General features: G+C 37.2%; 4 protein-coding genes and 1 non-coding gene across 5 annotated transcripts; 4 read left to right on the forward strand and 1 right to left on the reverse strand.

Annotated features, from left to right (window-relative positions):
• Positions 1-22703: 22703 nt before the first annotated feature.
• On the forward strand, positions 22704-23285 carry LOC147531717 (uncharacterized). The gene is made up of 2 exons (XM_086650451.1): positions 22704-22921; positions 23002-23285. Exons 1-2 carry the CDS (start codon positions 22794-22796, stop codon positions 23213-23215), a joined length of 342 nt encoding a protein of 113 aa, XP_086506577.1. The 5' UTR covers positions 22704-22793; the 3' UTR covers positions 23216-23285.
• Positions 23286-24351: 1066 nt separating this feature from the next.
• On the forward strand, positions 24352-25284 carry LOC147531718 (uncharacterized). The gene is made up of 4 exons (XM_086649808.1): positions 24352-24531; positions 24696-24902; positions 24987-25076; positions 25168-25284. The coding sequence occupies exons 1-4, from the start codon at positions 24352-24354 to the stop codon at positions 25282-25284; spliced, it is 594 nt and encodes a 197-aa protein (XP_086505934.1).
• A 13421-nt stretch (positions 25285-38705) lies between these two features.
• LOC147531719 (uncharacterized) lies at positions 38706-40532 on the forward strand. The gene is made up of 3 exons (XM_086649809.1): positions 38706-39228; positions 39445-39538; positions 39716-40532. Exons 1-3 carry the CDS (start codon positions 38706-38708, stop codon positions 40530-40532), a joined length of 1434 nt encoding a protein of 477 aa, XP_086505935.1.
• Positions 40533-52911: 12379 nt separating this feature from the next.
• LOC147531720 (uncharacterized) lies at positions 52912-57702 on the reverse strand. The gene is made up of 3 exons (XM_086649810.1): positions 56382-57702; positions 54009-54170; positions 52912-53894 (listed from the first exon to the last, which is right to left on the reverse strand). Exons 1-3 carry the CDS (start codon positions 57700-57702, stop codon positions 52912-52914), a joined length of 2466 nt encoding a protein of 821 aa, XP_086505936.1.
• A 58-nt stretch (positions 57703-57760) lies between these two features.
• LOC147531721 (small nucleolar RNA R71) lies at positions 57761-57867 on the forward strand. Its single transcript, XR_015228480.1, has one exon. It is a non-coding gene; the product is annotated as a small nucleolar RNA R71 (small nucleolar RNA).
• Positions 57868-72089: the final 14222 nt, after the last annotated feature.

Below are 72089 nucleotides of genomic sequence, written 5' to 3' on the forward strand. Positions count from 1 at the left end.
TCAAGTTCAAGCAGTGGAAGACCTTGATCGAGAAGTAGACTGGAAAATCGATCAAACGCTTGAGGACCGACAATGGAATGGAATTTTGTAGAAACGAGTTTAATAGGTTCTGTTTGGACCAATGGATTGTGAGACACCATACGGTCAGAAAGACACCACATGAGAATGGTGTGGCAGAGTGTATGAAGAGATCTCTATGGAACGAGCTCGTTGTATGCTATCAAATGCAGGGCTGCCGGAGGTGTTCTAGGTTGAAGCAGTGAACACGGTAGCATATCTGGTAAATGTTACACCATGTACATCTATTGAGTATAAAACTCCTAATGAGGTGTGGTCTGGTTATCCTGCGAAGTATGAAAACTTCAGGATTTTCGGTTGCCCGGCTTATGCACATGTTAAGGAAGGTACACTTGATCCAAGGGCTAAGAAATGTGTATTTCTTGATTATGAGCCCGGGGTAAAAGGTTATCGGTTATGGAATCTGGATGGAAAATCAAAGAAGTTTCTTATCAGTAGAGATGTTACTTTTGATGAGTTAACCATGGTAATTCAGAAGGTAACGCCTGTAGATGCTCAGGAGGGTGTTGGTAAACAGGTGGAACAGGAAGATCACGAAGAACAGGTGGAGTTAGAGATAGACACTCCGGAAGATGTTCGACCTCAGGTAGATGAGCAAGATGAGGAAGATGAACCAGAGCTGGTTCATTACAGTGTTGCGAGGAATAGGGGAAGGAGAGACATTCGGGCACCGGAAAGGTATGGAATGGAAGATATGGTTGCATTTGCACTTAGTGTGGGAGAAAACATTGATGGAGGAGAGTCATGCACCTATGAAGATGCTATGAGGAGTGATGAATCAAGGCAATGGCCGTTTGCCACGAATGAAGAGATCGAGTCTCTTCGGTAACTGGGCCTTGGAATTAGCCTAGCAACCTTAGGGTCAGAAGATTGTTGGTAGCAAATGAGTTTTCAAGAAGAAGGAAGGAATCCTATGGGTGGAAGATGCACGTTACAAATCACGGTAAATAGCTAATGAGTTTACACAACGAGAAGTGATAGACTTCAATGAGGTATTTTCTCCTGTTGTTAAATGTAGCTCTATTAGAGTATTACTTGCTATGGTTTCTTTGTATGATATGAAATTGGAGCAGCTTGATGCTAAGACAATGTTCTTACACGGAGAGCTGGAGGAACAAATCTATATGCGTCAACCAGAGGGGTTCGAGATTCTCGGGAATGAAGACCAGGTCTGTTTGCTGAAGAAGTCTTTGTATGGACTGAAACAGTCTCCTAGGCAGTGGTATAAGCGTTTTGATACGTTTATAGTTAAAAACGGCTATGACAGAAGCAGGTATGATAGTTGTGTGTACCACGGAAACTATCAGATGGTTCTTATGTGTATCTACTCCTATAAGTATGGATGACATGCTGATAGCTTGCAAGGATATGTCGGAAATCCACATGTTAAAGGATCATTTAACGGGCGAGTTTGAGATGAAAGACTTGGGTGCCTCAAGGAAGATATTGGGTATGGAGATACGGAGAGACATATCTGCTGGGAAATTTTTCTTGTCTCAGAAAACGTACATCGAGAAGGCGTTAGAACGTTTTGTATGTCGAGGCAAAACCTGTCGGTACTCTATTGGCAGCACACTTCAAGCTTTCAGGTGAACTGTCACCGACAACTGATGACGAGACGGAGTACATGTCTCGGTTGCCTTATGCAAATGCAGGAGGTAGCATTATGTATGCTATGGTGTGCACAAGGCCTGATATTTGACATGTTGTTAGTGTAGTAAGAAGATACATGGGCAGACCTGGAGATTAATCTCGGTTATTGCACCCCATGAAGGATGTCGGGTCTGTGGGGAAAGGAAGATTTTTGTCGCCTGGTATCCTACATAGCAGTGAAGATGAAATGGAAGATGGAGAGGCAAGGGGTCAGTCGGTTCTAGAAGCAGTCCATTTGAATGGTGATAACCCTACCATGAAAACAGTAGGTATCATCTTCAAAGCAACAGCAAAGGAGCTAACGATTGTCTCTAGTTCGGATCTTGAAGGAAACCAGGTTGGTTCTAACGATCACACAAAGAAAACTACAGCAAAAAGTCGTGCTGCCGCATTAAGTCCGCTAAAGGTAATTTCAATCTAGCTGAAGACATAAGAAACCATTTTTTTTCAAGTTCTTTTCGAAACCCTACACATAGTGATGAGCAACAACAGTCCACGCCGGATCAACAGCAAATTCCGGCTGAACAGAGAAGACGTGAGGAAGAATTTAGTTTTGCGGCAACTCAGAGATTAAACCCTAATGGGCCAGTGGGCCTGGGCGCTAAAGAACAACACGTTGGAGGTGCTTAAAAGGCTTTAACTGGTCTGATCTGTTCGGCCCACAGAAGTCTACCACACGGTCTGAATTAAAGTACTTCACCCCTATTGAGTGGAAAGGCAACTTAGTTGCTGATCTAGATGTATCCAACTTTACTTCAGATATAAAATCGTTCGATAATATCCTTTTTGGTAGCTTTATTTGTGAACGACTATGGTTTGGTTAAAAGTATTCTCATAAAGAAATGGAGCCCGAAAGGAGAGATGACTTTGACGGTTCATGGCCAATCAGCATATGTGATAACCTTTGCATCTAAGGAACACGGAAGGAGGGCGTTGGAGTATGAGCCTATTTTCATGGTAGGAAGATTGTTTATAGTCAGACCTTGGCGTCTTCATGTAGAACGGGATTACAAGAGCTGAAAACAATTCTGATCTGGGTTAACTTAAGGAACGTACCACTTATTTTCTTGAATCCAATCGGGATATTTGATGTGACACGAAGATGTCACATTTGGAGAGCCTAACTTAGACTAATTAGTCCTTTTTTAGTGTTATCAATAATATTTTATGTGTTTTTCATGTTAGGTACCTATTTTGGAGTTAAACATGTAATTTGGAATAAAGAGAGCGAATTATCACTATCATTTCATGTGCTGAAAACGAGAGAAAAAGACTTCAACAAATCAAATGACAAGTATAGTCAATGACGAGTCCGACGATGAAAACGGTATTCAATTCGGAGTTCGGACGGGGAAGATATGAAAGAAAGAAGCCAAGGTCTTTATTTGAAGGCACTCTCCTTTGTTTCTAATTTGAAATCAAAGTCAAGTCAAATGACATGCCAAAAGCCCACAAAGAAAAAGAAGAAGAAAGAAAGGAGTAGAGATTTTATGGGCACCCTTTCTTTATGGATCCAAGTCAAGTTCGAGTCAAAGTCAAAGTCAAAGTCTTGACCTAGGATTTTAGTAGTAAAGGGTTACTATTCATCATCTTCTTCATTCATCAACCAAGCAAAGAGTTAGAGAGAGAAAATGAGGCTACAACTTAGGGTTTTTGGTGTTCTTGAGTTAGAGTTTGAAGGTTTAAGAGCTTGAGAGAGAGAAAAAAAATAGGAAGGAGAAGAAGGTGCCAGCCAAGCAAGGTCGGCCAAAGCTTGGCCGGCTCGGGTTGGAGCTTCAGCACGGCAAGAACACGAGCAAGCCGGCACGGGAAGCTTCCACGGAACCGGCTGGAATAGCAAAAGCACGGGCAGCTGGAAGCTTTCACGGGCGCAACAACAGCATCTTCTGGGACTCAGGGACAGCAGCTTCGACCGGATCGCCGGGAAGCTTGCTCAACTGCTCGGATGTGCACGGTTGCAGCTCGGGACGTGTACAGGAGTGCAAGGGACGACCGCGACTTGCTCGGATCTGGGCGGACTTTCTTGGACAGCCACTTCCTTCAACTTGGCCGAATTTTCCTAGGTTTTCCGGCCACTTTCTTGGCCGGAAACCTTAGGGCTTTCACTCCCCATGTCCTTGGCTAACTTCCCATGTGATTTGATTTGGTTTTGAGCTACAATTTCTAGAGAGAGAAAGCTAGGGTTTAGCTTTAATAAAGGTTGTGTTCAAAATGGAGAAGATGATAATGGTCGCTATGAGAAACCAGAAATTTGCTAAAGGGAGATCTGCTGCACCTTAAAGACTCATATTTTCCGACGATCTTAGCCTCGAACTACATCGAAAAAGGGGGATTCTCTTATCATTTTCTTTCCATTTCTTATTCAACCACCATGTTTAGCTAACTTTAGTGTGTTGATTATATGAGATGAAATGTGATGAATTCGTGATTATGTTTAATGTGATTTGATGTTTTGATTATAAATTGATGTTCATTTATTTCGATTATCGTTTTGATCATATTTTCATGTGTCTTGTCAAGCACTTCGCATAGTTAATAGACGAAATGAAGTATTCGATATCGATCGTAGTCTAAGTCATAATTTCATGTGTCTTGTCATGCACTTCACATAGTTAGGCGACTAGACAACACTTTCGTTGACTCGGGATAAACCGATTTAGACGTTTGTTTGACTAAGTATGATCTCCGGATATACGTAGTGAAGGATATATTCCCTCGGTCCGAAGGAATGGTATCCTTTTAAGGGAATGTCCTTTGACCAAGATGGCAATGCGTACGATTTGGCGAATAGGATCATAATGACCTTATACGGAAGATCATTAGTCCGATCGAATTAGAGGTCGTAATGCTTAGCTAGAAGTCAACTACGATCGACGGATGACTTCGGTAATCCGCCGCTAACATAAACCGAATCCTACAAGGGTTACACATAAGAGTGATGGTTTGAACGGAGAGAGATTGACTAGATATAAAGTGGCAAATAAGTGGATTGGATCCATTATTTAATGTGCGGAAGAGTCCGGACAAGTATACATAAACCCGGGCTAAAAGGGAGGCCCGGGAGTGCCCATAAAGGGGCCGGCCAACACATGACCGGCTAGACCCTTAAGTGGGCCGGCCACAAAGTCCATAATGGGCTATAGTGGTCCGCCACACCATAAGCCCTAATTTGGTTTTGTGTGGGACTTCTAAGGATATGTCTTAAGTTAAATATTTTAGGAATCCTAGTTTGGGACAAACTCCTACACTATGTTCCTTATAAGTAGACCTCATTAGACATAATTATGTATGCAATCAAGAGCAAAGTTAAGAGAGCTTTTCAAAGGAGAAAAGCAAGAAAGGGAAAAAGGAGTTTTCTCGATTATCTAGTCAAGAAAAAAGTGTTCTTCATCTCAACCTTCAAGAAGGTCCTAGCTGACTCGAAGGAGGGAGTTCAAGTCATACACTCGGTGTCTCAAGTAGAGGAACTACAGTTGGAGTTTTTTATCTTCCGAATCTAGTCAGAATTTTGTTTGTGGGAAAGCGATTAAGGTAATCTTCTTTCCATTCTAGTTCATTGATTAGTCATGTAAATATCGATCCTGGATGTCTAGTGTTAACATATAGATGTTTGAGATTCCGCAATAAACATTAGATAGTGTATCACATACGTAACCCTACAGTGGCATCTCGAGCCAATTACATTTACTATCTTTGACTAGATGAACTAGGTTCGAACTTGATAGATTAGATAACAAAGTGTTTTAATGGAGATTTAAACACAAACTTGATTAGATCAAATAGGGTTTTGAAGTAGATTCAATAGCCTAAAACACCAAAACTTTAGATTTTTGAAAAAGGTTTTCGAAAACTAGTTTTAGGGTTTTGAAATTTATCCAAAAAGGGTCAAAACCCACTGTTTTGATGATGAAAATCATCAAAAACAGTGAGTTACAACAGCTGGACAGGAAATCCAGTGAAGAAGATGAGTTTGGACCGAGAGATTTCCTAGAAAATCTAGGAAATCTCCTGACCGGACCGGCCAAGACGCGTCCTGAACGCATCCTGGTCGTCCAGAGATGTGAGACGAAAATGTCACATTTGGAGAGCCTAACTAAGACTAATTAGTCCTTTTCGAGTGTTATCAATAATATTTTATGTGTTTTTCATGTTGGGTACTTATTTTGGAGTTAAGCGAGTGATTCGGAATAAAAGGAGCGAATTATCACTATCATTTCATGTTCCCAAAACGAGAGAAAATGACTACAACCAAATCAAATTGCAAGTGGAGGCAATGACGAGTGCAACGGTGAAAACGAAAGTCAATTCCGAGTTCGGACGGAGAAGTTATGAAAAAAAGAAGTCCGAGGGTATTTTAGTCTTTTGTGACAATTTGAAGATGTAGAGACAAGGATGGAGGCACCTCTTTGTTTCTAAACCAAGCCCAAAGCCCACACAAGCCCAAAGAAGAATGACAAGGAAGAATTATATAAGCACCCTCTCTTTATGGATTAGAGTCAACAAAGTCTAAATGAATTGACTAAGTCAAGGGACTCTAGGGTTTTAGTAGTTTAGGCTACTATTCATCATCTTCATCATTCATGAACCAAACACCAAGTAAGAAGAAACAAAGGTAGGAGAGAGAAGGGGCTAGGGTTTCAAGGTTTCTCTAAGGTTCTTCATCACCAAAGGAGAACCTTGAGTGAAAGAGAGGGAAATAGAGAGGAGGAGTCGGCCAAGCTTGGCCGGCCATCTCTAAGGCCGGCCATAGCTTGGCCGGCACGGGCTGGAACAGCAAGGGAAATGCGGGGCAACAGCTTCACCAAAGACATGGGATGCACCAGCAGCAGCACGGGAAGCTATAGAACGACCGGAACAGCAGCTGTCTAGTTCGATTTGAAGGACCTGCTCGGGTATAGCTCGATGCAGCTGCTGCAACTCGGGATGAGCTGCTGTGCACAGGAAGCTTCTCTCTAGCTCGGGAACGTACGGCTGTAGCTCGAACTATTCACGGGACTCGACCAAGGGATGCAACCGGCTTGGGCAGTGGCTATTTTGGTCGGATCTTGTCTTGGCCGGATTTTCACCTTCTTTGGCCGGAGTTTTCCAAGGTTTCCGACCACTTTCTTGGCCTGAAACTTTAGGCCTTTTACTCCCCATCATCTTGGCTAGCTACCCATGTGGTTTGATTTGGTTTTGGACTAGAAATTGCTAGAGAGAGAAAGCTAGGGTTTAGCTTTAATGGAGATTGAGTTCTAAATGGAGAAGATGATGATGGTCGCTATGGGGAACCCAGAATTTTGCTAAGGGGAAATCGGTTGCACTTTAAAGGCTCATATTTTCCGACGATCTTAGCCTCGAACCACAACGAAAAAGGGGGATTCTCTCATCATTTTCTTTCCATTTCTTATTCAATCACCATGTTTAGCTAACTTTAGTGTGTCGATTATATGAGATGAAATGTGATGAATTTGTGATTATGTTTAATATGATTTGATGTTTTGATTATAAATTATGTTTAATATGATTTGATGTTTTTGATTATCGTTTTGATCGTATTTTCATGTGTCTTGTCAAGCACTTCGCATAGTTAATTGACGAAACGAAGTATTCGATATCGATCGTAGTCTAAGTCATAATTTCATGTGTCTTGTCATGCACTTCACATAGTTAGGCGATTAGACAACACCCTCGATGACTCGGGTTTAACCGATTTAGGTGTTTGTTTGACTAAGTATGATCTCCGGATATACGTAGTACTTAGAGACATATACTTTAGGAGTCGAACTTCGATTATACTTCGAAACATTAGATCGGACTACATATAGTCGTAGGTTTATCATTTTGGATTCCCGGACTTCGACACCTCTCTCACCTATTTATTGCTTCCCGACTCTTGGTCCTCCGACTCTTCTCTCGAATCTCTCTCGCCCGTTTACTTCGTTGTTTAGTTTAGTTTTACTTGTTTTACTCTCTTCTTGTTGCTTACTTAATCATAAATCCCCATTTACCTTTGTTCATTTCATTTTTAGCCTAAGTTACTATTTGACATCTAAACCGAGGGATAAGACCTTCGTTATTCAAACTACCAACCTATCCTTGGATCGACTCCGGTTTTACCGGTTACTACTTGATACCTCCGCTTGGGTGTGCAACCTTTTCGGGTGCATCATCCAGCACGTTTCGGACAGACGGTCCGAGACCGGGTGGGACACGGACTAAGAGTCCATGTAGGCTGGGATTCCTAGTTCTATCCGGACTAGGAAACCGAGATCCCAGGATCTCGGACATCCCAGTGCGTCCAGGACGCAGCTGGGATATCCCAGTCTGAGTCGGACTAGGAGTTCGAGACGTACGTGTCTCGGACGTCCCAGCGCGTCTAGGAAGCGTCTGGGATTCTTAGTCCGAGACGGACTAGGAATAGGTCTCGGTCTAGGACCGAGACCTGGACGCCATGTGCAGATGCATCTAAGACGCGTCTGGAGCAACCGGTCGCATCCAGATGCGACTAACGCGTCCGGATGCGTTTGGGGCGCGTCTAGGACGCGTCCAAAGGGCATCCAAAGATGGATGCCCATGCTGTCCCACCCGAGACGCGTCTAGGACGCGTCTCATGTACCAAACTCCACTAGGATGCGTAGGGTCTGTCCTAGGGCCAGATGCGTCTAGGAGGCCTCTGACCCGGCCAGGACGCGTCTGGCCAAGGGACAAAGCACGATGGAACGTGCTGTCCCTTGGTCCGACCTGTGACTAGTCAGAGTCAAAGGTTGACCCGAGACTAGTCAAGGGTTGACCCGAGACTAGTCAAGGGACTTTGACCAGAACTTTGACCAGGGTTTGACCAGGGTCAACTTGAGTCTTTTTGAGTTTGACTCGAGGACTTTTGGGCCTTGACCCGAGTGGGAGTTTTTCAGACCTTTTTCTCCGAATTTCAAACTTATTTTTCCGAAATTGACACGGGTCGTCAAAGGGCCGAAACGGAGTTTTTCCTTAAAGCGATTTTGGAAATCATTAAGGAAGAAACATGACGTGCTACTGATCCGTATTTTATGAAAATAGACTTAGAACTCACCTTAGACATAGGAATGCCACAATTTCCCACATTTAGCTATACGAGACATAGCGAACCTAGAAACATATCTAGGATACATACTTTACTATGACTGTCATACTTTTGAATGTATGTATATTTTATGTGATTGCGTAGTTTAGTATACCTTTCGATAGGCTAACGTTTCTTGTTCCTAAAAACAAGTGATTGTGCTCGAAATAATACTTAGAGTATAGGGTCTAGGAAGCCATTGATGAACCGAACGATGAGATCATGGTTCAAGTGGGAGTAATCAATGGAGGTTCAAGGATGAGAATCCATACGAACCATAGGCGAACAAGAAATTAACCTAAAAGATGAGATCTTTTAGGGATATACTAAAGATTTGAATAAATCATTACGCAAACCCACATAAACTTTTACGTAATAAATCATAATTAGTTATGCAAGAGTTCACAGTAACGCAACTTGATAAATTACGTAAAAAGTCCCAAAAAGAATTTTGAGTAAAGCCTACCCAGATTAAGACACATGTTGATCCCTTATTCATCGATGTGTGGCTCGGCCTTCCCGAGTGCCATCTTTTACCTCGGGACGATACGTGTAGATCTATAGCAGAAGTCTACATGTCTAAATGGTTATTCTCAACGAGTCAGCAAAAGGGTTTTGGATTTCGAGGTAAAAGGACAATTTGACACTAAAGTGTGAAATTTGTCAACCAGGAGTCATAAGAGTATTATCAGTAAGATGTTACTCACCCAGGACGACGGATTAAGGGTAGTGTTCTAGTACGCTTAATTTCGAAGAAATAGGATCCTGGAATTATATTATTCTTAGGGGACAATAAATAACTAATTATATAGGCATACACGAATATTATGCCAGGATAACAAGTTTAAATCACTTTTGCGTTTCTTACATGTAGTTTAATTATGACGTCCAAAGAAAACTTCAACATTCGTTGACTACTAGAGAAAGAAAAGCTGAATGGAGACAACTTCATTGTATGGGAAAGGAATCTGGAACTCATTCTCAGATCGAAAAATAAGGCAAGCATCCTAGACACACCACTTCTGGAAATCACAGAAGATTCGACTGATGGGTTCAGTTAGTTTGGAATGCACTACCACATGAATGGATGGGATAAATCTCTAGAAGAACTACACCCTATGCTCCAAACAACCAAAGAGAAAATCGGAGTGGTGGAACCTAAGAAAGAAGTTTTGATGGTTTAAATTGAAAAGGGATTTAAGAAAGAAGGAAAGGCAGAAATTCAAGAGGAAGCAAATGGGCAAGTGGAAAGGCAAACAAGTTGCCAAAAACAAAGGTGCCCAATCTGATTCTAAGCGTTTCTATTGCAATGGCACATACCATTGGAAGAGAAACTGTCCCAAATTCCTGGAAGACAAAAAGAATGGAAATATAGTTTCCGCACAAAGTAATAAGAATTGAAAGTTGATTTAATTAAATACAATTCCTAAAAGGTATTGGATACCTAAAATTGTTCCTTTCATTATGAATGACAGGAACAAATGGAAGCTGGGTATTTATTGAATAGGAGACGAACCTGTCAAAAGCTGAAGGAAGCAAAAGTTGCCACATAAAGCTGGAGAAGGATCATGGGCTCCACAGGCATAACTTTAAATTAGTTTTTAGTTTTCTTTTTCTTTTTAAGAACATTGACACTGTAATAAAATTATGGAGATAAATAAAATAATCAGTATTTTATAAATATTCTCAAGAAAAATGTCTATTCAACTTTTAACAATTATACCGAACGATCCAATTAAGTTATTCTAATCTGGTCAAATAAATTTGAAAGAACATGGATGAAGCTAAAGTTGATTGATCTCGTATCTCTCAACGATAGTTAATCATGGTTCAAACAAAAGAAATTTGACGAGATCCCAGAGGTCAAATTACTCACTAGAACTTATGTTAGACATAAGAAAGTGACTAATATGACTAGAATAAACTAAACACTAGATTAAAGGAAAGTCTTAGAGACTAAACCTAAATCAAGTAAGGATCAAATCTAACCAAAGATTATGATGAGATCATAAGTCTAAGAGTCATAGAATCTTCCGAAAGTAAAAGTCTAAATGCACATCTGCCATCCCACTGAAAACCTAAAAAGCTATAGCAAATAAAATATTCCATACAAGTATGGATTTTAGAAAGAGTTCTAAATTGATCTTTTATTAAAAGTCTAAAAGATCGTTAGACATAGATTCTTCGAACGAAGAATAACGGGGTTTTCTCACAAATCATTGGAACAAATTTTGTTGCTCTCGATGGTGTCCTATTTAAAAGAAGGCATCTTTTAAAATGGACAAGTGGGAGGATACACATATTCGAAACAAGTTCGAATAAGAGCAACAAATAGGAGTAAAGAGTTACTCACCACGAGACCTCTTAAAAGAAGTTAAGGAAATATCTCGATATGTGCTCAAAACCCCGAGTGAGTCTTAGAAAAAAGATTCACAGAAACTATAGCAAAACCACTCCGAGTTTAGACTGAGAGTCTAAAGAGATAAGATCTAAAGAGTGAGTTTCTAAACATTCGTAAAGAAATTGTCTGGATTCAATTTCTTATAATGATTAGTCTTGTTCGACAAAAAGGTAAGTGGGACTGAAACAAGAATGTTTCAAAGTCCTTTATGTAGAGACTTACTGGGATTGAGAAAAACATCAGGAATGTTAAAAACAGTTGGAGAACTGACTCAATAGGATAAAGACGAGGGTAAACTAATTAGGGCATCAAAATCTATAACAATAGATTAAAGTGATGAGAACTCGTTCAAAAGGAAGTTTGAAAGAGATTCTACCCATCTCACATGAGAACTGCCAAGCAAACACGGAATTTGAAAAATTCTGACAAGCGAAAGCAAAAACATGAGAGAAATACTTATGTCTAGACAACATAAGATCGATCATGAAGATGATTGAGATTTAACGACACATCTAAAAGAAGTACTTGGAGTACAAAAAAATCGTCACCCATAAAAATCAGAGAAAAACCTAGAATGCAGGAAGCATCTAAGGTCATGTCTCTGAACACAAAAGGTTGAAGAAAGTCATAAAAACAATCTTCCGAAAATAAAGATATGAATCTTTCAGGAAGGGTGAAAAGATGAAAAGGAGTTTTCATGCTGGGAGTCGTTGCTAACTCTACTAGATAAGAAATTAAAATTAGAACTTAAGAAGTACTAATTTTAGTTTGAGAAACGGATATTATTATAATAACTTATAAAGACGTTCATAACCAAGATAATAATAAGCAAAGTGAAAACAAAAACTAAATTGTCACCTTAGAACGAACATGGAAGATGAACGGATCTAAGGAATTAGGATCAAGGTAGAAAATCCTAAAAAGACTTGTAAAGTTGAGAAACGTAAAGGAGTTTACGCGTTGCTCATTATTTACAAGCTCTTGTTATCCGAAATAAACTCAGTTTATTTCGTCATCTAAATTGTGGTTTAGAATTTAGAAGACAGTCCAAAATAATGGAGTGTTCCAGGTAGGTTTATTAGATGCGTGATCTAATGAAAGAAACCCTACTAAGTGAACATGGAAGCACACCATTATAATAACCCTAGTCCCGGTCATTGGTTGGACAACAATGACTTAAGAAGACTAGCATGAGTGATTGACGAGATAGCGCTGTTTCATGGGCTATAGGAATAGGAGTATTCAAAGTCAACTTCATGGGTGTATAATTAAGCTGATACACTGGAAACCCGCCAAGTGAGAGTACTTCAGGAGAAGAAGTCGTAAGATGTCATAACTCTCATTTAGCAAATCGGAGAGGTTCCTCAAAACATAGGTACTCGCTCAGTTTATGTAAGGAATGTCGAACTTTGGTACCGTTAAACGATGTGCCGTAAAAGGAGGTTATAAAGGCGGATTACTGGGGGAGACAGGATAGGCATATAATTGAGTGGGAGTACAAGAATGGAATATGTCTTCGTGAGTAAAATCAGGATAAAATATCTCCGGGCCACTTGGGTGTGCAACCTTTTCGGGTGCATCAAGTTTGTGGCGCCGTTGCCGGGGATAGGTTTAGTGGTTAGGATATCGTTTGTTGTTTTGTTCTATAGTTTAGTGTTATTTGCTTCTTAGACGTCTTTATTTTATTTTGTACTTTCTTAATTTCATTATTTTTAGGTACCGTTTTATAGAAAATAGACATAAAGGCGAAGGAAAATGAAGGAATCAAGAAGCTAAAGAGGAAAAACGAACGAAACGAAATGAGCATTTGCTAGTATCACATTCTAACTCTCCTCTTTTTACTTGTGCGTGATTGTTTAGTTCTATTACTGTTAGTCTCCATTTTGTGATTGTGTGTTAGCATCTTTGAAGATTGTGAAATCATGGCAAGTTTGTCGTTTGATGATGATGATGATGACATTATTCTAACTATTTCCCACACTAGTGGACCACCTAGAAGTCGTCAAGACTACTCAAACTTATATAGAAATGGTTCGACTAGTGATAGGAATAGGCGAGTTGAGTCTGGCCGACCTAGGATGACCATGGGTGAATATCGACAAATGTATGGAGTCGGTCAGACTCGTGATAGATATGGTGTTAGGGATTACGAGCATGAGGATAATCAACCCCGTAGGAGTCTTCGAGACTATCGACAAGAATTTGGGATGACCACACCTTCATGTATGGATTTGTCATTTGATGATAACCGTAGTTACATTAGTATTGATCGACCACGTCGATGTTTTCGTGACTATCGACAAGCATATATGGACGGTTCACTTAGTGATGACAATTCCCGACTCAATGATTCCACTCCAAGAGTCGAATCTATGTATTTACATGAAGGTAGTGAAGAAAGGACCATGGAGACCATTAACCCGGTTTGTGCTATTTGTGCGAGCTTAAACCATTTGACCGAGTATTGTCCCATGAGCCGTGTTCCGCAAGAGTCTTTATCTAGTTATACTCATGTGCCTCATTACGAGGAGACGCGGGTTCGGCCCAATCTTTAATAGATGTGTTAACTGGTTTTTGATGGGCCTAGAAAGTTTCCTAAATAGGTCACCACCTGCAAGTATACGGGCGTCAAGTGATAATTCCGATAAGACCGGTTCGTTCCTCAGAGACTAAGTGAAACCTATTCTAAGACTTGGAAGTAACTTATTGTTTTGGTGATGATAAAATCAAATACTGAAACAAAAATAAAAAATGAACTCAAATGGGGGAGGAGTCTAGGTTTTAGGAATTCACCACATAAAATCACCTTTAGAAACAAATACTTAAAATGGTTAATTCTCTTTTTTTTATAACTCAGAATTTCGGGAGATGTTTTCGTTAAAACTGAATAAAACATAACGATGTAATCGTTTTATTTTAAATAAATAAATCTCTAAACTATTATCTATCAATCAGTAAGTATGCATCATCAAAGGATTCAACCTAAGTATGATGCATCAAACTAAAAGTATAGATAATGAATTGAAAATCTATTTATCAAACTAAAACGAATTAAACTATGAAGCATTAATCAAGAGTTAATCAAAAAAATATATCTCTAAAAGATCAAAAATGGGTTTCATCGTAAAATCCTAAATGGAGAGTCTTAGCTAATCATGATCGATATTTAAATAAATATGAAGAATAAAAGAGAATGGAAGAAAACTAAACTTTTTCTCGCTGGAAATTGTTTTTCCTGTCTGGCAGCCAAACGCACCCTCAGAAGCAGTTTTCCTTCTGTTTTTACTGTTTTCCAGACAAACAGACCCTTAGGGAAAACGATTTTCTCATATTCTCGGAAATAATTTCTCTGTGGGAAAATTATTTTCCCACATATTTTCTCATCTTCTCCAACTACTCTCTCTCTCTCTACTGTTTTCTTTCTCTCTTTTAATCTCTCACTTACAGAAACAATGAAGAGAAGATAACAATATTAATCCGAATGAAAGAAACAAAGAAGAAGAAAATTGAAAACTCTATTTAATTTCTCTCTCTCTGTAATTTCTCTTTATCTCTCTACAAAACACTATTTCCCTCTCTCTGTAATCACTCTCTCTCTCACTAAGAGAATTAATACAAAGAAAAGTATTGGTTTCTGTTTCTTTATCTCTCTACAAAACACCCTTTCCCTCTCAGTGTTTCTCTCTTTCTAAACCGTGGTCTTCTTCTCTCTCTCTCTCTAGTATTTCTGTTTTTGTTGAGCATTTCAGAAGTTTTGACCCCAAAGATGAGATACCTCACTAGCTCTCTTCTCTCTCTGTCTTATACAAAATCGAGGAGCCAAAAGCAGCCGAACGTTCCCTCTCTTTCAAAAATCTCTTTCCTTCTCTATCATATTATTTTCAGCCGAGAAGATTGTCTTTCTCTTCATTGATCTCCCTTTCCTTCTCTTTCAAATCTCTTTCAAAATCTTATCAGTCGAACATCTCCATTCAGAGTCAATTTCCAGCCGAGATTCCTTTATGATATTTCCTTTTCTTCTTTTCAAATCGAGATCTATATTTCTCTAAATGGTTTTCAATCACTTTCTCAGTCTTCATGATTTCCAACCAAGTCGCAATCTTTCGAAAATCTTTGATTTTATCCCCAGCAACCTTGCCCCATCTCTGTCTCTCTTTCTATTGTTAGAGAGATATCAAAATATCTCTCTAATTTTCTAACGCCTTCTCTCTCTCTAGTTTTCAAAATTCTTTCCTTATCTCTCTCTACTGATTGAAAGGGACGAGAGGGAGAAGAAGAAAAATAGGAAAGATTATTGGGCGAGATATTCTGAGCTACTGAGTGAGGGCTGTTACGGTGCATCGCGAGCCAAACCAATAGATTGCGACGTGCCTGGGAGATGATGCCTTGTGTACGTATTTAACTCTGACCGTCCGATTCTACACCGTCTGCATGGGAGTGTTGTTGTGTGGTGCGCCGGTTTACATGGGATCGACACCTAGATTGGACCCTGAAAATGTCCCACCTGTGCCTTCGTGTATACCAAAAATTTAGAATTAACGTGTGGATTTCTGCCATGTGTCCCTGGACGTCTTGGTTAATTGCTTTGCATTTGACCCGTTCTAGTTTTCTCGTGCAGACTCCGATTTGAAATCCGTTTTCGCCACTAAATTCGTCTCAGACTCTACTTTCATCCGAGCATCAAAATCGGCCATAACTCGCAAACCCTTACTACCAAAATGACCAAAATGACCAAAATGCCCTTTTTTATCTGTTTTTCAAGCTCAATTTCGTAGAAGACACCTGTACAAGAGAAACACACAATTCATGAGAGTAACTGCTCGAACTGGACTAACTAACCCAAATTAAGAGACTCAGATGAGTTATTTTCATGACTCATCAGTTTTCATCAGGCGACGGGGTTGTAGACCCATGTCCTCAAGAGCACTGTTTTCTTTGCGGGTCTTTCGGCTCAAGGTCAGAGTGATATCACTACCATTCTGGAATTCGGTATTGGTTCTCTGCCTATCCGGTACTTGGGTTTACCTCTTATATCGCCTCATCTCACCTATAGTCATTGTACTCCGCTGATTGATAAAATCAAGGGACGAATCTAATCTTGGAAGAGTCGATTTTTATCGTTTGCGGGGCGAGTTCTCCTTATCAAGGTGGTTTTGAACAGTATGTTACTATATTGGGTAGCAGTGTTTCCCAAGAGAATTATAAATGATATCAACTCCATCTTTAGCAAGTTCCTATGGTCTGGTGTGGATATGGGGTGTAAGAGAGCTCCCATTGACTGGCAAAGCCTATGTTACCCTACGGATGAAGGGGGACTAGGTTTTCGCAACATCAAGATGTTGTTTGAGGCATCAAACCTTCCCATATATGGGATTTGGTCAGTGGTAAGAGAACCTTGTGGGCTGACTGGGTGAGAAATAATCTTATCAAAGATCAGCATTACTGGACTCTTTCAGCTCCGAGTAGAAGTTCTTGGTGTTGGCGTAGGATTCTAGCCCGTAGACCCACGACTCAGCGACTCATGTGTACTTCTTTAGGGGATGGCCAGGATACTAAATTCTGGAATAATTTATGGCATCCTCGCGGTCTTCTTTATGATGCTTTTGATGAGACGCATAGATATGATTCTCACCTTCATTTACAGGCATGGGTTTCTCAATTTATTGGGCAGTCCGGATGGATTTTTCCTACTCATATTGCAGCCATGTTAGGGACTATCGAGGTCGAGGCTAGAGAGGTGGTGGTAGATAGTACGCTCAAAGACGAGGTAATTTGGATGTCTGATGTGACACGAAAATGTCACATTTGGAGAGCCTAACTTAGACTAATTAGTCCTTTTCGAGTGTTATCAATAATATTTTATGTGTTTTTCATGTTAGGTACTTATTTTGGAGTTAAGCGTGTGATTCGGAATAAAAGGAGCGAATTATCACTATCATTTCATGTGCCCACGAGAGAAAATAACTTCAAGCAAATCAAATTACAAGTGGAGGCAATGACGAGTCCGACGGTGAAAACGGAAGTCAATTCCGAGTTCGGACGGGAAGTTATGAAAGAAAGAAGTCTGAGGGTATTTTAGTCCTTTGTGACAATTTGAAGATGTAGAGACAAGGATGGAGGCACCTCTTGGTTTCTAAACCAAGCCCAAAGCCTACACAAGCCCAAAGAAAAATGACAAGGAGGAATTATATGAGCACCCTCTTTTTATGGATTAGAGTCAACAAAGTCTAAATGAATTGACTAAGTCAAGGGACACTAGGGTTTTAGTAGTTTAGGCTACTATTCATCATCTTCTAGTTTGGAAACAAGAGAGAGAAAAAAAAAGGAGGCTAGGGTTTGGTTCTTCATCATCAAGTTCTAGGGTTTCAAGGCAAGAATTTGAAGAAAGGGAGCTTGAGAGAGAAGAGGCTGCCGATTCTAGCTTGGCCGGCCAACATGGCTCGGCCGGCCAAAGCTAGAATAGGCTGGAACAACAAGTGCTCGTGACGGGCAGAGAAGGTAGCAGCGTCCACGGGAGCTGCTCGGAGCAAAGGGACGCGCCCACGGGAAGCACGCAGCAGCAGCCGGGAAGCACGAACAGCAGCGTCTGCAGCAACTTCCACGGGATGCTCCAGCAGTAGCAGCACGGAGCAGCTAACAGCACGGTCATGGAAGCTTCTCACCTGCAAGGCACGGACAGCGGCTACTCTCACGGGATGCCGCTACAGCTCGGACCTGCAACCCTAGGCTCGGGACAACACTCTCTTGGCCGGATTTTATGCTTCTTTGGCCGGAACTTGTCTTTGCCGAATTTCTCAGATTCCGGCAACCTTCTTGATCCGAAACCATGGGGCTTTTACTTCTCATGTCCTTGGCTTGCTTCTCATGTGGTTTGATTTGATTTTGGGCTACAAATTTCTAGAGAGAGAAAGCTAGGGTTAGCTTTAATGGAGATTGTGTTCTAAATGGAGAAGATGATGGTGGTCGCTATGGGGAACCCAGAAAATTGCTAAGGGGAGATCGGTTGCAACTAAAAACTCATATTTTCCGACGATCTTAGCCTCGAACTACATCGAAAAAGGGGGATTCTCTCACCATTTCCTTTCCATTTCTTATTCAATCACCATGTTTAGCTAACTTTAGTGTGTCGAGTATATGAGATGAATTCGTGATTATGTTTAATATGATTTGATGTTTTGATTATAAATTGATGTTCATTTATTTCGATTATCGTTTTGATCGTATTTTCATGTGTCTTGTCAAGCACTTCGCATAGTTAATAGACGAAACGAAGTATTCGATATCGAACGTAGTCTAAGTCATATTTTCATGTGTCTTGTCATGCACTTCACATAGTTAGGCGACTAGACAACACTTTCGTTGACTCGGGATTAACCGATTATGACGTTTGTTTGACTAAGTATGATCTCCGGATATACGTAGTGCTTATAGACATCACCTTAGGAGTCGAACATCGATTATGCTTAGGAACATTAGATCGAACCATACATAGTTGTAGATTTATCATTATGGATTCCCTGATTTCGACACATTACTCTTGTATTCAGATACTCTTGAAGTATGGTTTGAATGTGAGGAATGACTTATTATTTATTTACATGTGAGTTTAATTGACTTCGCTAGTTTTATAAACTAGAAGGCTTGATCTTAATCGTCTATTGACACAAAGTTTGATAATGCATACTTAGTTTGATAATCGATACTTACTAACCTTTGATCGATAATACTTAGTTTGACGTATTATATTTTTTAGTTTCATACTTGTTCATTTGCAATTCATTAGATAGTGTGTATAAGTTTGATAGTCGATGCTTAGTGATGTTTGATCGATTATGCTTAGTTAGACACATGATGCTTAGGATTGTCAATGTGGGTGAAGTTAATTACATTTTCATGCGAGTAGATACTTACTGTTTGTTACTTTCAATCTTGTGGATCGAAGTATCCTTCTCGATCGATGTTTGCCCGAATCGAGTCTTACCGTCTCCCGACTCTTGTTCCTCCATCACTTCTCTCGAATCTCTCTCGCCCGTTTACTTTTATTGTTTAGTTTAGTTTTACTTGTTTTATTCTCTCATTGCTTATTCGATCAAAACCCCCATTTTTCTTTGTTCCTTTTCCTTTTAGTCTAAGATAGTGAGTGACTCGTAGACCGTGGGCTAGACTCTCCTGATACCCGGACTACCAACCTATCCTTGGATCGACTCCGGTTTTACCGGTTACTACTTGATACCACCGCTTGGGTGTGCAACCTTTTCGGGTGCATCAATGCCTAGCCAGAATGGAGAGTTTACTCTCAAAGAGACGTATGAACCAATTCGACCCCGTGGACCTCCTCGCCTGAGCTGGATTTCTTTAGTGTTGCCACCGGGTGGTATCGTTATAGACACTTCTTGTGTATTTTGTGGGGGAGATGAAGAAACGGATTTCCACTTATTCTTTGGGTGTTCGGTAACAAAGAACACATGGAAATCGCTATTACTCAAGATGGGATTTCAGAGAATATGTCTTGTTGATTGGGAAGAGGAATTACAGTGGTGTATTAATCACTTTGGTGAACTCTTTATTGCTGCTCGAGTGGGGCGCTTGCTTTTAAATGCCTATGTTTATCATATTTGGAAGGAGCGGAATAACAAGGTATTTTAAAGCGATGTCATGTCACCGGGGCTGATTATCCACACTATTTGTGATGAAGTGCGGATCAAGTTGAACGCAGTTACCAAACGAATTGAAGAAACAGAATAGAACCGGAGGACCATCGATCGTTGGAACCTGACCATTTCTCTTCAAAAATCGGACTATACCTCATGCAAATGGATTAGGCCGATGACAGGGAAATACATGATTAATACTAATGGTGCCCTAAATGAGGTGAGGTGGGGAATGGAGCTATTATTCGAGATTCGGAGGGGACTGTTGTTAGGGCAGCCACTGGCCAGCTTAATCGACAAACTATCTTTATGCATGAGCTGCAGGGAGTTGAGTTGGGATTGGAGTTAGCGATTAGTGCCGGTTTGCAGGAAGTTGAACTTGGTCTCGATTCGATAAATATCAAGTTACTTTTTGCAAAATCACATCAGAAATTGCCATGGAGAGCGAGTCGTTTGTGGAAGAGAGTTCAGAGGCTTCAGAGCCAATTTCGGAGTTTTCGGGTCTTTCATGTTTATAGAGAAACCAATCAAGCTGTTGATTTCTTGTCGAAGATGAAGCTCGGACCGGGGGGTCACTCACTTGAATATTAGTCAAATACCAGCGGAATTAGTTCACATTGTTAATGCGGACTCTAGTGGGACAGTGCGAATGAGGAAAGGGTGGGGCTAATGTAATAAATTGATGTAATTTGCTTTCTTTGCTATTTTTGGTTTTTTGGTTCCTTGTATTCGGTTCAAGCTTTTCCCGCTTATCATTATAAAAAAAAAACATGGGCAAACTTGGGAGAGGTCAATGGCAGGCTGTGAAATGGATATTGCGGTATCTGGGAGGAACTGCGGAACTTGGGCTGGTTTACAACAGAAGGGCCGACACTTCTGGTTCAGTAGTTAGATTTTGTAGATTCGGATTTTTCAGGGGATCTTGATAGGAAAAGGCCGCTGACGGGCTATATGTTCACACTTTGCGGGAGTGTCATTAGCTGGAGAGTAGTTTTGTAGTCAGTGGTAGCTCTGTCTACAATGAAAGCTGAGTACATGGCAGCAACAGAGGCGGTGAAGAAGGCAATATGGCTGAGTGGTTTAGTTGGGGATTTGGGCCTGAAGCAGGAGGTGACAGAGATCTACTGCGACAACCAGAGTGTTATTCATTTGACCAAAAATCAAATGTATCACGAGAGAACTAAACACTTTAACGTCAGGTATCACTTTATCAAAGACGTGATTGAAGAAGGGAAGATCACGATGAAGAAGGTTGCTACGGCAGATAATCCAGTGGATATGCTAACCAAGGCAGTTACAACTTTCAAGTTTAAGCATTGCTTAGACTTGACTGGAATCTCTAGATGTTAGCCCTACCAGGGCTGGAGCGACGATGGATCAGAGGCGTTGAGCTACGATGATGGCAAATTTAAGTCAAGAGAAGCATATTCAAGTCATCAAGGTGGAGAATTGTTACAAGTGACTCGAATATGGATTGGTATCGAACCCAGTTTACGACACGCCAACCCGCTTACAAGTGGATTTTGGACCCGTTAGGGGAGCTGATTACTGAGACAGGGCTGGTATGCAAAGTAGGGCTCCGAGGCAGAGCTGGACTTTGAGACAGAGCTGGAATGCGAAGCTAGGCTTATGTCGGTCATTAGTGTTAGCATATCCATGTATAATGTCGGTTGTAGAGAGAGAGTAGGTGAGGCGGTGGGATTAGGTTTTAGTGGCTATATAAACTAAACTCTAAGGAGATATCAGTAGCACAATCTCACGAAATCTCTTGTGTAAACATGTTTGTTTATCATAGTGGAAATCATCGCGCCGTTGTCATCGTGGAGTAGGTCTCACCAACCAAACCACGTAAATCTCTGTGTTCTATTCTTGATTGTTCTTTATTTCCTATTGCTTCTCTTGGATTACTCGTATTGATCACATTAAACCCTAATTGGCATAACAGTCATAATGACCGACTTCTCTGGATCACACGTAAAAACCAGGTTGTTCAGGGCCGAAGTAAACACAACTGAGTTGTGTGATAGCTACAACTCAGGGGACCAAGTTCAAGACGTAGTTCACTAAGGTCTTTGTAAAACTAGTTGCTATTCACTAATAAACATTCAAAGTCGCAAGCTATACATTAGGATGTAGTGAAATTCCACGCCTAACCTCTGTAAGTGTAAGTGTGTTAGTCTAGTAGATCTACATTATAGGAATTCTTGAATATTCACTCTTGCATGGATTGTTGGAATCAAAGTCAATTCGAATCGATTTGAATCTTCAAACTCAAAAACTGAAAGACATACCACACGAATTTGGTAGGGAACTGGAGAGGAGTGTACGCGCTCCTGGAAAAAGAGGAAGAGATGACGAGTCCATCAAAATGCCTGGTAACTGGAGAAAACTGAGCATCTTTTATGAATTGCCGTATTGGAAAGATAATCTGCTTAAACACAACCTAGATGTTATGCACATTGAAAAGAACATCTGTGACAGTATTCTCGGTACCATTATGGATTTTGATGGAAAATCAAAGGATAATAAAAAAGCAAGATTGGATTTGAAAGATATGGGTATTAGACAAGAACTTTGGCCACAACAAGAGGAGGGATCTCGTACATGTACCCTTCCAGCCACATGTTATTCTACAGACAAAAAAGGTAAAGAGTTGTTTCTCAATGTTTTTAAGAATCTCAAAACTCCGGATGGCTATGCATCAAATATTTCTACTCGTATCGATCTTAAACAACAAAAGATAATTGGTTTGAAGAGTCATGATTCTCATGTGATCATGCAACAATTGTTACCTTTGGCGATTCGAAAGGTTATGCCAAAAAAAGTGTGCTCTATATTAATAGAGTTCAGCACGTTCTTTCGTGAGTTATGTTCAAAAGTAGGTAGTGTTGAAGATTACAAGCGATTAGAAGAAAAAATTCCACTTATTATGTGCAATTTAGAGAGGATATTTCCACCAAGTTTTTTCGATATAATGGTTCACTTAGCCATCCATCTGGCATCAGAGGCAAAAGTAGGTGGACCAGTCCAATATCGATGGATGTATCCCATTGAAAGGTATTTATTTTTCTTGTTTAATTAATTTATTTCTTAGTTACTCGTGTGTTACTTGTCTAATGAGGTACTTGTGCGATTAGGTTTTTGTATACTTTAAAGAGTTACGTTCGTAATAAAGCACAACCAGAGGGTTCTATTGCCGAGGGATATATTGTCGACGAGAGTGTCACGTTTATGACAAGATACATGAGTGACGTTGAAACACGCTCTAACGTAGCGCCTCGGTACACAGACGACAATCCGATTGGAACTGTTCGGAATATTAAGAACCTGGATGTTGCTGAACGTAATTAGATTCATCATTATATCTTGTCAAACGACAATGATGCCTCCGTTTATGTCAAGTAAGTATCATTTTAACTATTATGACTTCATTTATGAAAGTCTTTCTAAGTGTATTTTACTAGAGATGATGAAAATACGCAACCTCTTTGCAGTGCACACAAAAGAGAGTTGAAGCTTCGCTATCGTAAACTAGATGATACTGCGATTCAAAGAAAACACATAGAAGAGTACGGTGCTTGGTTTAAGGAACTTGTGAAAGATCTTAAAGAATCTAAACAACCGTATCCAGAAAGACTTGACAACCTTGTCAATGGCATACACCCACGTGCTGTAAAATTGTCAGGTTATACAATTAATGGATACAATTTCAAAACTGTTGCAAACGAGAGAGACGCTAAAACACAGAATTATGGTGTTGCGGTCGATGCAAATCAACCTTGTGGCTCAAGTGCAAGAGATTCAAATCCGGTTGATGCAATATTAACATATTATGGACGTGTCACGGAGATACTTGAAATCACGTATGGACCGGGATGTGAATTTGTAATATTCAAGTGTGATTGGGTTGATGTCTGCAAGGAAACAAACAGAGGAAGAAGAGGTGTAAAGATCGATGATTTAGGTTTTACACTTGTTAATTTCAATCGTATTATGCCAACTCAAAGTGACGAGCCTTATGTGTTGGCGTCTCAAGTTAGGCAAGTTTTTTATGTTGAAGATCTAACTGAACCTGATTGGCATGTTGTGGTGAACAATAGACCTAGAGATATTTACGACATGAATATCCCTATACCAGATACCGAGCAAACTCTTGCACCTGCATGCCACGATGCTAATGATGAAGAAATCGAATACATTAACAAAGATGTAAACAACGTAACATGTGATGGAGATAGCTAATAGATTCAAAGGATCGTCTGGAAATGCGTGACCAAAGATGGAGAATTTGAAGAGTTTTGGTTTTGTTCTTTTTTTCCTTTAATGATGAGTTTAATCACAATCTGTATGGTTTTTGATAAATTAATGAATGAATAAATGTTTAGTTTCCGCGATTGTATTTTTTCTTTCAATTTTGGTTCAATTAGATGGGATAATTAGATATGTTTTAGATACAGTTACAAGTGAACTGACCAATTTTGTACAGGATGTCTGATAGAGGAACTACTCAACCTTCTAAGAAGGGGAGGGGACGAGATTTATTGAAATTCCTGAAAGATCTGGATCACGGCGAGAAATACACAGTTGAATGGGATGATAGCTTTCGACCTGTTGGAAAGATTGCCGGGTTCTTAGCGACTTATATATCTTCATTTGTTAGAGATCCAGTTCGATTCCCTCTGATTCATGATAAATGGGAAAAAAATGGAATCTGCTGCCATCAATGACACAATTACGGACTTGAGGGTAGATATTTCCTACATTTTCGTTATAGTATAGTATTTTTTTTTTATTTCATATATAATTATTTTACCATGTTATTTTCTTAAAGGTGTATTTTGATTTCCTTGAGAATGAAGAAGTTATAAAATGGATTAAGAAGGAACTCAAAGAAAGATGGAGAACTTGGAAAGCAAGAGTTAAGAGAGAATATTTTACACCTCACCTTCCTAATATAGCTGAGTGCAGAGCAAATATCCCTCCTGGCGTTGACCCTACTGATTGGTTTGGCTTAATTCGATATTGGTGTAGGGATGACGTAATGGTAAATATGTCTTTCCTTTAATAGCTACACTGAGTTTACTTCATAGGTACTAACAATGTACTATCTTCCGATATACAGAAGGTAGCTGAGACCAACAAGAAAAACAAAGCTATGACAAACCATCCTTATGTTGGAGGGCGTCAATCTATGGCCCAAATTGGGCATGCGGTAAAATTTTCTATTTCTTTTACAATTTTTGGTTCAATTCGGTTGGTTTTGTTTGAAATTGATAATTGTCATTTACTTTGTATATTTGCAGTATAAAAAGAAGTATGGCACTCAGCCTAGTCGATTTTGTATGTTCAACAAGACTAGATTAAAAGCGGATGGAACTTGCGTTAACCAAGTGACAGCAGATTTAATTGTAAAGTTTTAATTAAACTCAATTAAATTTTATTTTGTTCATATAATGTGTAAGAACTCAATCTTATATAGGTAATCAAGCGCATGTAATGTTAACAGGAGCTGATGGAGGAAGATCAGGAGAGGCGACGAAGCGAGAGCTCGAGCGAGTTTGTCGACGCCCCTGGTCCAAATGATGTTTTCGGAAGTCATATGCCACCAGAGTCACGTGGGCGAATCCGAATGATGCCCTTTGTCGCACCTACGGATGCAGGTTTTAGAAATTCAAGCTCGGGTGGTGCTTCAGGTCTTCGAAAAGAAAATGACGGGCTGAGAAAGGAATTGGCTGAGCTGCGTGAAATACAAGAGAGACAAGGAAGAGATATGGCTGCACTTATGGAACTCATTCAGCAACAACAACGACTGCCATCAACTTCAGAATCTTCACAACAACTCTGTAAGCATGTTTTCTTCTTCAATTTCTTCTTGTTCAATTCCTCAACCATCTTGTTGTAGTCCTTAATTTGTGAATACGTGGTTTAGGCTTTTATAAACAACTTTTCTGGTATTACAGAAGCGGTGACTATTGAAGGAGCATGCAACTTTTTGATCAATGTTTTTGGAGGTTTGGTCTCTCCTTCATGATTTCCCATATATGTGTATTGTTTTTTGAATTTGTTTTGATGACCATCTGAATTTGGCATGTAAACTACTAAGTCTAGGTTATGTGATTCCGATGTCAACAAGATTCCATTTGCATCTGAATTTGCCATGTAAACTACTAAGTCTAGCTCTCTAACCCCATCATCACTCTACTAACACTACCCACTCGAATTCAGTTAAGTCATAACACCAACACATTAGAATTTACTTCACTTTTTCGACTTTTGTTGTATTATAGTGAACAAGGTAAACATTTATGGGAACCACTGAACCATGGAGGTTTTAGAACAATCAACCATCTGTGGACAAACTGAGCACATGTTCTATATATCAGTCTCTTTAGAACCTATATTTTGTGTTGTGACCGGTATGGTTGTGGCATGAGTATAAAGGAATTTTGCATTTGCTGAATTACGTTTTATGCTATGTTTTGTTGTATGTGGTTAAGGGGTTTGATTCTGCATCTTTTCATGTGGGTATTTGTTATTTGTAGATTATATCTTGAAAGGTTTGAAATTTCCCATCTTTGTTGGTTAGTCCCTGTCCATATTATCAATTTGAGTTCTAATTCACTATACAACTAAAAGTACCGAACATTCACCTTTGTTTTTGGATGGGTTTTGGGTTGGATCCATTCTTAATGTCATGTTAAATGCGCTAATGTGTATATATTCATCTTTTTGGCAGGGTTTTTAACGTTTTGCGCAATGATGGATCCACACCGATTAGAGATTTTGCTTGAACTCTCATTGCGTATGAAATCTTTCATCACCTAGTACCTACTTGTTATCTCTATTTCGTAAGTAGTTGAAATGCAGTTAGGGAGCTGAACCACTAGTTTAGTTTATGATATTGTACTCAGATAAACAACTATCGACATCTTGTGAAACATATTGACATTATAAAGTAGTTTACTACTTAATTCATCATCTTGTCTATATATTTTCGTCTTGTTTAGCTTAAGTTCTATATTGTGTTTGGGTTGAATGTTTAAAGGTTTTGTGTGGTCAGGTTGAATGTTTAAAGTTATTGGTGATTGAACTGAATGTTTAAAGCTTTGTGTGGTTGGGTTGAATGTTTATGGTTTTGAAACAGAGAAATGTACAGCAAGTAAAAGCAGCAAAATAGTGCTGCTGGTTTTCACATTTTGCTGCAGCTTTTTTTTTAAAAAAAAACAAACATTTATAACGGCTCAAAGCCGTTACAACTATTTATTTGTAACGGCTGGTCCTCCCTCACGGCCGTTACAAATTGACTCCCGTTAACAATTCCCACGCACTCAGTTATAACGGCTTCAAAGAGCACAGCCGTTACAATAAAACTAGTTGTAACGGCTTCTGCTCGTTACATTTTTTATTGCCACGGCACTTATTGTAACGGCCTAGGTGTAAATAGTAACGGCTTTGGGCCGTTACAACTACACTTTTTGTAACGGTTTTTCCCTTGTTGTAACGGCTTTAAGCCGTTACAACTAGTCCGTATTTTTGTAGTGCTTGTTGGTCTCTTATGTTTAGAGTCAATATTACTCAAATCTAATAACGAATGAATGAGATGCTTAAATTAAAGTTTGGACGAAGTTTGGTTAATTTAGGGACTAAACGATAAAAAGGAAAAGTTGGTTTACAGTCATTTGGCCAAAGCTCCTAGATTATAAGTCACACTTCCCTAACATATATGTCCTTAAAACCCAAGAGATGTGTCCCTCATTAATGTAAATATTCATTTTCTATAAATAGGACCCAAATGAATTCTAAACCGCATTCCGTTTTTTCCGGAGTATTAAGTATTGTTAGAAGTTCATTTTAGAGAGTCTAAGAACATTTGAGAGAGTTTCCAGGACTTTCATAAGAAGTAAGTACAGTCTATTTGCATCAAGACATAGGTTATACTATCAAGTTTGACTGTTTTTTTATTCGAATACCATTGAATCGAAAGGTTAATCGTTATATCTTAAGAGACAAATACCGGTAATTGTGTGACGTCAATTGTCTCAAGGAAAGAGGAATTGCTCGTCTCGATTAAAATATTCTTTCTTTATCGTGTATCTGATTTCTAAATCAAACATTCTGATTTACCGGATCAAGAAGTGTATTGATTTTTAATTAATAAATTAGAAAACTCAAAAGGAATACAATTCCTCTTTCCCATCTTAAATGGTAGTGAGTTTCGACTAAGAATCATTTGTTCTACATAATGGTAAGTATTAGTTAGAAATACAAAATATATTAAACGGTTTACTTCTTTAGTCTTTTTCTATTAATTGGAACGAAAGTTTTTTTGATTGATTTAAGAATAAATCAAAGAAATGACCAATTTAACTAGTGACTCAGTTAAGAGACTCGTCGAATCAACTTATTGAATTGGTACACCAAATACAAGATTACCTTATTCTTGCTAAAATCTGTGTATTAACTAACTCTTTGTGGTGGGTTTAAAATGTTTCAGGTAGGGTACATAGTTTGCGGCTAGACAGTCTCTCTTTGACAGATTCAAGTTCAAAAGGAAAAACAAGTCAAATGGAGATGTAAGGTATCACAATAGCATGGAAGTCTTCACTGGGTAGGTGATTTTTCGAATAGCAAACAAGAAATGAAGTTCTTGCATGTTGTTTTTGTCAAATGCTCTTAGTAACTCTAAGAGCATCTCCAATGGGACACTCTAACAAACACTCTAAAAGTCTTAGTTGTCTAGGGGCAATAGAGATTCTTTTTCCTAAATGTCAATATAGAGACACTCTAATTTTTGTAGGTCTCCAATGGGGATCTCTAAAGTGTCTATACTTAATACACATGCCCCTCTTCAATTCAATAGATAAAAAGTAGTTGAAAAGCAAGATTTTCTATTGGTTGACTTAGAGAGTCTCAAGTAGACACTCTCATTTTAGAGTTTCTCTCTCTAGACACTATATAATAAATGTGTCCACCTCATATTAGAGTGCCTAATAAAGTGTTCCATTGGAGATGATTTTTTAACAAAAACTCCAAAAAATCTATGTGGCACCCTAAGTGTTAGAGATTGAGTGTCCCATTGGAGATGCTCTAAGTCTCTCTCTCCCATTTCTCATCGAAAAAAAAAAGTCTCTCTCTCTCCTCCTCCTATTATTCACATCAGTTGTAATTTGACTGAGATGTTCGGTTGAAAACTAGACTGAGCAAAGATAGGGTTTAGGGTTCACAAACCAAAACCTTGGAAAACGAGGTCACTCTTCTCAAGCTTTGGTTTGATAATAACCTCTTTGGTTTTAGTACTTCTTCAAACCAAGCTCTCAGATTTAAAATCCTGTACTCTTTTTAATTACTAATGAGTTATTTTCTTTTTGGCCCCTAGTTAGTGACTAACTTTTTATGTTGTCCCTTACTTTTCGTAAATTCAAAATTGGTCTCTTTTAGTTAACACTGTGAGTTAACTTTAATGGTTAATTTTTTGTTTCCATAACTACATTTTTGTATAAAATTGATTTTGTAAATTCAAAATTAATCTCCTTTTAAATATGGGTTGATTTCCAAATATTCTAAATTTTTTAGAACAAAATAGGTACCAAAATGGAATTCATTTAAAAAAAATTAAAAACATTAAAGAAACCTTATCTTTCTCCCTTTCTCCTCCATTTCATCACTTTTCTCCTCCACATCGTCTTTCGTCGTATGATCATCTTCTTCAGCGAAGGTCGCCGCCCGTGCAAATTTTATGGCGACCTTCAGACTTAAAAAAAAAAAAAATTAATCTCTTCTTCTTTCTCTGCTTTCTATTTCTTTTTATTCTTTACTCTCTTTCTCTCTATAGGAGGAGCCCCTTCGTTAGAGCAACCAGACCATGAAGGTTTGGTTTGAAAATGAGACTGTTCTGAAACCAATTCCCGATCTGGTTTGAACCAAATCGAGATGTGGTTGCTGAAACCAGATTACAGTCTGGTTTCATGTTGAAAATCAGATCCCGGTCTGGTTGTTCCCGCAAAGGGGTTCCTCCCCTTCGTTGGAGATATAGGGAGAGAGACTAGAGAGAGAAGAAAAAGAGGTTAATTTTTTTTTTTTCTAAGTTTCAAGGTCGTCGAAAAATTTGGTCAGTCAGCGACCTTCGTCGGAGAAGATGATGAGGTGGGGAGAGATGAGGTGTCCTTAATATTTTTAAAACTTCTGAAAATGAATTCCATTTTGCCTCCTAGTTTGTTCTGAAAAAATTTGTTTTTTTTTTTTTTGGAATTCATCCATATTCTAAAGGGGGTCAATTTTGAATTAAAAAAATCACTTTTATAAGAAGGAAAGAATGCAAACAAAAAAAGATTAACTATTAAAGTTAACTAACAGTGTTTACAAAAAAAAAAAAATCAATTTTAAATTTCCGAAAATTAAGGGACAAAAAACTGGTCACAAACAAGAAGTCAAAGAAAATAACTAATTACTAATTCATTTCCTCTTGTAAAAGGTGGGAGAGTCTGAGACCATAAAAAAGAAGTTTGTCACATAGCAGGAGTAAAAAAAGAAGAGTTAATTCCTATATGGCCCCCTATTTTGTGACCAGCTTCCTTTATGACCCCCTTTTTTTCGTAAATTCAAATATGGCCCCCTATTTTCAAGAAAATGTCATTACTACCCTTCTTAATTTTAAATTTAAAACATTTAAAAAAACATTATTTCCACCTCACCCCTCTCTCTCTCTCCACCTCATCTCTCTCTACAACTCACCCCTCTCTCTCTCTCTCCAATTCACCTCTCTCTCTTTCCAACTCACCTCTCTCTCTCTCCAACTCACCTTCATCTTCTCCGATTAAGGTCGCCGGCCGGAAAATTTTCCTGCCGGCGACATCCAAAAAAAAAAAAAAATTTCCTCTCATCTCTTTCAAGGTCTGCCGTGAACAGACCAGATCTGGTCTGTTCACGGCTCCGGCGAAGGGAAACCCCCTTCGCCGGAGTTTTTAGAGAAAGAGAGATGAGAGGAAAACTTTTTTTTTTTGGAGGTCGCCGGCCGGAAAATTTTCCGGCCGGCGACCTTAATCGGAGAAGATGAAGGTGAGTTGGAGAGAGAGAGAGAGAGGTGAGTTGGAAGAGAGAGAGGTGAGTTGGAAAGAGAGAGAGAGAGAGGGGTGAGTTGTAGAGAGAGATGAGGTGGAGAGAGAGAGAGGGGTGATGTGGAAATAATGTTTTTTAAATGTTTTAAATTTAAAATTAAGAAGGGTAGTAATGACATTTACTTGAAAATAGGGGGCCATATTTGAATTTACGAAAAAAAGGGGGCCATAAAGGAAGCTGGTCACAAAGTAGGGGGCCATATAGGAATTAACTCAAAAAAGAAATAACAAATTACTAATTCATTTCCTCTCGTCAAAGTTGGGGTACCATTACTTTTTTTCCCTTTCAAACTTTCCAAAAGTCATGGGACAGGAGACACAGGCAATAATCAATCAAAGGGAAGTCTTTGGAGATGAGATAGTGAAGTTCCCAATTTTGGATTTCAAGAATGGTTCCAGGCACACATACTTGTCATTGTTTGAAGAAAAAAATGGTATTCCTATTTCCTAGGAAACAACTGAAATAATCTCTGTAGTTTAAAAGGAAATGTTGGTCTTTAGTGCTTTTCTTTGTCTTTTTACTTTGTACAACGGGATGACTCTGTATAACTTATTTATAGCGGTACACTGTTCAATGGGTGTCCAAACAAACAAATAGATACAAATCCCAAACTTGAATAGTGTTATAGGATAATATTACAAGTGCCAACGAGTCCGTTGTGATTCCACTATCTTAGTACTTTTATAACCAAAACCTATTAAATGTCACCGTTCCGGGTGCTAACAAATCCGCATCTGATTCTCTAATATAAGATTTCAGAATCAAAATTTATAATGTCTGTCAGCTATGGACTACTTATTAGTTATTTAAGACTTTGTTTAATCATTTTTACCATTATCGAGGAATGTTATACTTCACTCAAAAATTTAGTTATTTTGTAGAGTTATTTTCCAAATAGTCCCCAATTTTTTGACCAGCTTCCTGTCTAGCTCCTTATTTTATCAAAAATATCCAGATGATCCTTTTTTGGAGTTACTGTTATAACTTTGTTAACTAGTCATCACTCTCTCTCCTTCATCTCATCACCTCTCTCTGCCACCTCATCTTCTCGCCACCTTATCATCTTCACCGAAGAAGGTCGCCGGCCAAATTTTCGGTCAGCGACCTTCAAACTTTTTTTTTCTTTCTCTAAAAAAATTCTTATTCTCTCTCTCTAAACACTCCGGCGAAGAGTTTCTTTTTAGAGAGAGAGAGAGATGAGAGAAATAAAAACACAATTTAGAGAGAGAGGAGAGAGAAAAAAAAGTTGAAGGTCGCCGACCGGAAATTTAGCTGGCGACCTTCGCCAATGAAGAAGATGAGGTGGCAGAGAGAGTGATGACTAGTTAACGAAGTTATAATGGTAACTCCAAAAGGGGGTCATCTAAGTATTTTTAATAAAGTATGGGGCTAGGCATGAAGCTGGTCACAAACTTGGGGCTATTTGAAAAACAACCCTATTTTATAACAACGTAGTTAAGAAAAAGTACTATATGATTCACTTGCTATGAAATTAACAGTTAAATACATTTGATTACCCATTAGGTATGTTATACTAGGTGAGTAACTCAAATACCTATGAAGAACATAATTAATGCGCATTAGAGCATCTCCAAACGTCCAACCTCTATATTGGCATAATCTCTATATTTTCACTCCTTAAATAGAGTTTCACTCCAAACGCAAAACACTATTCAAGTCTCTATATTGACATCTTTGTTATTTTATTAGTTTTAAAAATAACTTATTATTTTTATTACTTATAACTTCTAAAATTTGATAAATTAGATTATATATAAGAACATTATATTAAAAAAAATACATATAATATTAGAGATATTACAATTTACAATGCGTACATTACTACAAATCTTAGAGATATTACAATGCGTACATTACTACAAATTACGAAAATATAAACTAATATTAAAAAATACATAAAAAAATCAAAGATAAAGAGGGTCATTACGCGTTAAGAAATGCTTTGGTTGAGCATTTATGCAAGACGAGGTGATACTTGGTCTTAGAAAAATGATTAAATTCTACGAGACGATATGATCTTATGTATTATCTAATTTTGTATTTTGTTACGTATTTTATGTTTATTAATAAAATTTTAATTATGGCCATTTATAATTATAAAATTAATTAAATAGTATTATTAGCTTATTAGAATACAAAAGTAATAGGACACAAGTGTCAATTCATAAAAGATATTAAGGACTCAAGTATAAATTATATGACAACCAAGGTCCAAAAATCTATTATGTCAAATCAGCTCTATAATATAAAGAAGTGTGAAGGCTCACTATTCACCATTCTCTACATTATAGAGAAGTAGAGGAGCCTTTGGAGCTCCAAAATCTCTATTTATGACGAAATAGAGCACGTTTGGAGATGCTCTTATGTGTTTAAGACATTAAAAATTTGCAAAAGAATCAATTAGTTACCTACAAAAGTCGGGTGTCAGGCGTCGGGTACATGTCAGGTATAACCAAATAATATTGAAATCTTATTGGGTCTAATAGGGTAATATGGTAATAAATTCTTATCGGATATGAGAGTGAGTTTCCAGAACCGGCGTAAAAGGTTTTAATTTAAATCCAAATAGCGGGTACCTGATACCACCCCTGCGTCATATTAAGAGCAAAGTCGCCCATTTAACAGATTTAGCAACAAAGTTGTCCGATGGAGACCATCAGCCGCATGGACCTCGACTATGGCAATGATGGTTCCCACGGACAAGTCACCTTGGTCTAGAATTAAGATTTTCCAATTGTTTAGGTGTTTTATTTATTTGTTTAGGTGTTTTATTTATTTAGGAGTTTTTCGAGTTTAGGTATTTTATTTGCTTCTAAATTAGGATAAGTAACAATCAAGTAAACTAGAGTTTAGTAGTTATTTCTTGTTATTTCTTTCTTTGTTTGTGTCAATCTAGAAGTGTCTAAAACTCTACAAAAGGAGTCCAATTTGTCCTTGTTATTTACATCTTCGAATATTGAATAAAAATTATCTTGATTGCAATTTTTTCTAGTTAATTTAGCTCAAATTAGTTTAGTTAATCGTAATTCTAATGATGGCTTCCATTACTTTATCGTTTCTCAAACAATCTACATCAGTTGATACCATGAGCCTAAAAAATTAGGGTACAAAAACCACAAATTTTTCTTTTACCATCCCCACCAATTCGACTACACAAAATCTTCGTACTTTTCACATGCCTCCTAAACCACCAGATCCTTCATAAAGGAATATAGTATTTCAGTCTAGATTAACTATCACTCTAATGCAAAAAAATATTTATACATCTCATCTTGAATGTTGACAAAAAAATTCACATTTATGTTTGAATCTTATTTGAGATGCACGTCAATTCTATGTTGATCGAAAAGATGAGGAAACAGCTAATAAAGTTTCGAAAATTCCACTCTTCATCAATTTGACATAGATTTCTGGATTCAACACATGCAAGATTTGTTCAAAAATCAAAACGTTCATGTCGGCTATAAGGTTTTTGTGTTTTTGTCGTTGAACAACACATGTCTGAGAGAGTCTAAGAAAAATTCAATCATATGCAATTGAGACTCGTTGATCAAGGAAACAAATTCATAGATGATTAGACTTAATTGAAAAGTATTTTCAGGTATGTTTTTTTTTTCCTTTGGATGAATATTTATCTTCCATCGAAGCAAAAATTGAATCGAGAAGATTAATATCTAAGTTTTCATCGACCCTGTGATCGATACTATTAAAGGTAAAGTTCTTGAAAAGAACAAAATTATTCTAATGCTGGTGAAGAAAGAAAGTAACTTAAACCTTACCATGATTTTGAATAACATAAGCCCATAACACTTATTTGATTCATATGCAATTCCAGCAGAAGAAATCCTTATTTCGAAACATAGTATCCTTTAGCATCAACATCTTTCGATGTATATATTTTTAACGAAATGGCAAGATGGTCCATTTAATCGGCTTGAAAAAGTAAATTCTGTATCATATTTCATGGAGTCCCATCTTCCAAAACAAAGAATTGATTTGTTCCAATTCAAAGTTCGAGATCTTGTTCGACTATAAATTAAATATAGTTCTACAGGTTGAAATCAGTGATTACTATAAAATTCTTGTAAGTTTTTATTTTGGGAACACTTGTGGACCAATTCAATACTCCTGAGTTTGCGTATCACCTGTTCCTAAGAGGTTTTTCACCTACTCGATTATTTCGAGTCAAGGAAGAAGTAAATAAGACAATGGTTATTGCTACACGATATAGTTCAGTTGCAATGCTGATTTTCTGTGATGATATAACTGTGGTATTCTCTAAGTTGATAATTTATGATAAGAGTTATAATTTACAAGCTTCACGAAGATGAACGTGAGAAGGTATCTTTTGAGTGTCACAACAAAACTACATATTTTTATATCGATATCTTAATTGGAGATGGTCTTGTTGATACTTCGGCTCTTGGTGAAGAATTTTTGGGAATTGCTACAATCAAATCTTTCTTCACACTTGTTCATGTTACTTCACACCTTCTTAGACATTGTTAAGTGGCAGAGTCTACCATGCGAAGATGGCAAGATCAATATTGTTTATTTATTCACATAATGTTGCGAGGATCATTGCAATATGAGTTTCCAATTGCAGCTAGTGATTTGGTCCATAATTGTCTTCAGATTTTTGGCACTTTTCGTACAAAATGGGAATTAAGGATCCGAGAATCCGAAATCCATCAGGAACACCTAAGTTTGTTAAAGCCCATGGGCATCTGAACCCCGAAGGCAGGTCCAACCTAACCATCCCGACAGAATAGACGCGTCAACTCATGTCTTAATTCCCTCCAAAGGCCTTTCAGGAGGTCTCTGTCTGGCTTGGACTGATAATTGGGATGTTCATGTCATTCAAAAAGACACAAACTTCATTCATGCCTCTGTTACTGATCTTCACATAGGCTCCACTGTGCACATTACTTTCTTCTGTGGTCATCCTGAAAAGAGACTCAGACTGGAACCTTGGGATAGACTTCAATTAAGCTTTGACTCTTTACATCTGTATCTATTTCCATGGTTTTTGGTTGGGGACATCAATTCCATTTTGGATGTAAATGAAAAAGTAGGGGGAACCAGACCAAATGATAGAGACATTCAACTTATTAGCAGTAAGATTCAGAATCTTGGACTTATTGACCAAGGCTTCACTGGAGATCCTTTTACCTGGAACAACATGAAGGAGGGTCCTAACAATATACAAGAGAGACTTGATAGGGGCTTAGCCAACTCTAATTGGAATATGTGGTTCCCTAATACACATATTCAACATCTTGCTCTTATAGCCTCAGATCACAGACCCTTGCTAATTCAAACTAACACTGAACCCATCATGAAGAAGCAATTTAAATTCTTTAGTGGTTGGCTTGAAGATCCACAATGCAAAGTAGAAATCACCAGAGCTTGGGAGATACCCAATGAGGATTCACCTCAACAGTGTGTTATCTCCAAACTGTCACAAGTTAGAAATAGGCTTAATAAGTGGAACAAGTATTACTTCAATTCTATTAACACAAGGTTGAAAAGTCTTTATTCCTTGATTGACAATGAGATAGACCACACTAAGAGGATCATTCGTATCAAACAGATGGAAGAAACTTATAATCAACTTGAACATTATTGGAAAACTAAATCCAGAGACATGTCCATCAGCCTTGGAGATAAGAACTCAAAATACTTTCATGCGGTTGCCTCGGCCAGAAAGGCAACAAATCATATCAAAGCTTTACATGGTCAGAATAACAACTGGATTACTGATCATCATGAAATGCAAGAATTACTTTCATACCATTTCAAAAGTGTAGCCCAAACGTCCAATCCTACTACAGATCCTGTTCTTGCTGAACTGTTCACTGCACAAATCTCTTACCAAGACAATGAAAAGCTTATGTTGATCCCCTCTCATGAAGAAATCTCTGAAGTAGTCAGACACATGAAGGGGGACAAAGCTCCAGGTCCTGATGGGTTTTCACCCATATTTTACCAAAAAAAATTGGGACGTAGTTGGGGAAAACATCATTGCAATGGTTCAGGATTTTTTCAAAAATGGAGAGATATCTAGAGTTCTTAACACAACTCATATATCCCTGATTCCTAAAACCAAGAATCCAATGACACCGAATGATTTTAGGCCAATTAGTTTGTGTAATGCCACTTACAAGATCATCTCCAAGCTTATTTCTAATAGAATGAAACCACTTCTCAATGAAATTATATCTCCTAGTGAGCTGCTTTCTTACCAGGGAGACAAATTACAGACAATGTCATTCTTGCTCATGAAATAATTCACTCCATGAGAACAAAAAAGGGAAAGGTAAGGTACATGGGTCTCAAATTAGATATGTCCAGGGCTTTTGATAGAGTTGAATGGTCTTTTTTACTCGCAATACTCAGACATCTTGGTTTCTCTCCACATTTTTGCTTTCTGATTCAGCAATGTATATCAACAACAACCATGGCAGTCTTACTCAATGGTAAGCCATCCCCCTTCTTCTCTCCTGCTAGAGGTCTGAGACAAGGTGATCCCCTGTCTCCATATCTATTCATCTTATGCATGGAGGTACTTAGCAGGCTAATTTATAAGGCACAATCAGAAGGTCTAATATCAGGGTTCAAACACTCTAATGCAAGAACTATTATTAGTCACTTATTGTTTGCAGATGACTGCCTGATTTTCATGAAATTGGGAATTGAAGAAGAGCACAACCTTTATACTCTGCTCCAACAGTTTGGAAGGATGTCAGGTCAGGTAATAAATTTCCAAAAATCAGGCATTTTCTTCACGGTTGCTTCTAAAGGCACCGTGCCAAAAGGCTGTTAGCATCCGGAAAATTTATTGAATCGGGTCAATGGCCATTGACCCGAATTCTCTATAAGCACCAATTTTTAATGTGGGTGGCGTTCACCTTCGTTTGCTTCTTCCATCTTCTTCTTCCAAAACAAATTTAGTTCAAAACTACAAGATAAATTGTCAATCATGATCTAAGTACCAGTACATGTGAACACTTTAAACAACATCTATTTGATGCATTTCTGATCTATATATTAGGTTGTTAACTTCTTCTTTAAGCTAGAATATGTTCATTCGGATTAAAAAACATATAGACTGTAGACATCAAAGGCCAAAACTTTTATTCATATTCAGGTCAATTGCGTGAGATGTAAATGGGCATGTTCATTGATGAAAACTAACTCGCCCCGCGCGGTTGCGTTGAACTTCTGAAGCATGTATGCTTTTGGATCCATTTGACCTGGAGGCCTTTCTATACCTGCAACAGAGAATATGTTGACCACAATAATTCTTTGTGTTGCTAAGAAATTAATCAATAACAGCAGATAGCTTCTAGCATATGAATTCTTAATCGACCAAACTCTCTGTTACTTCGGAAATTGTGGATCACACTCTTCACACTGCTCAGTACCAAGGGTCATTAGATTACCAATTCTTAATCGACAAGTTCGGTTTTGAAAGCTTAGAGAGAGAAAATTTGGAATTCCCAATTTTCAGATTTTGTGAGAGATGGATGGAGGGGTTAGGGTTAACTTTACTTTGACCGGTGCCTACATAGTTGGACGGTGCTAACAGAGAAAGGAGTAGTTGGGTCTGGTGCTAATAGAGTTTGATGCTAACAGCCTTTTGGCCCGGTGCCTTTAGAAGCACCCTTTCTTCAGTCTCAATACACATTATAGATTAGGAAGAATGGTTGCAAGGATTATGAAGGTTAAAAGAATGAGTCAGGATGAAAGGTACTTAGGCAATACCTTATTCATAGGGAAATCTAAAATCAAAAGTTTTGATAATCTTCTTCAGCATATGCAATCCAAATTGGCAAAATGGAAATCAAAATTACTATCTCAGGCAGGGAGAGCAGAACTCATCAGATCTTCTCTCTCTGCTGCCCCAAAATACCAAATGCTTTGTTATGAAATTCCTAGGAAGATCATTAAGAGCATGGAATCCCTGCAAAGGGACTTTTGGTGGGGGAAAAAGAATTCTAGAGGTTTATGCTTGAAGGCTTGGTCTGTTCCCACTAAAAAGAAGTCTTTAGGTGGATTGGGTTTTAGAGACTTGAAAAAGGACAACATTGCTCTCATGGCTAAGCAAGTTTGGAGACTCAAAACTAATTCACATTCTCTTCTCTCCAACTTTGTCTCAGCCAAATATTATCCTAAATCAGATATAAGGAAAGCCAGAACCCACAATTCCTCTTGGTGGTGGAAAAGTATTCTCAAAATTTTGCCAGCAGTAGACTAACAAACAATTTGGGAAGTTGGTAATGGAGAGAATATAAATGTTTGGTTGGATAGATGGATCCCTGACACTGAGCCATTAAACATTACTGAGTCAAGGAATCCGATTCAAACAGTGAACCAACTTATTCGCCATAATCCCCGACCTGAATGGAATTCAACATTATTAACTCAATTATTCTCTGAAGATCTCGCTCGGAAAATCACATCTATTCCTATCAAAGCTAACATCCAGGATAGTATACACTGGAATCACACAAAATCAGGGAAGTATTCAGTCAGGTCCATGTACAATATCCTCACACAACATCATCAACCAGAACTTCAGTAGTCCGAGTATTGGCTACAACTTTGGAAACTCAATTGTACACCTAGAATTCAGCTCTTCTTGTGGAAAATATCCAACAACACATTACCAACAGCTGAATTACTTGTCAAATTCATTCCTATTGAATCCAGGTGTTGTGAACTTTGCAAGAGACAGAATGATGGTTGGCAACATATTTTCTTCGAGTGTCCCTTCTCTAGAGCAGTTTGTTTTGGCCTACCAATCTCAGTTCGTATTGCGGCACTGAAAAAGGATACCTTCATTGAAAGCATGAAATTACTTTTATCTCTTGACGATACATTTCATGAATCTGTCATCTACATCATTTCTTCATGGTGGTTGATTTGGAAATCTAGGTGTGAAGCTTTATTTCAGAAACAAACTCCATCTGTGTCTCACTGTATTACCAGGATTCAAAGCCTTGTGCATACCCAAATCAAAAAGTTGGTTCCACCGAAAAAGAATACCACTTGCAAGGATACCACCACACTCTGGAATCCCCCTCCAACGAACACAATCAAATGCAATTTTGATATATCATTCATAAAGGTTTCGGAAGAGGCAGCGACAGGAATAGTATTTCACAACTCTCATTCTATGTGTATTGCAGGGAAATCCTCACTTATTCGATGTAGAACAGTAGATGAAGGGGAAGCTTTGGCGGCTCTTCGAGCTATATCCATGGCCAAAGAGATGAATTTTGTGAAACTAATAGTAGAAGGGGATTCAAGCAATGTCATCAAGGCGATCAATGGAGATACAAAATCAGCTCACTGGACTAGCCACGATGTGATCAGATCAATCAAAGCTTTACGTCCATCTTTTGAACTTTTCTCTTGTATTTATGTAAATAGAGTTGCTAATAGCAAAGCCGATGAACTTGCTAAGAATACTAGAAGTTTGAGAACTCCACAAGAATGGCGATCTGTGTGTCCAATCTTGGAGTAGGAACGGTCCTTTTGTACATACTCTGTTGGTTTTATTGGATCAGTTCTTTCTAAAAAAAAAAGATATGGCCATTAGAAATAAAATTTGAATTCAAATAATTCTTTTGAAAAATAATAAGGGTTAATTCCATTTTGGCCCCCAATTTGTGACCAACTTGCCGTTTTTGGCCCCCAATTGTGTCAGACAGTTTGTTTTGACCTCCAATTGTGTCCGGCAGTTTGTTTTGGCCCCCAACATTTGCCAAACATTTTGATTTTGCCCTTGTGGAATTTCTGTAAATATCTTTTTCTTTTATTTTTCTTTTTTTCTTATTTTATGTTTTTCTTTCTCTTTTTTCACGTGCCATTAATTTTTTTATCTCTCCTCTTTCTCATCACCATCTTCATCCGCCGTCAACATCTTCATCTACCACCGTTGTCACCTCCACCATCACTCCTCCAGGGAAAAGAAAATTAGGTTATGGTTATTAGATGTTGAAAATGAATCTGGATCGTTTTTTGTTTTAGGAAAAATTGTTTTCCTTAAAGTGGTACGGAGTAATTATCTTCATCTTCTTGTGTTTTCCCCCTAATTTCTTTGGTTTATGTTTTGGCACCATTACAAAAGCCAAACTTCAAGAAATTTATGATCTTCCACCTTCAATCATGTAAAAATTAACTTGATAAAACAAAAAGAATCAATTTATGTTTGTCTTGAGATAAGTTGGAAATTACTTATAGCCGACATCAACTGCCTACTCATCCATTGATCTTTTACCCACTTCAATCTTTGATTCAATTTCTTTCTCCACAAACCTCATCTTCTTTCTCTAACTTCCAATACCACCCATACCAAGTTGAAGTCAAAACATTATTTCTCCTTTCCAAGGAGCCTATGTTCCTGGTAGACAAATCACTGATAATATTATCATCAGCCAAGAACTCATTCATTCATTCAAAAAAGTTAAGGGAGCCAAAAGCTGCTTTGGTCTTAAGCTTGACATGCCTAAAGCTTTTGATAGAATTGAATGGAGTTATCTGGAGAATGTTATGAACTTGATGGGGTTTTCGAGTACTTGGATCAATCTCATCAACACATGCATCTCTACCAGTTCCATGGTTGTTCTCATCAACGGGCGTCCGGGCAGTATTTTTAATGTCAATCGGGGCATTAGGCAGGGCGATCCTCTTTCTCCTTTTTTGTTTGCCATTGCCATGGAAGGGCTTAGTCGCCTATTAGATTAGAATCTTAATGATTCCTCTTTTATAAGCTTTCCTATTCCTCACTCGAACTTCTCAATCAAACATCTCCTTTTCGCTGACGACTGTATCATTTTCGGGCAAAATTCTCTTGAGAATATCTTTAACCTTAAACAAATTCTTAAGGAGTTCAGTGAGGCTTCTGGCCAAATGATCAATTACGCGAAATCGAACATTTTCTTCTCTAAAAACTCGCACCCTAAATTCAAACGCATGATTATTAGAGAACTTAAGGTCCATCAATCGTCTTCTGGTGATAAATATCTGGGCACTAACCTATTCATTGATCGTAATAAGAAGCAGGCCTTTAACTCCCTCCTTACTCAGATCAAAAACAAACTTGCCAAATGGCAAACTCATCTCCTCTCGCAAGCTGGCCGCTCAGTAGTTCTCTCCACTATCGCGGTGGCTGTTCCTTGATACCAAATGCAGTGCTTTGCCATTCCCAAAGGCATTAGTGACAGCATTGAGTCTATTCAAAGGACTTTCTGGTGGGGAAAATCCAAAACATTCCATACTATCAACTGGCAATCTATATGCAAACCTCGCAAACTTGGTGGACTCGATCTTCGTCTGCCTCAGCTTGATAACCAAGCATTTCTTCACAAACTTAACTGGCGCCTCATCAATAACCCGGATGCTATCTGGGTTCGAGTGCTTAAAGGGAAATACTTTCATAGCTCCCATAAACCCAAACCTCCCAAAAACCATCATTCTTGGCCTTGGAAATCAATCTCTAAAAACTACCATCAGATTGAGAGTCTTATCTTCTGGAATATTAACAAAGGCGAGCATATCAATATTTGGACTGACTATTGGATACCAAATCATCCACCCCCTAAACCTCCCAAAAACCATCATTCTTGGCCTTGGAAATCAATCTCTAAAAACTACCATCAGATTGAGAGTCTTATCTTCTGGAATATTAACAAAGGCGAGCATATCAATATTTGGACTGACTATTGGATACCAAATCATCCACCCCCTATTATGAACAATAACGGCTGTACGTTGGAAAAGGTATCTCAACTCATTATGAATGGAATGTGGAATTTAAATGTCATTAATACGTGTTTTAATAATGATATATGCAGTGCCATTCTCAGCATCAACACTAATCCTAATCAAGAGGATAAAGCCATCTGGACTCTGACTAAATCTGGTAATTTCTCACTCAAATCTATGTATAACTATTTAAGAACTAATATAGTTTACACTATACAAGACCAGATGGACTGGTTCTTTATATGGAATATGAATACAATTCCTCGCATTAAACTATTTCTATGGAAATGTTGCACTAATAGCTTACCGGTGAAAGCAAAAATTGGTAAATTTATTGGCAATAATAACTCTTGTGTTAACTGTAATGAGGATGAGACTCTAGACCATGTTATGCTTCATTACACTTTCGCGAAAGCCATTTGGTTTCACTATCAAGTTAGAACGGATCATATCTCTACTACAATTCAGTGAATTCAACAATGGAAACCTCTTGAGGAAGAAACAATAAACCTATATGCTAAAATACTATGGTTTATTTGGAAAGCAAGATGTGAGAATTGTTTTTCTACGAATAAACAAAATCCTTTACAAATGATAGAGAGAATTAACAATACCACGACCACACCACTCAAGAATGAGTCCAATATTACCAATAAATGCAGGGAAAAAACAAAAATTCAAACATGGAGACCTCCATCGACACCATATTTAAAAATCAACGTCGACGCCTCCTTTGTTAGTCTAAATGAACCGGCTGGAATTGGATGCATTATCCGAGATGCAGAGGCAAACTATATAATAGCGGCAGCGGATACTGTACGAGGGCAACACGCGGAAGAATGTGAAAGCTTAGCTATATTATCTAGTCTTTTATGGGCTATTCAAGTACAAATCTCTCATGTGCACTTAGAAAGCGATAATCAAGCATTAATCCTATCTCTCAATGGCAATGGAGGAGGTATTCACTGGCAATCACAAAGAATCATCCAACGGATTAAAGACATCAAGGACAAATTCACAGGAATAATCTTCTCCCATGTGTCTAGAAATTGCAATACTCATGCAGATGCTTTAGCTAAATGGGGTCGTACATACTGTCAAAAGAAAATTTGGAATGATGTTCCCTCTTTTATTTCTGATGTTTAGTTGGTCTGTAATTGACGCTCTTTTTTAATGTTATTTATCTTCATCAAAAAAAAAAGTTGAAGTCAAAAGGTTCCACCTTAACGAGGCAGATTAAATCCCACTCGTAACTTCTTCGTCAAATGGGTACAAGCTTATCCTCTCATTCATTTAGAAATAAAATGACTGAGGTGTTGTTTGTTTTTTTATTTGTGTCTGAATCTGAATTTGCTGAATTTGAATTTGTTGAACTGAATTTGCTGAATTATATTACAAATTAGATGTTTGTTTTTTAGATCTGAATTATTAGGTCTAACTTAAACTTTTGACCATTGTACCTCTACTTTATATTTTGGACAAAACAGACTCTTTCTCATTTTTCAACAAAAAAACAAAAAAACCCTAAAACCAATGTTAGGGTTTCTATTTCACTTTCTCTCCCCTCCAACCAAAAGCCAGAAACCATCCGCCTCCCTCTCTCTCTAACCTCTCTGCAAATCTCTCTCCCCTATCTCTCTCTCTGAATAAACAATGAACAGGAGTTCTTCTACAAAATCTCTCTCTCTCTCTATCTGATTACTGAGTATTGATTACTAATATTTGGTCTTTAATCAAAGTAGGGTTGATCTAATCTGATACAAGCAACCAATTTCCCACCCCCAAATGGTAACTGAAATAAGAAGTGTAAATTTAATGATCAGAGGGAAAAAGATTACCAGTGAAGACAATGAAATCAGGATTTTCTGCAAGGATCATAAGATTCATGAAAGCGGTGGTATTATGATCATAACACCCTTTGAACTGATTCGGTAATAGTGCATATCTGCAAGTTGTAAGATCTTCAATTCTCCATTTTTACCAAAACGAAGTGGAGATTTTGCATTGACAGTATCAACAAAGTGGTGATTTTGCAAATAAGGGTCTATTTCTCTGATATTTGAGCTATGGTGGTGTTGGTGGTTTGTTTTGTTGTTAGAAGTGGTTGTGGTGTTGTGATGTGAGACGGTGGTTTTTTGTTTTGGTGGTTATGGTGGTGGTGGTCTGTTTTATGGTATGTTTTATGGTCTGTTTTGTGGTCTGAGGTGGTGGTGGTTGGTTTTGTGTTCTGGTGGTGGTTGGTTTAGGGACGGTGGTGATGCTCTTGCTTGGGGTGATGGGTGAAATATTTTAATGAGAGATTTTTCTACATTTAGGGGGTATAAAAGTCATTTGACACTTTTCAGCATTTGAACCCTTATTTCAGACTTGTTTTGAAGTCTGAAATTTGTGGGCTATTTTTCAGCCGAATTCAGACCTTGACCAAATTCAGATTGGTTTTCAGATTTTCTTAAATTGTAAAACAAACATCTGAAATCTGAATTGGATCCCAATTCAGATTTCAGACCTGAAAAACTAAAAAAACAGACAGCACCTGAGTATCTTCTTCTGCTGGCATATATTTCCCTTTTTGTTAAAGAAAATGGTTGAGTTGATGAATTATTTTTTTTCCCTTTTCTTATTTGGTTATATTTAATTTTATAATAGAAATTGTGTAAGTGCTTTTTATCTGAGATTTTAAACAAATGAATTCAAGAGATAGGAAAGAGAACTTAGATATAGGCTCCATCTATGGTGCTGGATATTGATGATAGTGGATGAAGATGGTAATGGGGGATGAAGATGGTAATGGGGGATGAAGATGGTGATTAGAAATAAGAGGGATGAGAAAAATAAAAAGAAAATAAATGACTGATGGAGGAGGAGAAAGAGAATTAAAGTACAATAAAAGAAAAAGATATTTACAAAAATGCCAAATGCCAAAAATGTCATGGAGTCAAAACGAACTGTCGGACACAATTGGGAGCCAAAACGAATTACCAGGCACAATTGGGACCCAAAACAGCCAGTTGGTCACAAATTGGGGGCCAAAATAGAATTAACCCAAATTATAACCTCATTTCAGTTCAAATAGGTCATGGGCTTTGAGTCACAAAAAAAATCCAAAAACATTGGTCCAACCCTAAAATTAAATCCATTTCCTATCCTTTAGATGTTTTCCCCAAACTAACCTCATTTTTTTCCATAAACCTTACTATAATCGCCTGTAAATATTCCACAATCTTTTCTAAATTGTTAGGTTTCTTTTTATTGATTCTAACTCATATCAAATAGTTTCTTCTGTCTTTTATCTTATGTAGTAGGTTCATACCGATTGTTCCCTTTTTTCTTCATTCATTTTATTTGTTCATCTTCTTCATTTAGTTTTCAAGTTTCAGTTTAGATTTTGGATTTGGTTTTGGTTTTGGTTGTGATTTTGATTTTGGTTTTCGGTTTAGTTTTCAAGTTTCCGTTCCAATACCTTAAAGTTATCTCCGTTCATCTTCTCCTTCTCTAGGAACCAACGGATGTTGAGAGTTTCCGTGTTTTTCATAGTTAAACTACATGTAAAGAATGCAAAGTGACTTAAACTTGTTATCCTAGCAAAATCCTAATTCTGCCATATTATTCAAGAATCTATTCCCTATTTGAATAATACGATTCCAAGATCCCAATTCTTCGAAGTTAAGCGTACTAAGGCACTGCCCTTAACTCCGTCGTCCTGGGTAAGTAACATCTTTACTGATCATACTCCAATGACTCTTGGTTGACTAGTTTCACACTTAAGTGTCAAACGAATCCTTTGTCTCGAAGTCCAAAACTCTTTTGCTGACTCGTTGAGAATAACCAGTTTAGACGAGTAGACCTCTTCATAGATCTACCCGTATTGTCCCGAGGTAAAAGATGGCACTCTGCGGAGGCAGACCCACCATCGATTAAGAAGGGATCAACATATGTCTTATTTTGGGTAGGCTTATACTCAAAATTCTTTTTGGGATTATTACGTATTTTATCAAGTTTGCGTTACTATGAACTCTATCGTAACCATTCGTCACGTATACGTAATTTTTTATGTGAATTAGCGTAAGCTTTTTATCTAAAACCTTAGTATAGCCTCCTAAAAGATCTAATCTTTTAGTTTACTTCTTGTTCGCCTAATGGTTCGTTTGGATTTCATCATTGAACCACCATTGATTACTCCCACTCAAATCATGATCTCATCATTCGATTCATCAATGGTTTCTCTAGACCCTATATTCTAATTATTATTCGGGCACATACTCGTTTGTGCTTAGAAACAAGAATCGATAACTTACTGAAGGATATAGTCCTTCGGTCTGAAGGAGATGTCCTTCCGAAGGAGTGTCCTTCGACCAAGATGGCAATGCATTCAATTTGTCAGTTAGGATAACGATGACTGTATCCAGAAGATCATCTAGTCCGGTCCAATTATGGGTCGTAATGCTTAGCTAGAAGCCGCTTACGATCGTCGGATTACTTCGGGAATCCGTGACTAACATAGACCGGATCCTACAACGGGTTACACCAAAGAGTGGTAGCTTGATCGGAGAGAGTTGACTAGTGGGACCTTGTCTATAGATGGATATGATTCAGTCTGATAGTGCCAAAAAGATAGAAAGAATCGAGCTCGAAAGAGAAGCCCAAAAAGTGGTAAAACCCACTTATAGGGTGTCCTGACCAAGCCCGGTAAGGGAATGGTCAGGACCGGCCATATAAGGTGGGTGGGCCGGCTAGGGTAAGCCCATAATGGGCTTAAGTGGCCGGCCACACCATATTAGGGTAAAAACCCTAATTCGGGTCAGAAGGAGTTCTGTCAGTTTACCTTTTCAAGGATTCTTATTGAAACCTTATTTGAGTGAGACTCCTATTAGAGTTTCTCTATATAAGGGTCATTGGAGGTCAGAAAAAGGGTTGGATTTTTCTCAAGAGAAAATAGCTTCTCTCTCACAATATACAGCTAAGTGGAGAGACAGGGTGACTGTTGTGCACTTCTTTCGTACTAAAAATGATGTTAATTATGAAATTGAGAGAAGTACACTTATTTTCCCGCAAGTGCACGGTGTTTAGTTGTAGTACATTCAATGGCAAATCCGGGTATGTCGAACCCAAGGGAGCTATGGTCAAAATGATGAGAAAGTGAAAGAACTTTGTTAGTATAATTACAACTATATATATATGTGTATATATATATATATATATATATTTATGTTAGGATACTTACTACTATAATATATAAAGGGATAAGGTTTATACTATAAAGCAATCAAATACAACATGGGTAATAAGCATACTCCACTTGCAATATTATTTAGGCGGTATAACCGACCATTTATAATAGATATAGATAAAGAGAGACAAGATTACACTAAAGAAAAATTAGTACGACGTGGGTAATTGCTATACTCCACTCGTAGGTGTTAGTAAATTAGTAGTCAGTAAGTTAGTAGTTAGCAAGTTAGTAGTTAGTAAGTTAGTAGTTAGTAAGTTAGTAGTCCTTCTTCAAATGGTCCAAGTCAATCTTCTTCCTTTGTCAATATTGTTTTGTAATCCAGGGAGAAAGTCTTTCATAGGCCTTAAAGGAATGTGCAAAGAAGGGGTGTTGAAGTACTAAAGATCACAAGCTAACTTGAGTCCAAAGGAAATTTTTGAGATGTCTTTTTTTTGTTTTAGGAACTTACTCTAAATTAACAACTTCTAAAGAGAGATTTACCTTTCAATAATTTATATGATGTGGGTCTTGAGGGTATGGGGATCCTTCACCATTGCATGGAATAATTTTGTATCTCTTAGTATTTCAAATTTCATTTTCACAAACAAGTTAAAACGGTCTAGTTTTCTTGTTTTGAACAAACCTTAGTTAAATAAAATCTCTTGTTTCAAAAGAAATAATACGTTATCGATTTTCGTACCACACGGCTCATAAGATACATCAAAATAAGGTTGCTCCACCGCACACTTTGACGGTTAAAAAGAGTGTCAATCAACTTTTATTTTAATTACTTTGACGGGTGGAAATTCACTAAAAGAGATGTTATTTGCATTGAGTTCAAAAGAGGGTTTGTGAAGCAAAAGATTCTGATGGAATGTGTTTCCAAAATGTTGTATGGAAAGTTGATATGATGCACCATAAAACAACTTTTCTTACATAAAACTTTTAAAACCAAAACACGGAAAAACAAAACAATTATAACAAAATCTTCACTTACTTGAAAATGTGATTCCAAAACTATGAAAATTATTCCTTCATGGTATTATCACCCCACAACCTCAAGTATGAAACTTAGCTTTCCATTAAATTGTAGAACACTTCATTAATTTGATTCATCTTGTAACAAACTAGAAAGTAGAGAAAGAAAAATAAATTTGGAAAGAACTACAATATATGATATTTTCTTCCAAACTTGTGTGTCTTACAAATGAGATGGAGGAGGCTATTTATAGCCATTTTCTTACAACAAGTAGTAAATCACATTTACTTTTTACCCATCTTAATAGTGTTTAAAAATAATTGCTACTTGACTTATTTCCTTTATATAAGGATACATGTTTTTTACTAATAAAATTACTTTTACTATTATTTTCTACCAAGTTGATTAATTTTCACCATATCTTGTTTTTCCCACCAAATTAGTTGTAAAGTTACTACAACTATATTGTTTAAGTTAAACCACCACCATTTGTGATCATCTTCATTTGTTTATGATGTGTGTTTGGTGATATATTGCATTCATCAAGTAGATTTTTGGTAGATTTAACACCTTAATGTGTCTTCCATTATTATCTGCAAAATATTAACTACAACAAAGCATTAAACAACTAACATGGACTAACAATAAGTATTTTTAGTTGTATTTTGTACACTTTTCAGTGTACAACACACCCCCAAACCTACTTTTTGCTAGTCCTCAAGCAAAATTAAATAAACCTAACTCACTTTCGCAGGCATCGCGATTACACTTAGCATGTGTAATAAGCCGTTAAATCAATAGATTACTCAAGTGGACGAGTTGTGTCTCGTGAGGGTTTGCAGCGAATATACCCACAAAATTCTAAATTTACATATATATATGAATGCATTAGATGAAAAGATCTACCGGTGAGTCATGTAGTGTTATTCAAAAATTAGAAAAAAAACTAAAAAAAATTCGTAACTTAATTCATAAAATTCATGCATGCATCATAAGTCAATCAGATGGAACAATTTATGAACAAATGATCACCACAAACTTACCGAGTCTGCTTAATACTTGATTCTAAATCTAGCTAACTGTCTAGGATTACGAGAGTTGTAAATGTTCACTGTAATACCTCTTGGGTTTTATCTGTGATATTCTAGCTTACTCGTGTTTTTATGTTGGTGGCTTTCTCCCTACCTTGTTTTACATAGAGGCCTTCCATGTCAAAATAACGACTTTTTCCCCTTTTTTTTTTTCTTTTTTTTTTTTTGGAAAACACCAATAATGTTATATTTTTTTTTTCTTTTCTTTTGAACAAATAGCCATAACAAGAGGCAGCCCTTTCCCAACATACCTAGTCTAATTCATAGGTTTTTTTTTTTCCAACAAACCGTATGAACAAGTTAGTCAAGATTCATCTTTCTTTCACAAACCTTTCTGTTCACGGTGATCAAAAGATATACTCTGTTCGTCAATGATTAAAAACATATGCATGGTAGAATTTCGGGGTCTAAGTTATGCATTTTTCTTTTTGGAATCTCTAATGAATAAATAAAACTACTACTCACCTGCAATCTAGTTATGCATTCACGATATATATGTAAATTTAAAGCAGTTTTGAATAATTCGTAAGTTGCCAAATCATAAACAACAACACAATGAGGATTAAGATAACACACCAGAAAGCTTCGGCTATGAATTCTAGAACAGGATCTCTGCGCATTTGCTCATCTTCTTGCTTATTTCTCTGGACTTGGACGCCATAATTTCTTCTTCTCTCCATCTGTTAATTATGATCAAGAACGAGTGTGCAATACTTTTGTTTTCTGAAGAAGAAATTGTGAGAATGCCTTGGAATTCACTCACTTAAATAGAGGAAGGAAGTAAGTGAGTCATAATGAGAAATTTAAATTCAAGATCTTGAATTAATTTTTCAAAAATTTTGCCTCTACGTGTATGATTTTAAAACAGGGGACACAATTCAGAGATGATTATGGGTAAACATGTGTCAGAGGCATAATGAGTAGAATTTTGAAAATTTGTTTGGGTATGATTTTGAATTTCTGTCCACTAACAACTTATTGGATACGATTATATATATATATATATATATATATATATTTTAAGATAGACTTTGGAAGATATAAAGAATGTACAAAAGAAAAACAGATTGGGTACCCAAGATAAGTACCTCCCCCAAACCTGAATCTCACATTGTCCTCAATGTGGAATTGACGATGGATTTGTTCGTAGCTTTGTAGCAATGCATTTGAGTCGTCGGTTTAACTTAGTGTTGCCTTTCCACATAAATTGAGCAAGAGTACGAACATCTTGGTGTTGAATTACCGAAATCCAACTTTGATCTTCGAAATCAGGAGATGAAGAAACATCAGAACTATAATTTGGGACTTGTGAATTCTCTGGAAGAATAATTGCTAGATCGTCATCAGTTTGGTGGTTGAACTTCAAATTTCCCTCTGGACCTGACGAAGAAAGAGGAATAGCTTGATGACGTGGTGGCCATGTATCTTGGATACAATTAGTGAGAGTGTGTGTCATTGCTATTAGAGATAACTTTTTCCACGATTCCTTGTTGATATCGAATGCTGGCACATGATTCAGAAGTTTTGTGATCAGCACTGGGAGAATTACCTTATGCTTATCGGTTCGCCATGCATCAATTATAGAGCGTACCAAGAGACGATTAATACAAATAGCATGAGTCTTTCTTTGTAAATCAACCATGACTTCAACATGTCGGTTGGAGATTCGGGTTAATTTGGCATTACCGAATACGTTGCTACATAACCATCGATGAAGAACAACTTGATTAATACGTAACACTTGGGGGTTCAGACTTCTAGATGTGCTACAAATCGGTGTGGAAGTTCCAGTAAGTTCTGTTAGGTTAACTGCGCCCCTGTAAGATGGTTCGTGAAAATGCAACAAAGAGGGTACTCCGATAATATTTCCAATAACGTCTGGTGTGATTACTAGTGTAATTCCCCACCAATTAACGACTATGGAGTCGTTGGGACAATTAACTTCCGTAATTCCATTGTAGAATTCTCTTACAATATTTGGGCAATATATGGTGTCCTCATCGTAGAACAGAGCATTCCATCCTCGAGCTTTAAGTTCGTCGGAGTAATACGCACCAAAGACAGGATTTTCGAACAAAACGTGGAATGGTTGTTCAGGAGTCAAGCTTGCGAAAGAAGCCATTGATATGAAGCTGACTCTATTGCCACGAGTATTTAAACAAAATGAGAATCATCTCAGAGATTGCACTGGGGACACAAATCTTGCTAACACTGCAGTTCACAGAAGGTGACTATCAGTTGTCATGTCATCTTTCTATTTTCTCTCTCTCTCTCTTTTTTTTTTTTATTTATCACTTGGATACTCTCTCACAAAATTCAGTTCTGGGTTGCCTCCCGAAAAGCGCTAAATTTAATGTCTTCAGCCAGACAGATTATCTCAATTCCATGAAGCTGTAGTATCTCTCCCCCAAGTTCTTTTGGAGTCTACTTCAGCACGCGAAAAACAATAGTAAACACGGAAGGAACATCTTTCAGCCAACTGTAGCAATCCAGGACAGGTTTCAACTTCACAACGCTTACACCACCCTAGTCGCTTAGCTTTTCGGTGTCTAGCAAAAGAAGATTTTCCTTCCCCCAAATCTCGTGTTTTAAGGATGATATCTTTCTGTATATGTTGAGGTAATCGATCCCAATAGCTTAACATAGGTTGAGTCTTGGGAACCCAAACCAACCTAGTGCCCTTCTGACCGGAGCTGGGTGCTGGATCCATTTTTCTTCAGCCAGTAAGAAGTTTCGGGCTAGTCCTTCCCTTGTTTGCAACCACCAAAATAAAGAGCGGAATTAACCGTCGTTACTGGACAGGGTTAGGTTAGTCTGCACACAACACACAGAATGATTCAATTAGAAGATTAAATTTTTAGATATATGTTGGGTCTTCTAAGAGAATTTCTTCCACATCACGACTTCGTAGCTCGAGAAAGGGTTTAACCCTTTGACCAATTACTTTAAAGATGTTACCAGTGTTTGGATTCTCTAATTCAACAGCTCCGTGCTCAAAGACAGATTTCACAATGTAAGGTCCTGGCCATCGTGATTTCAATTTTCCAGGATGTAAATGAAGCCTAGAATTATACAAAAGTACCTTTTGAGCAGGTTCGAATGTGCGTCTTAAAATAGACTTATCATGAAATATTTTCATTCGATTTTTGTAAATTTTATTACTCTGATAGGCTTCATTGCGAATCTCCTCCAGTTCAGACAGCTGTAATTTCCTGTGTTGTCCAGCTTTACTCATTTCAAAGTTCAAGTTTTTAATGGCCCAATAAGCTCTGTGTTCCACTTCAACTGGTAAATGACAAGCTTTACCATAGACCAGTCTATAAGGAGACATACCAATCGGAGTCTTAAATGCAGTGCGGTAGGCCCATAAAGCATCATGCAAATGCAGTGACCAGTCTTTTCGGTCTGGTCGCACTGTTTTTTCTAAGATTTGTTTGATCTCACGATTTGATATTTCGACTTGTCCACTAGTTTGTGGATGATATGGTGTTGCTACCTTATGAGTGATTGAGTACCTTTTCATTAGTTTTTCAAAGATTTTGTTACAAAATTGTGATCCACCATCACTAATCACTGCTCGGGGTGTACCAAATCTAGCAAAAATATTTTCTTTTAGAAATTTTAACACCACTTTATGATCATTGGTCTTAGTTGCAGTTGCTTCTACCCATTTTGAAACATAATCAACAGCAACAAAGATATAGTTATATCCAAAAGAAGGAGGAAATGGGCCCATAAAATCAATGCCCCAAACATCAAACAGTTCAACAATTAAGATTGGGTTGAGGGGCATCATATTCCTACGAGTAATTCCCCCCATTCGCTGACACCTGTTACAAGCTTTACAATAATCAAAGCTATCTTTAAAAAGTGTTGGCCAATAAAAACCACATTGTAAGATTTTTGCAGATGTTTTCTTTACACTAAAGTGACCTCCACATGCATGATCGTGACAAAAAGAAATGATATCATAAAATTCTGTGTTAGGTACACATCTCCTAATGACTTGATCTGCACAGTGTTTAAACAGATACGGATCATCCCAGAAAAATCCTTTTACTTCGTGTAAAAAATTTTCCCGATCATTTTTACTCCAGTGAGATGGAATTTCCCCTACTGCCAAATAGTTGACAATGTCAGCATACCAGGGTAGTTCAGATACAACCATAAGTTGTTCATCAGGGAATGCTTCATTTATAGGTTCATTAATTATAGAAGATTCAACAATCAATCGTGACAGGTGGTCGGCTACCACATTGTCTGTACCTTTTTTTATCTCGAATTTCTATGTCAAACTCTTGTAACAAAAGAATCCATCTAATCAGCCGTGCTTTAGCATCTTTCTTTGCAAATGGGTACTTAACAGCGGCATGGTCAGTGTAGACTATGATCTTAGAACCTAGAAGATAAGGACGAAATTTTTCCAAAGCAAATACTATAGCCAATAACTCTTTTTCAGTGGTAGAGTAGTTTAGCTGTGCATCAGAGAGAGTTCTACTAGCATAGTAGATAACATGAGATTTTTATCAATTCTTTGTCCCAAGACAGCTCCTAGTGCATAATCTGATGCATCACACATTATTTCAAATGGAAAATTCCAATCAGGGGGTTGGATTATTGGAGCAGATGTGAGCTCATTTTGAAGCGTTTTGAACGCCTTCTCGCATGTTTCATCAAACTCAAACGGTACCTCTCTTGAAAGTAGATGACACAGAGGTTTTCAAATTTTACTAAAGTCTTTTATAAACCTTCGATAAAAACCTGCATGTCCCAAAAATGATCGAATTTCTTTTACCGATTTTGGGCTAGGTAACCCAGAAATAACTTCTACCTTTGCTTTATCGACCTCCATGCCTTTTGAAGAAATAACATGGCCAAGGACAATTCCCCGTTTTACCATAAAATGGCATTTTTCCCAATTAAGTACTAAGTTGCTTTCCTTGCATCTGAGTAACACAAGAGACAAATGATTAATACATTCATCAAAAGATGACCCAAAAACAGAGAAATCATCCATAAATACTTCAAGAAAGCGTTCAACCATATCAGAAAAGATTGACATCATGCATCGTTGAAAAGTGGCAGGAGCGTTGCACAGTCCAAAAGGCATTCTCCTATAGGCAAAAGTACCGAATGGGCAAGTAAAAGTTGTCTTTTCTTGATCCTCTGGTGCAATTGGTATTTGGTTGTAACCTGAATACCCATCAAGGAAACAGTAATATGCATGTCCAGCTAATCTTTCTAACATTTGATCAATGAATGGAAGTGGGAAATGATCCTTTCGAGTGGCATTGTTGAGTTTACGGTAGTCAATGCAAACTCGCCATCCTGTTTGAACTCTTGTTGGGACTAATTCATCTTTTTGGTTCTTGACAACTGTAATTCCTGATTTTTTCGGAACGACTTGAACTGGGCTTACCCATTTACTATCAGATATGGAGTAAATGACACCTACATCTAATAGCTTAATCACTTCCTCTTTAACAACTTCCTTCATGATTGGATTTAACCTCCTTTGTGGTTCTCGAGAGATTTTGGCATCATCCTCAAGATAGATTTTATGCATTACCACAGAAGGACTTATCCCTTTGATGTATGTTATTGTCCAACCTATTGCTTCTTTGTGTAACTTAAGAAGATCTACAAGTTTTTTCTCATTTTCTTGATTTAAATCTGAAGCAATAATCACAGGTAATGTTTCTTCTGATCCTAAAAAGACGTATTTTTGTGTGTCAGGAAGGACTTTCAATTCTAACTTCGGTGGGACAATAGTGGAGGGTTGTGGTGGTAGCTTTGGAAGTGGTAGTGGTTCTATCCGAGGTTTCCATGGTTGTCGATGAGTTTCCTGATCTAGGACGGCATTTACCTCCAAAAGTTTAATCACATCTTGGATTACCGAGTCATTTTCCTTATCCCATTCATTTCCTAACAGACTTCTCTCCAAAGGATCCATGTATTTATGCATAGGAAACGAGTCATTAAGAATTTGTTCCATCATTAACATCCCATGTGACTCATTTACTTCAGTAGGAGGATCATTAATGTTGAAAACATTAAATCTGGCTGTCATGTTACCAAATCGCATCACTAGCAGACCACTATCACAATCAATTAAAGAACGAGAAGTTTTCAAAAATGGACGACCTAATATGACTGGTATTGCACTGGCCCCTTCTGGAACAGGTTGTGTATCAAGTATGTAAAAATCCACAGGGAAGTAGAATTTATCACATTTGATAATCACATCTTCAACTACTCCTCTAGGGATTTTTACTGATCTGTCTGCAAGCTGTAATGTGACAGCTGTTTTCTTAAGATTTCCTAGACCAAGTTGTTCATACACAGAGAATGGTAAGAGATTAACTCCTGGCCCTAAATCAAGCAAAGCTCTGTCAATGTGATGGGTACCTATCATGCATGCAATTGTGGGACTACCTGGGTCTTTAAATTTTACAGCCACTTTCTGTTGAATTATTGAACTCACATTCTCGGTAAAAAATGCTCTTTTTGGGACATTAGTCCTCCTTTTGGTGGTGCATAAATCCTTCAAAAATTTGGCATAGGAAGGGATTTGTTCAATTGCATCTAAAAGTGGGATGTTAATTCTTACTTCCTTGAGTACTTCTAAGATGTCCCTATCATGTGATGGTTTCTTTGATTGCCTAAGCCTTTGAGGGAATGGTGCTTTGGGAACACCATGTTGTCCACTCCCAGCTTCTTGTGATGAAGTTGGTTGTGTAGGACTTAGATTGTTATTCTTAGGAAGCTCAATTGGCATTTGAATTTTATTATCTATTTGTTTCCCAGATCTAAGTGTAGTTATGGATTTCACTTCACTATATATTTCAGGTGGGGTAGAATTAGACACACTAATCTCATATTGACCTCTAGGATTTGGAAAAGGTTGACTTGGGAGTTTGCCTTTTTCCCGTTCACTTACTGATGTGGCAAGTTGACCTACCTGAGTCTCTAATTTTGCTATGGCTTGAGTGTTTTGCCTAGCACTTGCTTGAACTTCTTTTAACACCTGTCCTGTAGTTTCCATAAATCTTTCTAGAGTGGTCTCTAGAGTTGATTTTTGTACTTGTGGTTGATTTGGGAATGGTTGATGTTGGGGTATTGCTCTAGCATTCTGATATGGGATCGTACTAGAGTTTACCTGACCTTGGTTTGATTGATTTTGTGGATTTTGGTTTTGATACGATGGACCTCCACTACCACTGGGATTTTGATTATTTCTCCATGAAAAATTTGGATGATCTCTCCAACCAGGATTATAGGTATTACTGTAAGGATTCGGTCTTTGATAGTTAGCATGTAAAGCATGAACTTGCTCGATGAGAGCTTGGTCATCTATAGAGACATTTGAATCTCCAGAATCATGACTATATTGTGCTTGACCTTGGTCATTGTGGATTTGAAATACTGATCGATGTAGAGTTAAAGCTTCTATTTTTCTCGTAAGATTTTCAATTTTGGCATCAATCTCAGTTTCTCTACTAATTTCACTATGACCTCCTCTGTTCGATTTTTCCTTCTTGTTCGAAAAACCCCATAGTTGTGAGTTCTCTGCAAAAGCTTCAAGAGATTCATAAGCTTCATCTTCTAATTTGTCTAAAAACATCCCTCCATGCATTGATTGAATCATATTTTTATGTGTGATTGTGAGACCATCATAAAAATGTTGCACTAATTTTCCTTTTTCAAAACCATGATGTGGACATTTTAAAAGTATGCTTTTGAATCTTTCCCATGCTTCATAAAATTGTTCGTCATCTTTTTGTGAAAAATCAACAATTTGTTTCCTGAACTCATTTGTTTTCGCCCTAGAAAAGAATTTCACGAGGAACTTTGTTACCAACTCATCCCAAGTTCTCACAGAGTTAGGGAGAAGAGAATTCAACCATGACTTAGCTTTTTCTTTTATAGAAAACGGGAACAACCTTAAGCGGACCGAATCATCACTAAAGTTTTAAAATTTGCTCGTGGAGCATATATGCAAAAACTCATTAATATGTTCATATGGATTTTCTCTATCGGTCCCATAAAATGAAGGTAGTAATGCTATCACATTGGATTTCAACTCATAGTGTGTTGCAGTGGTTGGTGGTAACTCAATGCATGACAATGGGTTAGTTATGATTGGTGCAAAATGTTGCTTAAGGGTTTTTCCCTCTTCTGCTGGATTATCCATTCTTGGTGGTGGACTTGGGTCTTTGCAAAATGATTTTGATTCTAAACCTAAATCGAATAAGGGTGATTCGATTTGTCCTTCTTGAAAGTTGGGAATATATGATTCTTTGTTCACACTATCTATACTTTCTGTTTTTGAGGTACTTGAACTACAAGGATGAGTACTAATAAATAAATTTTGTGGTGAATCTAGTCGGGCTAACCGAGTCTTTTCTTTTCGAGACCACCTACTCATACATCAAACCTTGCATACAAAGATGAGAAATGAATTTGAAGAACAATTTTTTTTTTTTTTTTTTTTAAAAAAAAAACTATATTATACTAATAATCAACTAGATTAGAGAAGAAAACTTTCCTTTTCAAACTTTGAACACAAACTGCTCCCCGGCAGCGGCGCCAAAAAACTTGTTGTGCACTTCTTTCGTACTAAAAATGATGTTAATTATGAAATTGAGAGAAGTACACTTATTTTCCCGCAAGTGCACGGTGTTTAGTTGTAGTACATTCAATGGCAAATCCGGGTATGTCGAACCCAAGGGAGCTATGGTCAAAATGATGAGAAAGTGAAAGAACTTTGTTAGTATAATTACAACTATATATATATGTGTATATATATATGTCTATATATATTTATGTTAGGATACTTACTACTATAATATATAAAGGGATAAGGTTTATACTATAAAGCAATCAAATACAACATGGGTAATAAGCATACTCCACTTGCAATATTATTTAGGCGGTATAACCGACCATTTATAATAGATATAGATAAAGAGAGACAAGATTACACTAAAGAAAAATTAGTACGACGTGGGTAATTGTTATACTCCACTCGTAGGTGTTAGTAAATTAGTAGTCAGTAAGTTAGTAGTTAGCAAGTTAGTAGTTAGTAAGTTAGTAGTTAGTAAGTTAGTAGTCCTTCTTCAAATGGTCCAAGTCAATCTTCTTCCTTTGTCAATATTGTTTTGTAATCCAGGGAGAAAGTCTTTCATAGGCCTTAAAGGAATGTGCAAAGAAGGGGTGTTGAAGTACTAAAGATCACAAGCTAACTTGAGTCCAAAGGAAATTTTTGAGATGTCTTTTTTTTGTTTTAGGAACTTACTCTAAATTAACAACTTCTAAAGAGAGATTTACCTTTCAATAATTTATATGATGTGGGTCTTGAGGGTATGGGGATCCTTCACCATTGCATGGAATAATTTTGTATCTCTTAGTATTTCAAATTTCATTTTCACAAACAAGTTAAAACGGTCTAGTTTTCTTGTTTTGAACAAACCTTAGTTAAATAAAATCTCTTGTTTCAAAAGAAAAAATACGTTAGCGATTTTCGTACCACACGGCTCATAAGATACATCAAAATAAGGTTGCTCCACCGCACACTTTGACGGTTAAAAAGAGTGTCAATCAACTTTTATTTTAATTACTTTGACGGGTGGAAATTCACTAAAAGAGATGTTATTTGCATTGAGTTCAAAAGAGGGTTTGTGAAGCAAAAGATTTTGATGGAATGTGTTTCCAAAATGTTGTATGGAAAGTTGATATGATGCACCATAAAACAACTTTTCTTACATAAAACTTTTAAAACCAAAACACGGAAAAACAAAACAATTATAACAAAATCTTCACTTACTTGAAAATGTGATTCCAAAAGTATGAAAATTATTCCTTCATGGTATTATCACCCCACAACCTCATGTATGAAACTTAGCTTTCCATTAAATTGTAGAACACTTCATTAATTTGATTCATCTTGTAACAAACTAGAAAGTAGAGAAAGAAAAATAAATTTGGAAAGAACTACAATATATGATATTTTCTTCCAAACTTGTGTGTCTTACAAATGAGATGGAGGAGGCTATTTATGGCCATTTTCTTACAACAAGTAGTAAATCACATTTACTTTTTACCCATCTCAATAGTGTTTAAAAATAATTGCTACTTGACTTATTTCCTGTATATAAGGATACATGTTTTTTACTAATAAAATTACTTTTACTATTATTTTCTACCAAGTTAATTAATTTTCACCATATCTTGTTTTTCCCACCAAATTAGTTGTAAAGTTACTACAACTATATTGTTTAAGTTAAACCACCACCATTTGTGATCATCTTCATTTGTTTATGATGTGTGTTTGGTGATATATTGCCTTCATCAAGTAGATTTTTGGTAGATTTAACACCTTAATGTGTCTTCCATTATTATCTGCAAAATATTAACTACAACAAAGCATTAAACAACTAACATGGACTAACAATAAGTATTTTTAGTTGTATTTTGTACACTTTTCAGTGTACAACAGTGACTCAAGTCGAGGAGCTACATATGAAGCTCTCATCTTCAGGATAAAGGAGTTGGAATCTAATTCGAGGATAGCGAATCCAGGTATTCTCTTTATGTTTCTAGTTCATTATTAGTTCTTGTACGCGATCCTGGATAACTGGTGTTAATCATATGATGATTGAGATTCAGCTTACAACATTAGTTAGATGATTATGTGTATTAGATACATACAAAACTCTTCAGTGGCATCACGAGCCGTTTTCATGTAACTAGTTTTGACTAGAACGACTTAGATTCACACTTGATTTATTAGATAGATAAGTTTGAATAGAGGTTCGAACAAGTTTTGGTTAGTTTGAATGAGATTTATTCTTAATCAAAACATGGTTTTGAAAGGGTTTCAAAGCATAGAAATCTTGGATTTTGAGTTTTTTGAAAAACTATGATTTTAGTGTTTTGATTTTTGAAAAAAAGTTTTAAAAATCATTGTTTTTTATGATCGAATCATCAAAAACAGCAGCAATAACAGCAACTATATGAGAAAAGGAGGAAGAAACAAGAGTTTAGAAGTTTCTAAACTCTTAAGAGTCCCGGGCCAAGCTGGCAGGACGCGTCCTATGCCGTCTTGCGACAGAACCCTAATCCAACTCGGACTAGGTGAAAAAGAAGAATGACACATACTGAATGTGCATAGATTTCACCGACCTCAACAAAGCCTGCACGAAGGACAGTTTCCCGTTACCATCTATAGACCAGCTGGTGGATTCCACTGCCGGCCACGAACTACTCAGCTTTATGGATGCTTTTGCAGGATACCATCAGATTGCTATGCACTTGACAGATCAGGAGCATACTTCCTTCCTAATTGACCGAGGGCTATATTGCTAGCAGTAGATGCCCTTCGGTCTCAGAAACACCTGAGCTACATATCAATGTCTTGTCAACGGATTTTCGGAGACCAGGTTGGAAAAACGGTCGAATGCTACGTGGACGACATGATCGTGAAAAGCAGAGTTCGGAAAGACCTGATCCCAGTCTGAAAATCGCCTTCGACAGACTTCAAGCGTATAACATGAAGCTAAACCCCGAGAAATGTGCATTCGGAGTAACTTCGGGAAAATTCTTAGGATTCATGGTAAGCCACAGAGGGATAGAAGCTAACTCGGCTAAAATCACAACGCTGAGAGACATGCCCGGCTCGAAAAGCCGAAAAGATGTCCAACGATTGACGGGAAGGCTGGCGTCTCTATCTAGGTTCCTCAGCAAAATGGGAGATAAGGCCCTACCTTTCTTCAAGACTCTCCGCAAGATACCAGATTTCACATGGACGAACGAAGTGAAAGAAGCATTCCAAGCACTGAAGACACATCTGATGGGGCTGTCATTGTTAGTTAGCCGCAGTCCTGGGGACGAGCTAACCGTCTACCTCGCAACTTCGGGAGAGGCAGTCTCAGCGGTGGTAATCAAACTGATAGAAGGAATAATGCATCCGATATATTTCGTGAGCAAAGTATTGGGTGGAGCAGAGCTGAATTACCCGACTGTGGAAAAATTGGCATTCGCGCTTATCCTAACAGCCAGAAAGCTCCGCCCCTACTTCAAGTCTCACGCAATAATTGTACAAACGGATCAATAGCTCAGGAACATACTCCAGAAAATGGATCTTTCTGGAAGGTTAACCAAGTGGGCAGTAGAATTAAACGAATTCGATATTAGATCGAGCCTCGGACCGCGATAAAAGGGCAAGCATTAGTCGATTTTGTAACAGAATGCTCTATTACAACAGCCAGCGTCGGACCAGAGCGGGTTTGGACTTTCTTCGTAGATGGAGCCCCTAGCGAAGCAATTAAAGCAGTGCTGATTTGTAACATCCTAAGTTTTTAAGGTTAGTTGTGGGATTATTTAACATTAGGGTCAAGTCAAATCAAGGACTAAATCAGCAAAGAGGACAATTTGGGGGGTATTTGCAGTCAAGCCAAAACTAAGGGCCTAACTACAATTTTGTGGAATTGGATAAGAGAAGAAAAATCAGATCTTTAATCCCTCTTTTGCTCGACAGAAATTGAGGGTTAGGGGTTGGTTCTGAACACTTGTTTGGTTGAGCTTGAGGATTCGTCAGATAAATTTGGAGAAACCATGAGTTTTGACTGGTCAAATTCAAGATTTGGACGTCATATGGACCTTGATAGATAGGTAGTAGCATTTACCGTTATCGATGAATGTGGACCATCGGGTTGGAACGCTTTTTAGTGAGTGAAAATCTTATTTGTTTTCTAAATCGTTGTTTAGAACTGAAAACGATTTTATAAATATTTGAAACAATTTTATTCATAAAACAATTTGATTTGTATTTAAAATCATTAGTTTTCAAAATAAAACTAAGTATTTAGTTTTTGGGTTTTACTATTAACATTGAATAAATTTTAATACTAATAAGAAGTAAATAATTCATGATTTTGTATTACAATATTATGATACTAGGCATAACCCCCCGCCCTGCGGGCGAGGGGAATGCCCTTTATGCAATGCAGAATAGTAGACGGGATATTCAATTATTTAACTTTTTTTTGTTTTTTACACTTTATAGTTTGAGGGATAATTCATTGATCTAGAGCTCATACCGTCGAGTTGTTGCTGGTGGATATGAAAGAGCCGGAGAATTAGATTTGGTATGTGTGAATTAGATTCGGAAAGAATACACCTTGCATTCACACCCTTGTTAGGGTAATAATATAACCAATGAAATATATCTTCTTAACCCACTTATTTACCACTAGTGCCACTGACCCAACTCATGGGCCATGGCCACAATAATACACCACCGTATTCCGCTTTCCATGAAACTTAAACGGATTCTAATTCATGCACAACTTCCATCTTCGTAATAACTTTTTTTTTTCTTCTTATTTTTCCAGTTTTTGTCAAAATGTCAATTACTTTTCTTCAATTTTTTCTTTAGTTTAGATGGTAAAAAATTAGAAAATAAAAAGACCACAAAATAGATAAAAAAAAAAATTTAACAATGTTAAACATAATCACATAGTTCATAAATTAAAATTAATAGTGTGTTTGGGTGACGGAATCATGAATCCGCGAACTCATGAGTCCTTCGGATTCATGATTCCACGGATTCATGAATCCAAGTAATATTTTTTTGATTTGTTTGGCCACTAATAAGAATCCTATTACTTATTATTATTTGATTATTTTTAAACGTTTATTTAGAATAAATATTGGATAAATCTTGTTCCCGGAACTCGTTTTCTCAAATATCGTTTCATTCGAGAACTCTCTGTTTTCTTCGTAATTTTTTTTAGAACCGTTTTTTTACTTTTTTCGTAAACAATTTATTTTCAAAATAGTTTTATCGAAAGCCATTTTTTCATATAAAAATCCCCAAATTTTTTTTTTTCAAAACCCATATTTTTCGGTAACCGAAATTTCATGAAACTATTTTTTTCACAAAAATCATTTTTTTTCTCCCGAAATCCGATTTTTTTCGAGCACTGTTTTTTCCTGAGAAAAAAACAATTCGGGAAAAAAGTCTTTATGAAGCAAAAAGGTTTTTATAAAATTTTTAGTTATCGAAAAAATAATTTTCTACCAAAAAAAACGAGTTTTTGGTAAAAAAAAAACGGGATTGGAGAAAAAACTGTTTGTTAAGGAAAAATCTGTTTTCTGGAAAAAAAATCGAATTTCGAGAAAAAATTATTTGGGGAAGAATCGGTTTTCGGGGAAAAAACTTTTGTCGGAAAAATCGGATTTTGAAAAAAAAAAATTCTCGTACAACTCCTTCTAAATCTTCATGTTCTTCGTTGATGTTACCCTAATTTACGTTCATCGTCTCTCTCACTGTAAATATCATTTTTTTTTTCTCACTATCAATAGTTATATGTTGAGATTCACGCTCGTTAATGTTGAGAAACGTACCATTTTGTGGAAGCATGTTCTGGAAGATGAAAAAAAATTGTTATCGAATACCTTAATTACTTTGGAATTACGTACGAAAGAGGATGAAGAAATATTTTTTTGTATTGTTATAACTAAAAATTGTGTTACAATTTATATGTTATTACTTCTTTTACTAAAAAAAAACTCACTAAAATAATAGATGAGAAGAAAAAAAACTCTCCACGCTAAAGAAAAATTTGAAAGAAAGTAATTAATATTTTGACAAATGCAAAAAAAATAAGTAAAAGAAAAGTTATTACTAAGATGGGAAGTTGTGCTTTCAACAAAAAAAGAAATGAGAAGTTGTGCTTTCAACAAAAAAAGAAATGGAAAGTTGTGCATGAATTAGAATTAGTTTAAGTTCATGGAAATTGGGATACGGCCGTGTATTATTGTGGCCGTAAGTTGGGTCGATCGCACTAGTGGTAAATAAGTGGATTAGGAAGACTTATTTCACTATTATTATCCTACGAGTGTGAATGCAAGCTGTATTCTTTCCCAATCCAATTCACACATACCAAATCTGACTCGCCCGCTCTTTCATATCCACCGTCAACAGCTCGAGCTCGTACCTCACGTTATGAGCTCGAGCTCAATGAATCAATCCTCTTATAGTTTTAACTTTTGAGACCAATACTCTGTAAAGATAAGTGTAGCGTTCTAGAGATATAAGATTTAACTTAAGTTATTAATGATTGTTTAGACAACAAAACTATTTATTCCAAAAAAAATGTAGTTTTATTTTATGACACATATGTGTTACTATAAATGTTTATAGATTATGACATAGTTTTTAAATGTAAGGAGTTTCAAGTCTAGTTGAATGGAGTCCCAAATGTTAAAGAAGAAAAATCAATTCAAACTCAAATTGGGTGTTACAGGGATAAGTATTGACTGTTTCGAATTTACAGAGACCAAACGCCTTATTATTTACCGAGGCATATTTGAGATTTTGAGAAGGTGTGACAAATAATACATAAGCAAAAGGTTTATTCCCAACTAAGGGTTTTTTCCTAAACGGAAATCCAAAATTCGCAAGTCATATATGGTTTAAGACATTTAAATTTATTATTGCAATAAAAAAATAAAAGTATAAAATATAGAAATCCGATTTTTCACATGAGAGTTATTGTACAAATGAACAACAAATCGCACCTGAATATTCCTCATACATTAATTAATTTGAATAAATAATATTAAATTCTTGCATAAATACTAACAAATTAGTAATTTTAGTTTAGTTAACAAAATTAACTCGTTTAGAATCTAGAAACAGAAGAGAGAATACTGCGGCTTGTGAGAAGCTTTAGTGATAGAAAGAGAGAAGGAAAAAATATTAAATACTTTGAAAGAGAAAAAAAAGACCTTTCCCTGGATAGTTCTAAACTACCAGAAGAGCTCTATCAGAGGTTTAAATTTCGTTTCCATATAATTTATTAGGTAATTAAGTATTGAAATTATTCAGTTATAACAGAGTTATTGTGAGAATATTGGAATCCAAATGGTGGTCGTATTCATTATCTAGGTTTTAAGTAGTTGTCCTTGGGCATAAGGTGATCGGCATTTATTTCTCCTAGTCATATTGATGCTTAGAGTCACTAAGGCATAACGCGTGCCTCTGGGACAATGAGATCTAAATATGAAAAGAACTCTTACGAACGGAAATTTGAATTAGTTCGAAAGAGTATCTAAAAGTTGTATAATAAACTAACACTTACGAAAATAAAAAGGTCAAAGAAGAAAAAGAATAGAAAAATTAAAGAGATTTATAAGTCTACGAAAACCCCACTGAATATACTTATGTAGATGCTTATCAATTGATTCTAGATTCTTTTGACAGACTTGTGCTAAATCGACATATATGCTTAGTTGAATGTAAAACATATTCCAGGAAACTCATACCGACTTCAAGCCAATGTAATAAGACAACAATCTATTTCCGTCAAAGTAAGATCTGAACAAAATTGATCCATGTTAGTTTTTGTTTCTAAAAAGCCACTCAGCTATATTGCTCTTACAATAAATGTAGTTGATAAAAGAATTCAATGAATAATAAAGAATATTTTCATTGTTATGAAGATAGAATATTATAAATTTGAGAATTTAAGAACCACATTGAACTATTCAAAGCATCACAATTCAAAAATTCGCATGTGATCTGGATCTGATGACTTCCGTGAAGTTACCAAATCAAGTCAGTATACATTCAACTATGTAATATAAGAACTAAGTTGGTGAAAACTTTCTAAGCTTCTAATTCGAGATTTCAGTTCCAACTAATTTCGAAAAAACACTCAAGATAAGTTCATCGAGTTATACTAATTAAGAAAAAAATGTGGAATAAATTAGGGAATGATTTGTACATTTTTATTATGAACACCAACTTACCTCTCTTTTAGCTCATACTCTTACCTGGTCTCTTTCTTTTCAGCTTCAACCAGTTCTGAGTCCTCAATGTTTAAAGTCGAGTATCAAATCAACACTCATATTCATCAATTACCAGTACTAAAATCTTCATACAAAATTACAACACGACCTATTAATCTAGCTAACAAACTTGCAAAATAAAATGAAAATAGTAGCACAAATTAGCAAAACCCTTCTAAAGAAAGTACATGTGATTAATGGAGCAAAGTAAAGGAGACCCCAACCTATTTTTCCAAGTGTGTTGTAATGCTTAGCTAGAAGCCGACTACGATAGTCGGATAACTTCGGTAATCCGCGGCTAACATAGACCGGATCCTACAAGGGTTACACATAAGAGTGATGGTTTGAACGGAGAGATATTGACTAGATATAAAGTGGCAAATAAGTGGATTGGATCCATTATTTGAGACAAAAAAGAGTTCGGAAAAATCCGGACAAGTGTACATAACCCCGGGCTAAAAAGGGAGCTTGGGGTGCCCATAAAGGGGCCGGCCATGTGATGGCCGACCTTAGGAAGGGGTCGGCCAGCACATGGCCGGTTAGACCCCTTGTGTGGGCCGGCCATAAAGCTCATAGAGGCTTATATTGGCCGGCCACACATAAACCCTTTTAGGGTTTCATAAAGGACACAAAAAGATATGTCTTGAAGGAGATATTTTAGGAATCCTAGTTTGGGTCAAATACCTTATCTATGGTCCCTATAAGTAGACCTCCTTAAGACATAATTATGGACGAAAATCAAGAGACAATTCAAGAGAGCTTTTAGAGAGAAAAGCCAAAAGAGAGAAAAGGAGTTTTCTCAATTATCTAGTCAAAAAGAATGTGTTCTTCATCTCAACCTTCAAGAGAGTTCTAGCTAACTCCAAGGAGGGAGTTCAAGTCATACCCTCGGTGTCTCGAATAGAGGAACTACAATTGGAGTTCTTGATCTTCCGAATCTTGTCGGAATTTTGTTCGTGGGAAAGCGATTAAGGTAATCATCTTTCCATATCTAGTTCATTGATTAGTTCATGTATAATTAGATCGTGGGGGTCTAGTGTTAACATTAGATGTTTGAGATTCCGCAATAAACACTAGAAAAGGTGTGTTAGACACATCCGTAACCCTACAGTCGCATCACGAGCCGGTTACATGAAACTATCTTTGACTAGACGAATAAGATTCGAGCTTGAATGACTAGAAAACACCATTGTTTAGATAAAGATTTGAACATGAAAATCAGGGTTTTTGATGTAGATTCAATTGCCTAATACACTAAAACATTAGTTTTTTTAAAAAGGTTTTCAAAAACTAGTTTTAGGGTTTTAAAATTTAGCAAAAAAGGGTCAAAACCCACTGTTTTGATGATGAAAATCATCAATATTGGTGAAAAACAGCAGCTGAACCATGAAGGAACAGCAGAAAAATCAAGGGACAGCAAGAAAATAGGAGGAAGATGAAGTCTGTCCCGGGCCGGACTGGCCAGGACGCGTCCCAGTCCGTCTCGGACGCATCCCAGTCCGACACGGACTGGGATATCCGAGTATATCTCGGAAAGGTCGCGTCTCGGATTAGTCCGAGACGTGATTTTCTTGGCCGACTCCAGACGCGACTAGGAGTCCGAGACGGGCCAGGACGCGTCCGACGCATCCCTAGCATCTCGGATGCAATCCGAGATGCTACTAACCATGGACCACAGATGCGTCTAGGCCAGACGCGTCCACCCGAGGGACACGACACGGCTCGGAATGTGCCGAGCCGGGTCCAGACCTTGACTTTGACCGACCTTAGTTCACCCTTGACTGGTCAAAGGTCCCTTGACCGAGTTTGACTAGGGTTTGACTAAGGGTTTGACAAGGACTTTGACCAAGGGTCTGTCCAGGGTTTTACCAAAGTTGACTTGTGTCTATTTTTTAGTTTGACTCGAAGATTTTGGATCTTGACCCGAGTTGGAGTTTTTCAAACTTTTCTCCGAATTTCAAACTTATTTTTCCGAAATTGACCCGGGCCATCGGATGACCCAAACGGGATTTTTCCTGTAATCGATTTTGGAAATCATTAAGGAAGAAACATAACATGTTATAAGTCCGTATTTTCCGAAAATAGACTTAGAACTCACGTTAGACATATGAATGTCACAATTTCCCACAATTAGCTATACGAGACATAACGAACCTAGAAACGAGTCTAGGATACATACTTTATCTTATATGATTGTCATATTTCTGGATGTATGTATATTTTATGTGATTGCGTAGCTTAGTATACCTTTAGTTAGGTAAACGTTTCTTATTCCTAAGGACAAGTGAAAGTGCCCGAATAATACTTAGAGTATAGGGTCTTAAGTAGCCATTGACGAATCGAATGATGAGATCATGATTCGAGTGGGAGTACTCAATGGTGGTTCAAGGATAAGAATCCGTACGAACCGTAGGTGAACAAGAAATAAACTAAAAGATGAGATCTTTTAGGGGTAATACTAAAAGATGTAAGAAATCTTTACGCAAACCCACATAAACTTTACGTAATAAATCATAATTGGTTATGCTAGAGTTCACAGTAACGTAACTTGATAAATTACGTAAAAAGTCCCAAAAAAAATTTTGAGTAAATGCCTACCCAGATTAAGACACATGTTGTCCCTTGTTCATCGATGGTGGGTCGGCCTTCGCAGATTGCCATCTTTTACCTCGGGACAATAAGGGTAAATCTATAGCAGAGATCTACATGTCTAAATGGTTATTCTCAACGAGTCAGCAAAAGGGTTTTGGATTTCGAGGAAAAAGGACAATTTGACACACAAGTGTGAAATTTGTCAACCAAGAATCGTAGGAGTATGATCAGTAAGGAGTTACTCACCCAGGACGATGGATTAAGGGCAGTGCCTTAGTACGCTTAATTCCGGAGGAATGGGATCTTGGAATTATATTATTCTTAGGGGACAACAAATATAAAATAATATAGGCATAAAGGAATTATGCCAGGATAACAAGTTTAAATCACTTCGCGTTTCTTACATGTAGTTTAATTATGACTACCAAAGAATCCTTCAACATCCGTTGGCTACCAGAGAAAGAAAAACTGAACGGAGATAACTTTATTGTGTGGGAAAGGAATCTGGAACTCGTTCTCAGATCCGAAAACAAGGCAAGCATTCTAGACACACCACTTCCGGTAATCACTGAAGATTCGACTGATGAGGAGATAGATTCGGAAAGAAGTCTCCGAAAGAAGGTTAAACCCGTAACATGCCTTATGTTAGCAGCCATGGAACCTAATCTTCAGGATAAGTTCATTCACATGGATGCTTATACCATGATTCGACAACTTAGGAATTTGTCCAAAAGAAGTCGAGGATGGAAAGGTATGAGACTTCAAAGGCAATATTGGATATGTGCTTTGAGAAGGGAAAGCCTGTAGGGACACATGTTTTCAAAATGATTAGTCATTTTGAGGAACTAGCTCGACTTGGAGTCGACCATGCCAATATTTTTCCACAGATATTATTCTGCATTCACTTCATGATGGGTTCAGTCAGTTTAGAATGACTACAACATGAATGGATGGGATAAATCTCTTGAAGAACTACACGCTATGCTCAAGACAGCTGAAGAGAATATCGCAGTGGTGGATACTAAGAAAGAAATTCTGATGGTTCAAAAGGAAAAGGGATTTAAAAAGGAAGGAAAGCAGAGATTCAAGAAGAAGAAAATAGGCAAATGGAAAGGCAAACAAGTTGCCAAAAACAGAAGTGCCCAATCTGATTCCAACTGTTTCTACTGCAATGGCATAGGCCATTGGAAGAGAAACTGTCCCAAATTCCTGGAAGATAAAAAGAACGGAAAGGTGGTTTCCGATCAAGGTAAAATATATTAAAAGTTGATTCAATTAAATACAATTTCACAAAAGGTATTGGATACCTGAAATTGTTCTTTTCATTATGAATGAAAGGAACAAGTGGAAGCTGAGTATTTAATGAGTAAGGAGATGAACCTGTCAAAAGCTAAAAGGAGCAATAGTTGTTGCATAAAGCTAGAGAAGGATCATGGACTCCATATGGATAACTCTAAATTAGTTTTAGTTTTCCTTTTTCTTTTTCGAACATTGACTCTGTAATGAGATTATGGAGATAAATAAAATATTCAGTATTTTATGATGTTCTTAAAAGATGCCTACTCAACTTTTAAAGAATTATACCAAAGAATCCAATTTAGTTATTCTAATCTAGTCAAACAAATTTGAAAGAACATGGATGAAGCTAAAAGTTGAGTGATCTCGTATCCCTCAACGATAGTTAATCATGGTTCAAATAAGTGTGTTTGACAAGATCTCAAGAGTCAATTACTCACTAAAAGCTTATGTTAGACATAAGAAAGTGATTAATGTGACTGGAATATACTAAATACTAGATTTAAGGAAGTCTTGGAGACTAAACTTGAATCAAGTAAGGATCAAATCTGACTAAAAGATTATGATAAGATCATAAGTCTAAAAGTCATAAAGTGTTCCGAAAGCAAAAGTAAAAATGCACAAAAGCCATACCACTAAGACCTAGAAAGCTATAGTGAATAAAAGGATTCCATACGAATATGGATTTTAGAAGAGTTCTAAAATGATCTTTTATTCCAAGTCTAAAGACCTTTAAGACATAGATTCTTCAAGCGAAGAATAACGGGGTTTTTCCACAAATCATCGAAACACAATTAGATTGTTGCTCTCGATGGTGTCCTATTAAAAAGAAAGCATTCTTTGATAATCGGACAAGTGGGAGGAAATAAAACATTCGAAAGAAGTTCGAATAAAAAGAGCAACAAATAGGAGTAAAGAGTTACTCGCTATAATGGAAGTAAGGAGTTACTTGCCATACCGAGAGTAAGAAATTACTCACGATGAAACCTCTTAAAGAAACTAAGAAGATAATTGCTCAAAACCCCGAGTGAGTCTTAGAGAAGATTCACATAAACTATAGCAAAACTACTCTGAGTTTAGACTGAGAGTCTAAAGAGATGAGATCTAAAAGGAGTGGGGCTCTAACATTCGCAAAGAAATCTGATCGGATTCAATTTCTTAGAATGAATAGTCTTGTTCGACAAAAAGGTAAGTGGGAGTGAAACAAAATCGTTTCGAAGTCCTGTATGTGGAGACATACTAGGATTGAGAAAAACAGTTAGAGAACTAACTCAATAGGACAAGAGACGA

This window comes from Eschscholzia californica, unplaced genomic scaffold (assembly GCF_041429995.1).
Source record: "Eschscholzia californica isolate CP2 unplaced genomic scaffold, dmEscCali1.0.p SCAF_6, whole genome shotgun sequence".
Lineage (NCBI taxonomy): Eukaryota > Viridiplantae > Streptophyta > Magnoliopsida > Ranunculales > Papaveraceae > Eschscholzia > Eschscholzia californica.

Excerpts from the sequence above, each read along its gene's own strand:
- LOC147531717 (XM_086650451.1), top strand. The coding sequence starts at position 22,794 with ATGTGCAATTTAGAGAGGATATTTCCACCAAGTTTTTTCGATATAATG. Across the intron at positions 22,922-23,001 it reads TGGATGTATCCCATTGAAAG|GTTTTTGTATACTTTAAAGA; the intron begins GTATTTATTTTT and ends TTGTGCGATTAG.
- LOC147531718 (XM_086649808.1), top strand. The coding sequence starts at position 24,352 with ATGTCTGATAGAGGAACTACTCAACCTTCTAAGAAGGGGAGGGGACGA. Across the intron at positions 24,532-24,695 it reads CTTCATTTGTTAGAGATCCA|GTGTATTTTGATTTCCTTGA; the intron begins GTTCGATTCCCT and ends ATTTTCTTAAAG. Across the intron at positions 25,077-25,167 it reads TGGCCCAAATTGGGCATGCG|TATAAAAAGAAGTATGGCAC; the intron begins GTAAAATTTTCT and ends GTATATTTGCAG.
- LOC147531719 (XM_086649809.1), top strand. The coding sequence starts at position 38,706 with ATGGTTGCAAGGATTATGAAGGTTAAAAGAATGAGTCAGGATGAAAGG. Across the intron at positions 39,229-39,444 it reads TTCCTCTTGGTGGTGGAAAA|ATCTCGCTCGGAAAATCACA; the intron begins GTATTCTCAAAA and ends TATTCTCTGAAG. Across the intron at positions 39,539-39,715 it reads TCAGGGAAGTATTCAGTCAG|GTGTTGTGAACTTTGCAAGA; the intron begins GTCCATGTACAA and ends TATTGAATCCAG.
- LOC147531720 (XM_086649810.1), bottom strand. The coding sequence starts at position 57,702 with ATGATTCAATCAATGCATGGAGGGATGTTTTTAGACAAATTAGAAGAT. Across the intron at positions 54,171-56,381 it reads CTCTGTGTATGAACAACTTG|TAGGGGAAATTCCATCTCAC; the intron begins GTCTAGGAAATC and ends ACTATTTGGCAG. Across the intron at positions 53,895-54,008 it reads TTATGATATCATTTCTTTTT|CTTGTAACAGGTGTCAGCGA; the intron begins GTCACGATCATG and ends ATTATTGTAAAG.